Raw genomic sequence first — 61,532 nt, 5'->3', positions numbered from 1 at the left:
TCATGTTTGTGTTAAAATATGTGGAGTATTGAGAGTGGTACCAGATTTCACAAGAGAAATGTATCCATCTGTATAGTCTCTGGTCTAAAAGTTAGGGAAAATATATGAATTACTAGGAATAAAATGCCTAACAAAGGGCTAGCCTCTGTCCACCTAGCTCCTATGATCTGTGCAGGTGATGACTCAATCTACAACTTAGCTGGGGCGGTATGGATGCCACTAATCCCAGCAGCCGGACAGTATCAGCAGGAAGGTTGGAGGTTTGAGGCCAGCCTGGGCTACATGGTGAGACACTGTCTCAAACCCCAAAATAAATATTTCAAACACACCAATACCTGGTTCACTGACAGGTTTTTATTGATGAACACGATACATAGCATTTTAGCTATGGGTGTCGAGCACATTAGTACCTTTCTGTTACTTGATAGTTTCTATTGCTTCAAAAGCTGTTGGGCTAAGAGGGCTTAGATGAACAGTGAGCTGTAAGCTGGACATGGTGGCGCACGCCTTTAATCCCAGCACTCGGGAGGCAGAGGCAGGTGGATCTCTGTGAGTTCAAGGCCATCCTGGTACAAAGACAGTCCAAGACAGCCAGGACTACAAAAGAAACCCTGTCTCGAAAAACCAAAAAATAGAAAGGAAAAAGTGAGCGGTTTCATGTTGGTTCCCAGACATGGGACTGTCACATTAAAGAATGAAGAAGCCAATTTACAGAAGCCTTTGTTTCTAAGGCAGTTTCTTAGATTCCTAAAGGTCAGGAAGGAGAAAAGGAGCCAGGCGCAGTGGCACTTGCCTTTCCCAGCACTCAGGAAGCAGAGGCAGGCAGATCTCGTGAGTTCGAGGCCAGCCTGGTCTACAGAGTGAGTTCCAAGACAGCCAGGGCTGCATAGTGAGACCCTGTCTTTTAAAAAAAAAAAAAAAAAAAGGACAGAGACAAGAAGACAACTAATCTGATCTCTAAATCTAATATAAACAGTTCCATTCTTTGGAACTCTGTTTATAGCATAGGGCACATCCTTACTGGAGTTAAGGGCCATTTGGGATGTGTAACTATAGAACAGCATTCCCTGCCTTGCATCTGCCTGGAAGGAGCTGACCAGGAGCCTAGAGTGAAGTGACTGAGGTAGACCTGTCTCCACTAGAACATTCTGGGGTGGGAGTTGAGTTGAAACAGAAACTTATAAACTGCCTGCCTTGCAAGTCAGGCTGGTTTCAAAGAAGGCTCTCATTGCCTTTCTAAAGGCATGCTGTCAGCTTAAAGGCCGAGAACAAGTATTACAGCAGCTGAGGCATTCCAGCAAACTGATTTTTGGCCTTTGAGTTTCTTGTGTAACACACACATTGTTTGGTTAAAGACTTATTACCTGGATGCTCCTCCTATCCCCTAGTCTATGTAACTGAAAAAACGATTTAAAAAAAAAAAAAAAAACCAGCCTTAGAGCTACACAATAAAACTTAGTTTTCTATATGTTGAAAAACTAAAGTATGAACTTTCTTTCAATTATTATTTGTGGGGGAAGGTGGAGATAAAGATCATCTTCATCAAAATCAATTAGAAGGTATGAGTTGAGAGAGATTACATGTTCTCGGGAAGGCAATGGTTGAAAGAAACTACTTCACATATCACGAGGGCAGATATCATACATGCTCTTTGCTTCCAACTAATCTCCAGAAGGCATCTATCTACCAAGTCTTGGTGAGCAATGCAGGATGGAGGGGTCTTCAGTGTTCCTGACCTGTTGTCTCCGGTGGCCTCACAGAGCAGCAACCAACGGAGATGATGGCCACCTTGTCCTTCAGTAGTGAGCACAGCCTTCACAGAGCACATGACACAGGGAGGGTACAGACTAGATCCAGCCCTGCCTATGCTAGTCCAGTGTGAGAGAAAAAGCTTTCATCTTAACAGGAATAGTGTGCTGTCCTGAAAAGATCAGAGCTGCTGCCCCAGTAGGAGCCTGGCAAATGCCTCCTCACCAATAGTTGGGAAGCGCGTCATTTCTTTCTCCAGCTCTGCTGTTGTTTTTCTCATTTGAGAAAGTAGTCCAATTTTAGAGATTTGTAGGCATCTGCTGGAGTTTAGGTGAATTAGGAATTTTAGTCCTTTTTTTGTTTAGGGATGTTCAGAAAACTTCAAGTATCAGTCCCCACATAAAGAGCACGTACAATATAAAGAGATGAGCTTCCCTGAGTATCAGTGCAGAAGCCCCAAATACAGTACCATTGCCCTGGTAACTGGGCTATCCCTGTTTCAGTCTAGCATCAGGTAGGATCCAGAGTCAGTATTCTTGTAAAAGAAATAGTGGTTTTGATATTGGGTCTGGATCTGAAAGCGTTGGGCCTTGGAAGATAAGGCACCTATCGGTCCAAAGGTTTCAGAGACCCTGCAACACACATTTCACAGAACAGTTTGAGGGGGCCATCAGACCCATCACAGTAGTAGCATGCTCCAGGATATAAATCTAATCCCAGAGACACCAGTGGTGGCAGGAGTATGGGGAGGAGAAACGTTCACAGCAAAGCTGGCCCCTTAGTGCAGGAAACAGAAGCAAAGAACCGTCCATCCAGGTCTCGAGGCTGGCGGGTCGCAGGCAGCTTGGCAGATAGGTTCACAGTTGCAGAAGAGTGGTTCATGTAGCTGGCCATCATGAAGGTAGCTTCTGTAATCTGAGGAGGTCAGGGAAATAAAGGAATTGAACTAGCCTTGTCTTGAGTGCTGTCTATAGTGTTGGGTACACAGAGTTCCTGGGCTTTAGCAGCTCTCTCACTCAGAAGAAAAGCCCCAAAGAGATGACAGTGGTGTTTAGAGGCCCAGCAAAATGTACCTCTGTTGGCCTGGAGAGTCTCTGAGATGCACAGTACCCACCCCCCCCCCCCCCCCCCCCCCCCCCGAGGCAAGGAGGAACGGCAGTGGCTGGATCAGGTAGTTCCCACCAAGTACCAGCTCAGTAGAGAGATGGACACACTACTCCACCCAAACCCTTTGGGATGCTGATCATACACCAAGGCCAATGATTTTATTTGGGGCGGACCCTGTCCAGAGTTTTCTCTCTAAGCACCAAGCTTACCACTTCACAACAGTCAAGAGTGAGCTGGTATAGTAGCTGTCAGACCCACCTTGGGAGTAGGCATTCGGAAGATCAGCTTGTCAATGTGGCTTTTTCCAGAGCTCTGGTCTGGAGTGGATCTAATCACAAGCATGAAGTCATCCCTGCAGCCACCAAACGTTGCCACTGAAGAGTAGGGATAAGTGATGTGCACTTGCTGTGTGTGGAAAGGAGCCAGTTGAGTTTAGGGAGCCTTAACCAAAAAGTGAGAGCCCCAGGTAATGATAATTTGGAGAGCCAAATCTTGATATGTGTAAGTTGTGTCTAGACATTGGACAACTAAGGCAGAGGTTAGAGACAGGGGAACCAGGGCTACTTAGTTGAGGCCTCTGAGTCCAGAGCAGAGAAGATAAGACAGGTGTTTAAGAAGGGTCGGAACCAGCCTTTTCCTCTCCTACCATAGTGCGGTGGTCCAGGATGCTAACACCATCCTCGTTCACAGCAATCCACACCAGAGCGTTCTCCTTAGAAGACAGCTGGACAGGCTGCAGAAAGAGAGAAGGCCGATCAGACACACCCACAGTTAGAGATTCTGAACAGAAGTACTCGCTGGGGAAGAAGGTCCATCCAGAGAGTCTGATGGGCTCCTACGTCATCCTGGAAGACACAGAAAGTAGCATGTGTACAGCATCAGGATTGCTGTGGCAGGAGGCATTCAGGCCTGGAGCTCCACCACCCAACATCCAAAAGGTGGAGGGAGTCACAGCTGCCAGAATACAGGATAGAGAGCTCTGAGCAGCAGAACATAGGCCAACCTAAAGGCTGTGTGTAGATAGCTTGGTAGGTGTCTTCTCCTGCACCTCAATCTCTCACAAGCAAACTACATCTTGCTTTAACCAATTTCCTAGGGACTGTAAGAGAAATAGGGAGACAAGAATGCAATGGGCTTTAGGTCCTTTCAGTGGGTTTTTATCTATGGTAGCCATTTCCTAGGTGTTTGTGTCAGAGCTACAGTGAGATGCTCCAGAAGATCTCTACTACCCAAGAGCCCGGGGGAAAGAGTGCTAGAGATACCCTTTTTGATGCTTTTTCCAACCTTCCAAGGCCAATGGCATTTTATCACAATACCACTGTGCTTCTATTTCACGGAGCTCTCTGTTTCTCTCTGTCTCTCTCTGTCTCTCTGTCTGTCTCTGTGTTTCAGTCTTTGTCTTTGTCTTTTCTCTCTCTGTTTCTCTCTGTCTCTCTCTGTGTCTCTGTCTCTCTTTGTCTCTCTGTGTGTCTCTGTCTTTCTCTGTCTCTGTCTTGTACACAGGCTGGATGTATAGCTTAGGGGCAGACAGCACTCTTAGCATGTACAAAGTTCTGGTTTGGTACCCCAACTTATCCCCAAATTAAACAGAGTAATATTGCTAAGAAAAATTGAAGACAGGAGAAGTGAGTTGGAGAATACTTGTATCAGTCTATACCTCCCCCTCTGTTCTGTTCTACTAGTTGGAAAGCCTCTTGGAGGCAAGGGGCTGATTTGTTCATTTTTTACAAAATCTTTTAAATTTTACTTTTAATGTGTGTGGTTTTGCCTGTATGTATGGCTGTGTACTATATGTGTACCTGTATCCAAGGAGGCCAGAAGAGGATGTCGGACCCCTGAGACTAGAATTACAGACACTTGTGAGCCACCATAGGGGTGCTGGGAACCAATCATATGGGTTCTGGGTACTATGGAAAAGCAGCCAGTGCTCTTAACTGCTGAGCCATCTTCCCAGCCCTTGTTTGTTTGTTTGTTTTAACTTGAAACAGCTAGAACTAGAACTATGCCTTCAACAACCTATCTGTCTATGCTAGTAGAAGACTGAATGCCATTTTCTGACCTGTAGCTTCAATGAACAGGATGTAGATCCAGTCTCAATGTCTGATTATAATGTCTGGTCATAGGGTAATGTCTGTGATTATCTATAATGTTCATGCATTCCAGACACCTACTGAGGGAAACTTCCAACAGGAATTACTGTTTGCCTCCTGGCCTTCATGAAGAGGTCAAAGTAACTGTTGTCTGCATAGTGGGCTTCCCCTGGGTGGTCCCTCTCTCTCCCCCTCTGGGCTTCTGGGTGGTCAGCCAAGATGAGTTTGTTTAGGTTATGTATTGTTTTGTCTTTCAAACTGAAGTCTGAATGCTCATGTGTGAATGAGGTGAGCTTGTCTTTGCAGAAGAAGCATTGAGAAACCAATAAAGGAAACATGAAGATAAAGAATAAATTCTAACTACTCTGGACCATGGCATTCTAGAGCAGCCAGAAACGGGTGGGGAAAGGGCAACTCCTAGTGTTTGATAGGGAGGAGGTGGGGGCTGCAGACGGCTTATGACCAGAGAGGGGAGGGAAGCTCCAGGAAAAACATTCCTTTTCCTGTCACTTACCTGAGCAGCAAAGAGCTTAGCACCAAAAAGAGGCCATTTCCGGGCCACAGTCAGGTAGATGCGGATGCACTCAGAAGGGGAGCAGCCTTGTAACGCTGCCCACTTGGTGGCCATCGTATCTGCCATGTGCCTGGTTTGGGCAGGTGGAAAGAAATGGTGCTAGTTAAGCGCCGCCTACAGATGACTCCCAGCTCCCAGCGTTCCCCACAGGCTTCCTGTGAAGGCCTTGCCTCAGCCTACCTCAGCTGCTCCGGTGGTGCTCCATTTCGATAGCGCCTTGGATAGAACCTGTCAAGAACCTGCTGGAGGAGGTGCTGCGCTTTGGCAGGAGGTGTACCCCCAGAGGCTGGCAGCACAGGCTTCTCCAAGTCCCCATGTTCCACCTGAGGTAGAGAGAGCAGCCGTGAGTCTGAGCGGTGGGTGGGGCTGCTGCTGGAGAGGTGAACACACCCTTACCACATCATTGCTGTTCGTCACATCGATGATGAGAATTTACCCCATGTTTCACAGACATTAGAGAAGCATCCTTAGGGCCCAACAATACTGCATTGTCTAAATCAGCTCTCATTTGCAGCTAAATGCTGGAAGATGGGAGGTGCTACAGATTGCAGAGGACAGAAGAGGGCTTGGTGTCAGACGCCCAGCTCAAGCACTGGTTCTGACCTAGCAGTTTTGTGTCTTTGTTCAAGTTATTTAAACTCCGTCTATGTGGGGATGAAAAGCACACAGGCAGGTACACCTGAGATGTTAGCATGTGGTCTGCTACAGAGTGTTCACACTGACGGTTATAAAGAACCACTGTGTAGCCCAGGCTGGCTTAGAACCCAGACTGGCCTTGAATTTGAACCAGTTCTGCCTCAGCTCTCCAAATGTTGGGATTATAGCTGTGTGCCACCACATCTGGTTAAATCCACACTTACAGGAACCATGAAGGTAACTCAGATACTCCTAGCAGAGAGCCTTCTAAAGGAAATACAAACGAGAAGCATTCTGAATGTGTGCTCTTTCTAGCTTTCTACGTAGAAGGTGGGCTGGCTCATAGTTTATCATATGCACTGTGGGGCACACACTCTCAAGTACATACCCTGGAGGCAGGGAGGGAAGTGTGTGTTCAGTTACACAACAGAAAATGAAGTGATGAGAAATGACTTGGCCAAGCTCTTACACTGAAGGAAGGCTGGGAGTTTAGCCCAGTTTTTCAATTCCCATCCCATTCTGCCCACAGCCTCCGTGTGCAGTGAGTAAGGTCTCAGCTCTCTGTACAGCACAGCCCTCTCTCCTTGCTGCCACAGGAGCTGCAGTCTCCTGTCAGGTGCCATGATGCTTTCAACAGGAAGAAGCCTACCTGGGCCATCAAGGCAGCCATTTCAAGAGCCAGTTCCTTGGTGACTGGAAATCTTCCTGCCACTATTTCTCCACTGGTTTGGAAGGCAAGTAGCAGCCGCTCTCTCTCTGTCTCCCCTTTGACTTGACTTCGAAAGTATAGCCTACAGGAAAGGCAGGGACAAGCCAGACCTCAGCTGGCAAGCCAAACAAGAATGAGAAGGCTTTCTTTGAATCTTTATCTTGATCCCTCAAGTGAAGATAAGTGTTTATGCCTTTTGTAAGCCTCTTTTCTATTACCCAAGAAACTTGTAGTCAAAACTAACCTAGATGTGGGCATGCAGGTCTCACCCGCAGGAATAGGTGGTTAGCTCTGAACACACTAGACTTACTACATTTTCATGAGGAATCTGGGACCTAAAATCACAGTTTATTAGGGGTCTGGATGAGTTAAGACTCCCCAAAGACTAATGGAACTTACTTGCCTGGAGACACACTCAATAGATTTTCTCTTACTTAAATTGGTAGAAAGTACTTGTATATGTCCTGAAATTGATACACAAGAAAGTTTTATTCTTAAGCCTTAAATTATCTGGTACTTAGACAAAACTGTACTCTCATGAGGTAATGTACAGCCACCTCGTGGCACTGGTATGCTTTTGTGGCATGTATGAATACACATGTGCAAATGGCAGTACAGAGAAGGGTGACAGAACACCTGAGCTACCAGGGTCTCATGAGGGATCAGGAGCGAGGCCAGCCTGCAATCTACTTGATGACTGCCACTCAGGCTAACTATAGGCCCTCCGCCTTGTTGGGACAAGCCATCCTGTGGGGAGCCCCCTGTGGCAGCCTCATGCCCGCCCCACCCTCAGGCAGCTCCCAGGACCTGTTCTTATACATCAGCTTCACAACACGCGTGCCCCCCTCAGACTTTCCGGGGTGCAGCTCCTTCAGTGTTTGTTCCCACTTGGAGATGGCATCACAGATCTTAAAGAGGCAAAAGATTAAAGTCAGAAAGACCCCTTACAAGGAAAATGAGGGCCAGACAGAGCTGGCGTCTGGCCAAGCTGAGTAAGGAAGGCTTCTGCCATTAGAAGGCTGTCCTGTGAGGCCTCAGGCTGCCAGTTCCCTTTCGGATGAGGAGGTGGATGTTAGTGAGCACCCAGGAAAGGAGTGTTGCCTCACTGGCCTTATGAAGGCTGACCTCTTGAGGGACTAGAGTAGGCAGGCCCCAGTCAACATCCATGGCATTGTGGCTCCATTTTTACTTTACTCATCACATTCTCCTTTCAATAAATACACTGAAATGCCCACTATGACCAAAGCCTTACAGATGCCCATGCATTTACTAGAAAGATATGTGGCATTTTTTTTTTTTTAAATATATACACTGGTAAAGACTAGCCCTTTGTTCTAGGAGGGCAAAGAAAACATGCTGGAGCCAAATGCACCCATCCAGTGTGGCAGGACATTCCTACCCTTGTGGAACTAATCCTAGACCAACTGTCTTTCAAACGCTTTCCACCTACAGAGGTACCATGAGGACGCACCTCCCTAAACTATGGTTGAATCTGTAAGTAGTTAAGCAGACAGAGTAAAAGCTATGTGATAATAATGCACATGGCACCCACTAGATCTCAGTTATAGCTGTTGACCTAAGTGGACAGATACTGGACGGGGGTTGGCAGGGCCTCCTCATCCTTACACTGAGCTACATCTTTGCCCCTGGATACTGCACAGTCCCTTGAGGGAGACAGGACTGTGAGGATCTTGTCACCAGAGTCAAGATCCCATGTAGCTTTCTCTGCCTGCACAGATACATTTTAAGATGGCACAGAAATGCTGGCCTGGAGAGAACATCTTGGTCTGGGCACCAAAGAGGCCACTGAAGAGTTAGGCACACACTGGACAGGCTCTGTCCCCACCACCTGTATCTCTGAGGTGTTTACCTTGACACGCCCTTGAAGACAGTGCTCCATGTCCCTGCCCGAAGGATCGTCCGTGAAGAGGGCAAAGCCAGACTGGGATGGCTTCCTCATGCCCGACTCCTGGTTCAGCCGCTGGAGGAACTCATCAACCGTGGAGGAGCCATCAAACCCAACCACCTGGGGATGGGAAGAGGCCCCTTAATCAGCAGACTTCCTGCCGAACTTTCACTGGGGATCATGGAAGGGTCTGAACAGAGCGATGGACAGGCACAGGGGTCAAGGCAAGAGGCCAAACCTAGCTGGTTTCCACATTGACACGCAGAGGAACCTGAGCCTGCCACTGTAACCTGGAGCTGAGCAGAGGCCTAGTCATTCCTTTACAGTCAATATTCTGGGAGGTTTATCTCGTGCTTCTCTGGCCCAGTGTCTCAACTTCCGTGTTCACCAGAGGGTTCAGAAGACCTAACTACACGGCACCACGTAATACAGCACTTTGGGATTCACACTCCTTTCCCTACACACACTGCTTACGCCACCCCCACCTCAAGTCTAGGCCCATCTGTTCTGTTACTGTGCCTATTAGTCTGAGAGCCTACAAGGCTTAGCAGCACTCAGAAGTGTTCTCTGCATAGTGATACAGGAAGACCGGGGGCAGGGAGCATGTCTAACTTCCTCACCTGGTAAGTCCCATTGGCAAAGTGCACAGGGATGCTGAAGGGTAAGGAGTGGTGGAAGGGGTTTCGTAGCAAGATGGACACAACTTCCATACGTGATGGCCGGGCCTCCCGTTCTCCAGTCTGCAGGGTCCGCTCCACTGCTCGCTGGCAGTATGTGGCATACTGGCCAGTTTCACTTCTAAAAACAGCCAGGAATACTATGAACTCCTTCCTCTTGGCACCCTGGGGTGCACACCCAGGCTGAGCCAGGATAAAAAACTTAACTGGATTAGTTGTGGAGACCTGAAAACTAGTATTAAGATGTCACTACGTTTTTATCTAGGGAGGGAGCACACTTGAGGTCAGAGGACAACTTGTGGGAGTTGGTTCTCCTACCATGTGGGTACTGGGAATTGATCTCAGGTTGTCAGCCTTGGCGGCAAGCACCTTACCATCTCACCAGATACAATGTGTCACTGAGCTATCTGCAGCTCATGCCTGCCATGGACCCATCCATCCATCCACCCATCCATCCATCCATCCCCCTCTCCCTCCCCATCTCCCCTCCCCCATCTCTCTCTTACTTTATAAAAGCCAGTACCAGGGATCTAACCCAGGGCCTTGGGTATGTCCTTGTTGAGCTTTACCCCCATCCCTGCATGGATATTTTCTTGCAGATGCCAGAACATGGAATAAACATTTGGTATAAATAATTTGGGGTAGCATGGCTTCCCATAAGAGTGCCCCCCAAATACCCAAGCACACATGGATTGGTCTCCAAGGATGCTAAAGCCTGCCCAGATCTCCACCTGCTCAGGTGGACATGGTGATGGTTGAAGTCTCTCAACCCCAAGTACATCTGAGGGGAGATGCAGTCAACAGTGTAGGAGTGACAGGAAAAGGATGCTTTCTCTTACCTGGGGTCTGCGTGGCGCTGAAGCTGCTGTTTGACATACCAGAGGAAGTGATGCTGAGGCAGGAAGAGTGGGGCACACAGAGCCAGGAGCTGCCAGCACTGCCATGGAACACAGGCAGTGTGGGGTGAGTGCGGGGACCCTGCTCTTGCAGCGTGAGCTATAGGCCTTACACTATTCCCTCCCAGCACCCAAACCTCACGTCCCTCGCCAGGTACTGGGATGGCTGCCATGGCCAGGCACTGCCCAGGGTAGCAATCACATTTTGACCATGTACAGACCAGACAGCCACATTTAAGCAACTGAGAGCATGGAAGCTGCCTGCCACCTGCCTGGGCACCTTCTTCTAGCCAGTTGTTACATGCCCAGTATATGCCCACCTGCATGAGCGAGTACTTCTGCGGCGGGCGGCAACTGATCTGCTTCATGAGCTGGCAGTAGATCTCGCTCTGGAGCTCAGGGTGGACAAGGCAGACCTGCAGTGCTGTCTGTGCCAGGGACACATGGTAGTCCACTGAGGCAGCCTCCACAGGCACATTGATGAAGAGCTGGCAGGACTGTAAGGAGGACGACAGTGAGCACAGGTTTGTCTTGTGACGTGCACTGCTACTGCAGAGTCTCAGCAAAGACTCAAGTTCACTGGCAGACAGTGCTCGCTAGACAGGGCACTGGTCTGTTGTGGGGCTGAAAGGGGCTGCTTCAGGGGAGCGCTGCTCCTTCTTTCAACGTTTCCCTTACATAAGCTTGCCCATAAACCAGAAAACCTTCCAAGACAGTGTAGTTCAGACTGGCGTTTGACTCCAACTCCTGCCTCTGTCCCTTGTGCTGCGATCAAGAGCATTTAGCACCACACTAGCCCCTTAGGAAAAAAAAATTTTTTTTTTTTTTGGTTACTTGAGAGTGACAGCAGCTCCTCAAGGGAATGTTTTTGCTGGCATTTCCCACAGCCCCAGAACTTCTTCCTGGCCTACAGAACAGTTATGTTCCTGACATAAAGGAAGCCACAAAGGGCTTTCTCATCCTCTCCACAACCCTTGTACTACCTGTAACCACATAGGTCTCCTGTGCTGTGATTGGCTCAAGCTGTGCAAGGCTAAGCCTGGGCCTATATGGGCACCAATATCCAACAGGCCTAGGCTCCACTCCCACATTACCTTGAAGAGCTTGAGGGCCTCCGTCTGCAAAGCCTCGGAGGGCAGGGTGGTAAGGGAGGTACATAGCCCATCTCGGCTGTAGCACAGCATGGGGTGCCTCCAGAGCGGGGAGTCTGCACAAAGCACAGACCAGAGAGCAGTGCGGTTACTGCAGAGAGAACTCACCTCCTATTCACCAATCCCGAGTTCGACTTGCAAGGAAGACAGTACTTAACTCTATGGGACATGGGTTTTGCTGGGTTAATCATCTACAGACTGAAGGCCTTGTAGGTGTGCACTGCAAGTTGCACATTCCCACACACGGCTTTGCTGAGGAGCTGTGATTGGGCTAAGTGAGCAAAGTTTGAGTGCTTCTGAGCACAGGTGCCTGTGTGCAGGGACAGCCTGCCTTCCAGTTTCAGGTTGGAGAAACAGCTGTATCAACCTGAAACAGAGCAACCCCTAGAGCAGTGGTAGAGACATGTGTGGTGTGCACCTCTGGTTGGTCTACGAGGGCCTGAGAATTAGTAGCAAAGTAAGCTTATTCCCACCACTCCCCAAATATCCCAGGCTTAGCTTAGTCTGATCCAAACTGAGACTTCATTCATTAACAAACTGATTAACCAGCTGCCTCCTCTACCCGACCCCCTACCCCAGGTCTTCTGCATAGCTGGCCAGACTAAGATTAAACAGAGTAAAACATTGACCCAGGTTTCTGGAAAGTCTGTTTCCCAGACAGACTCCCTCACATACAGTGGTTACCTCAGGGTTTTGGCGAGACACTGGAGCATGGGATGGGACTGCCCCAGGCATGCTCAACACAGCTTGGGTGTAGTAGTGCTCTCTTCGCTTGTGGTCTGGTCAGCACCCTGCCATTTCCCTACAGCCCAGGCACTGATGGCCACTCTTGCCTTACCTGGGTCTCCCTCACCATCCATCAGTTTCCCAATGAGCTGCTCGTAGACAGTGCCCACCTTGGCACTGCTGCCACCCGCAGCCACTGTGAGGTGGTAAAGCCATGTATCCTGGGAAAGGACAGAAGATAATCAGGCGCTAATGTGGTAGGAAGAGTGGAGCGGGAGTTGGATTTGGAGCAGGAGATATAGCTCAGTGACAGGAACACCTGTCTCATGTATGTGAGGCTCTGCGTTTGATCCCCACGACTCTCCCCTCCAAAAATGCAGCCTATAACCTTAAGATGGGAATGGAGGCGCACACCTGTGATAATGTCATACCAGGACTTGGGAGGCTGAGGCAGAGAGGTCTCAAGGGCATTCAGCCTGGGTGATGTGCGACCCTGGCTTGGGGTAGGAAAGTGGGCTTTCACTAGTTTGGCTGGCAGGAGTCAAGATCACCACTCCAAAGAGAAAGACAGGATCAGTTGGATATAAACCCAAATTCTTGGGTTTGTGGCTCTGTGTTATGGCCCATGATGAAGAAATGCTGGTTACTTGGAATGAATGAATTCAATAGATAATCAAAAGTGACATTTCCATTCAGTGTCCAAGAGGAAATAAATGTGAACTCGGGAAGCCCAGGAGAGCAGAGAGAAGGGAAGCAATACAGGTCCAAGCTTGGCCACAAAGGCCAAACCCCTCCCTTACCTTTTCGTGCTTGGTGCCTATGAGGAGGTAGGTGGGGCTCTGCTCTGGGGGGTGGACCACCAAGGTGCAGTGGGAGGAAAGCAGCCGCCCAGTTCCTCCAGCCTCGTAGTCTTCATCCGAGTCACAGGATCGATCTACTTCCTCTATGTGAGCATCCTGCATAGGCAGGCAGCCCAGGGGTCTCTGTGGACATGAGCCTTCCATGAATAGGACAACAGGTGGCCAGGAGAGTCTCCTTTTTCTTCTTTTTTAAAGATTTATTTCTTCATTATATATACAGTGTTCTGCCTGCATGTACACCCGCATGCCAGAAGAGGGCACCAGATCTCATAATAGATGGCCATGAGCCACCATGTGGTTGCTGGGAACTGAACTCAGGACCTTTGAAAGAGAAGCCAGTGCTCTTAACCTCTGTCTGAGCCATCTCTCCAGCCCTGAGTCTCTGTTTTCTGAATGCTTAGGCTGTGTGGGGCTGGAGATCACAGATGTGGATGAAGGGCAGGATAAGGAGATGGAAGCGGCAGCATTACAGCCAGACGGAAACCAGAATACTGTGCTTTGGAAAGCACCAACTAACTACACTGGCCATGATGCCAGTCACGTGCTCTGGAGGGAGCTGGACAGCTGACCTTTGCATTTGTTGTAGGGTGTGGTGTGGTTCAAGGTAAGCTGGGCACAGCCATCAGTGGGTGGCATGCAGCTATACAGTCTGGAAGTGGCTTTGTTAGGAAGCAGATGAAATACCTTGTCCTCGTGGCTCCGGTAATAGTAGAAGGTTTTCCCAACAAGGGCACACCAGACCAGCTTGGAGTGGCCATGCTTCACCTGTAAGTAAAATGCCTTCACTAGAACAAGGACACTAAAATTAATCCAGCTGCAGGAGGTAACCCAGCCACAGTTGTGCCACTTGGGGACCTACAACCCTCCAGTGAAAAGATTATCCAGGAAATCAGAAGCCGAACATGGAAAGAGCCTGCTAGTTGGCACAGGCAAGAGTTTAAGGATGCTGCAAGGTAAAAAAGGCCCTGGCAGTTTGAAGCCCCAGGGAAGGTGCCATTACTCACCAGGACCCAGCAACGGAGAAGAACAACAGACAAGCAGAGGCTCAGAAAGAAGAGCCTGTGAGCACTGAGCTTGCTGAGCACAGCAGCTGTTCCTGACAGCCTTCAGCCATGTTCATGTGCTTCCTAGTTAGCTTCCCTTCATTGGGCTTAAAACTAGGTTCTTTGCTTCCAGAAAGAGCCTGATTAAAATGCCTTTACACAAACCTGGGATACTGGTCTCCAATGGTGGCCTCAGTGGCTTACCCAGGTCTTTTCTCTGTACTGTTAATCCTGACACAGCTAGTTACACTGTGTGGAGCAATGCCTAATGTCTTAAACATTAAGTAAAAACATTTCTCTTCCTTTTGCCTTGAGAGCAGTTGTTATAACAGGCCCCATTTCTGTTTCTAGAATCACCTCCATCATTATGCTCTGGCTATGTTGGAGGGCCAACCAGCCAAGCACTGGGATGTAGTTCTTGGAGAAAGGCGCCCACCATCTCTGGGTACTCCCATGCTTGGGTCCCATTACTTCCCTAGCAGTTCCACCTTGTACCTTGGTCAGCCAGCCCTTCACGGTAGGCTTGCTGCCTCCCTGATGCAGGGCTGGAGGGCCAGTGACCTGCACCTTCAGCAGGCTCTGTAGGACACGGATCCACTCTTCCAGGAGGCTGGGGGACTCCGCTGTTAGGTAGTAGGTTTTGTTTTCTGAGATGAGCTGTGGGGAGCAGGGGTTAGAGCCAGTGATCAAAAAGACAGTCTGATAGCACACGCCCTTCAGCTTGCCGCCTGTTCTCTCCCTTCTTTTCTTCTCTGACTCTCTTCCCTTCATCTCTCAGTCTGTGTCTTCTTTCTCAAGTTCACAACCTAAGGTTATAGCCTTCTCCTTTCATTCACATTTAATTTTGCCTCATCCTTTCTTCAATCACAGTCACATCTAAGCCCAATACCATGCAAGGCAGTATGTCTAAAATCTAGCTGCTGTGAGCAGGCTCACCTGAAATGTCTGTGCTCCTTCCCCTCGGACAATCTGGCAGTGAGAGTTCAGATCCACCTGACCTTGAGGTTTCCGGATGACATCACCCTGTAAAGAAAGGAGTAAGGCAGGGAGCATTGGAGTTTGGAGACTTCTCAGATCACAATGTCTTACTCCAGGTCACAGGCACAAAGTAAATGTGATCCCCTAGCCTCCCTGGCTATGGTACAATGAATGGCTTGTTCTAGATTCTTATGCTAGGAAAATAAAACCATAATTAGAATATGAGAGCCTCTAAACTAGGCCTTAAAAGATGTCCAAAAGGAGAGTGAGCCTCTGAGAGGCCGTCTATAGAGGCCTCCTAGTCCTTGGACTGAAGTATTGTGGTGCTGTGTGCCTAAGGCCCCAGCCACTCAGCAGGCCACAACATGACTAATTGATAGGGACATGTTTCTCATTGAAGACTACCGGCCCAAAATCCCTAACATGGAGCTGGAGACAGCTCCTACCAAGCCAGCAGTTTCACAAGAGGCAAATCCTTTTTGTCCTCTTATTAAAAACATTACGATTGGCTCTGCCAACCTGGTTCTCAACATTCAAGGCGCCTCAATTCCGGGCATTGGAGGAAGCAATGGACTTGCTGTTAAAACAATCCAGAAAAGGAAGAACAGCCTGGGAACACCCTTTTACAAGGCCAGGCATAAGAGGAAATCGGTTCTGAAGAAGACACTGCCCACCGATTGGCCTCAGACTGCCTTGACAGTGCTCAAGCTTGTTTTGAGTCTAGGTGACCACCTCAGAGTCTCCTGTGTGGCCAGTCAGGCTGCCAAGGCCTCGAGGCCTCAAGCCCCTTACGCAGTTCTGTGTCTAGGCTGTGGTTATGTGGCTGTGGTCCTGGGGAGGGTCTCACCGGAGACTTGTAGTATAGAATTTGTCCCTGTCTCAGGACAAACCAGCGCCTCTTCCATGTCTTCACCCGGCTCCCCATTTTTAGCAGGTAGCCCGACTTCTCCAGTGCCTCCTGAGGTGGAAAGCAAGGAGGGGACAAAAGGGGAAAGTGACATGAGGGTCCTGAGGGGTGGAAGGCAGGAAGGGAAAGGGTAAAGAAGTCATGTGACACTGCTCAACACCGCTGAGGACAAAACAGTCTAGGCCACCACTGTCATTTTTTGTTAAAAAAAATTATTGACCACCGGTTATGAGTGTTTATTTCCAGGCTCTCTACACTGATGAGATCCAGAGAAAACCGTGCCAATCCTACCATGGAAGGGGTCCCAGTGATGACTGGGAAAGGAACACCTAGCCTACCATGAGAATGTGGTAGATCAGGGGCTACAAGTGGACAGAAGCTGGCCAGGGAAGGCTTCAGAAAAGAGTGGCATCTAAAGCCAGGTGGTAGCCGGGCATGGTGGCACATGCCTTTAATCCCGGCAGAGGCAGAGCCAGAGGCAGGTGGATCTCTGTGAGTTTGAGGCCAGCCTGGTCTACAAAGAGAGTTCCACCAGGGCAGCAAAGACTACACGACAAACTCTGTCTCAAAAAGCCAAAAAAGAAAACAAAAACAAAAACAAAGCAAAACAAAACAAACAAACAAACCCCAAAAAACAAAACCAAAAAGAAAGGGCAGCCAGGGCTATTACACAGACAAACCCTGTCTTGAAAAACCAAAAACAGAAAAAGAAAAAGAGTGGCATCTAAACTATCCTCTAGAGCAGTGTTCTCAACCTTCCTAACTCTGTGACCCTTTAACATGGTTCCTCATGTTGTGGCGACCCCAACCATAGTTGTTTTTGTTGACACTTCTTAACTATAATTTTGCTACTGTTATGAATCATAATGTAAATATCAGATATGCAGGACATCTGAAATGCCACCTGTGAAAGGGTCATTGGACCCACAGAGGAGTTGAGACTCACAAGTTGAGAATTGCTGCTCTAAGGGAAAGCCAGCTGAGAGCAGGAAGACCATTCAACGCACCACAGGCGGGAGAAAACAGGCAGGTCTCTGAGCCATGAGCTCATCCATAGAACACAGCAAGAACCTTGAGGGCCATGAGGGGGGCCATGAGGAGGGCCATGAGGGGGGCCATGAGGAGGGCCATGAGGGGGGCCATGAGGGGGCCATGAGGGGGGCCATGAGGAGGGCCATGAGGAGGGCCATGAGGGGGGCCATGAGGGGGGCCATGAGGAGGGCCATGAGGGGGGGTCATGAGGGGGGTCATGAGGGCTATGAGGAGGGCCATGAGGAAGGCCATGAAGGGGGCCATGAGAAGGGCCATGAGGAGGGCCATGAAGGGGGCCAAGAGGAGGGCCATGAGGAGAGTCATGAGGAGGGCCATGAAGGCTATAAGGGGGGCCAAGAGGAGGGCCTTGAGGGTCATGAGGAGGGCCATGAGGAGGGTCATGAGGGGGGTCATGAGGGGGGTCATGAGGAGGGTCATGAGGAGGGCCATGAGGAGGGTCATGAGGAGGGCCATGAAGGCTATGAGGGGGGCCAAGAGGAGGGCCTTGAGGGTCATGAGGAGGGCCATGAGGAGGGCCATGAGGAGGGTCACGAGGAGGGTCATGAGGGGGATCATGAGGAGGGCCATGAAGGGGCCAAGAGGAGGGCCATGAGGAAGGCCATGAGGGCTATGAAGAGGGCCATGAGGAAGGTCATGAGGAGGGCCATGAGGAGGATCATGAGGAGGGCCATGAGGAGGGTCATGAGGGGGGTCATGGGGGGCAATGAGGAGGGCCATGAAGGGGGCCATGAGGAGGGCCATGAAGGGGGCCATGAGGAGGGCCATGAGGGGAGTCATGAGGAGGGCCATGAGGGGGGTCATGAGGAGGGCCATGAGGGGGGTCATAAGGAGGGCCATGAGGGGGGTCATGAGGAGGGCCATGAGGGGGGTCATGAGGAGGGCCATGAGGGGGCCAAGAGGAGGGCCATGGGGGCTATGAGGAGGGCCATGAGGAGGGCTATGAGGGGGGCCATGAGGAGGGCCATGAGGGGGGCCATGAAGAGGGCCAAGAGGAGGGTCATGAGGAAGGTCATGAGGAGGGCTATGAGGAGGGCCATGAGACTAATGAGACTCAAAGTGCAAGGCAAGCATGAGACAGCACCTGGCATGCTAAAGCTTAGTAGTCAGCTCATGCCAGTATCCGAGGGTCAGGGTGGGGATTAAACAAGGTAACAGGTGTGAACCCTTATGGGGTCTGAGGAGTTCCCAGACTTGAACTCTGTCTTTCTTCATCTTGGGGCCTGTGCACAGCTGTCTCTGTAACCCGTGCAGCTCCTCCTTCCCTCTATCATCTCTGGATCCTCCCTCCCCCTCTCACTGCTTCCTGTATGGGTGCTGAGGCCCAGGCAGCCTCTGTCTAGGTTCACTCCTACCCAATGCCCCTTCCCCATTCACACACATGCTCTGCTCACCCCATCAGTGGAGTACGATGAAGTACGCTGGAGTTTGTGCTCAGGCTCTGAGTAGTCACTGTCCAGTGAGCAGGCATCAGGAGGGATGGCATAGTCACCCTCGGAGCTCAGTGAGGACATGGAGACGCCTGGCCACAGAAGGAGGAATCACGGCCAGGGTCCCACAGCCCTCCCAATACCCATATGGCCAGAGATGCATCATTGGCTTTCATTACCCCCGGGGATTCCCCTAAGTCTGGAGCTGAGGGTAAAACTGATAGGGACCCCAGGCAGAGATCAAGCAGGAGGAGACTGAGAGTCCCCTCTCCTTCTCTGTACCTCTCTTGATGGCCCGGGGGCTGCCTAGTCCACTGGTCTTCCTATACTCAGAGCAGGGGACTGACATCCGGAAACTCGCTTGAGAGCCGCAGTCGTCATCAGATCCAGAGGATTCATCCACAAAAGGCACACTGCTGATCTGTGTGGCTTTCTGCAAGACAGGAGCCTCCCAACTACAGTTCAGGCTTCAAAACAAGTCCCCTGCCACACAACAGCTGTACCTAGTTTGCTACAACCGCACAGCCTGGCTGGGGCTAACATGAGGCATTGAAGACTAGATGGTAGTCCCAAGAGATGTCAAGTCCTTTTCGGACCTTGCTCAAGTGGTCCTACCTCCATGCTGCTCTTTGGGCCCCCCACTCCCCTACCCCAACTTCTGTGGTTCCCTAGAGAATTCCAGTTTCTTCCACTAGGGGGCTAGAAAGCCAGGCCACAGGCCAAGTGTGAGACAGGACCCTGAGATTGGGAGGGCGACATTCCAAACACTTAGGCCGACCCTTTGGATGCTATGGGAGTGTAGCAAGAACATAGCCGAAAGACACACTGGGACTGAGTGTGTGACACACGGCTTTAATCCAGCACCCAGGAGGCAGAGGCTGGCAAAGCTCTGAAGAGTTTGAGGCCAGCCTGGTCTATATAGTGAGTCCCAGGACAGCTGGGAATACACGGTGAGACCCCGTCTCCAAACAACAAACAAAAAACCTCTATTGTGACAAAGCATTTTAAGATTTTGTTTGTTTGATCATTTTTTTTTCTTTTCTCCTTTTTTTTTGGGGGGGGAGGGGCGCTGAGTCCTGAAGATAGCACACAGAGCCTCACTCTTTCTAGGCAAGTGCACTACCACAGGAAGATGCAGATCTCCCACACGCCGAGCATGTTTAGAAAGTAACTTGGCAGAACCTATCAGAATCTAAAGCATCCCTAGCACCTGCCTAGCAAATCTCTCTCTAGAACTGTGTCTGACAGAAACTCTTAAGTGCACAATGGTGCTCGCTGCAACAAGACAGAGATACAACCTACTGTGAATCGGTGGAGGGAGACCTAAGGTAGTTATAGCGGTGTCTACACCAGGGATAATGCACAGAAAACATGGAAGGGCAGGTGACCCAGGCCTAGGTGAGTTGTCAAGACATAGGCTAATGTGTATGGGATCCCTTTGTGTGCATGTGTGTGCTTACATGTACAACAGGACGAGAGTTGAAGGAAGGAGAGGGTATGTACAGGCCACACATGCTTATCTGTGAGTCGTCTGCAATTGCATTCGAAGCCTCACAGAGTAAACACATTAATGGTAGTTATGTGTTTACATAACTACATAACATAAAACACAGCGCGTTAATGATAGCTGACTCTGAGGTTAGGAATTGGGGAGATTTAGAAATTGAGAGAAACTTTTACTTTTACTTTGGTGTTCTTATTCCCCTAAGAAAAAAACTTGTCAAGGATCACTAATATGATTTAAAAATGAGTAACAAGGGCTGGGAGTGTAGCTCAGTGGTATACTACCTGTCTAACAAGAGGAGGCCCTGTGTTCTAACTCAAGCACTGCAGAACTAACAAAAAACAGTGAGTGACAAAAAGATGAAAATATCCTGCTGCAGTTACATGAAGACTTTCTATAATAAATTACAAATGATGACAAAATGATGGGTGGGCTGAGCTCCCTGACTACAGTCACTGTGAAGGCGCCTGACCTCCAGCCCCAAAGCAAGCACTGCACTGGGGCTGGAGGCTTCTCCTGAGCGGACAGCCCCTCTGCTCATGACAGTTTCTTACCCCCTTCAGCGCTGTGTACACAGGCACAGTGACATTCTTGTAGACAAGGCCAGAGAAAGCCCCAGGGAACGCAAGGGCAGGAGGGCCTGAAGCTGAGGAGGAAGAGGAAGGAGATGAACCAGGAGGCACAACTCAGCCAGAGGCTTGGGGAGGCAGCGGGACAAAGCATCACTTATCTTCTCTCCCTACTTTTTGCTCCCCTGACTTCCCTGAAGATCACGATCCCCATCACTACAGACCCCAATCCCTGAACCGTTTACTCTCCGGAATCCTGTGCCCCATCCCACTCCTGCTGAAGTGAGTCACAGATATGTGCCTGTCACGGAGGTGCTATGGGGAATGCCCATCGGAATCAGAGCTCTTCCCAGTTCAGCCCTGCAGGAGGGAAGCACTAAGTAGTGGGAGGCAGGACTTGGAGATCCCTCCTTGCTGGGTGATAAACTGAATGTATACAACCCCCTTTCTGGTTCCAGGCAGCCCCTACTGCCTGCCACACCCCAGGGAATGGGAGCCAAGCCCACCAAGGATAGTTTTAGGCCCCTTACACCCAACTCACCGCAGCAGGCGGCATTACTTCGGAACGACACATCTGACAGCTGCATGCCTGACGTGGCCATCGCATAGATCCTGCTCTCCTGAAATAAAAGTCCCAGACGGTCAGGGACGATGCTCACCTCAGCCCCTCCAAGACAGTGGAGGGAAAACATGACTTGGGGGTTAGGCAGACCTGGGTTCACTACTCAGGGAAAGCTGGTTACTGGGCTGAGGAATTGTAAACAAATCTCTTCATTTCTAAGCCTCCTTTTCTCAGCTCTAAAATACTACTGACCTTTTAAGAATCAGCGCAGTGGAATCAAGTGAAATAATTAATGTAAAATGTAATATGTAAATACAAATAAATGTATAATATAAACATTTCATATCTGGAACATAATCTGTGCCCAACAGATATTCACTCCCTCTGGCCTCCACACTTCCCCTTAAGGCAAAGGAGGTTCAAAGAGAACGTAACTTGTCTCTCTGTTCCTTGGGTTCTTGCCTGCTTTACAGATCCCTGGGTTCTGGGGTCTCGCTCTCCCCAGAGGCTGAGTGTTGACTGTGAGTAAGGGAGAGCCACAGGGAGATAGGTATACTTTTGTATCTCAGCTGTTTGGGGCACATTAGCTTCCTACAGTAGCAATCGCATGTGCTAGGCTTCCAACCACAAAGCTACCGTAGCCCAACCGGGCTCCAGATCCCTGAGGTAAAATACTTCCACAGAAAACTCTGACACTACCTATGCATGCCTCTGGGTCTGAAGCCAACTCAGAGCAAGAGAGTTTTGGTCCCAACATCCTGGAAGGCCCTTCCCTGGCTACCCCAGAGCTGTTTGCTCCACTACAGGGAATGCAAAGCCCTTCAGGTGACTGGTGAGTCACAGGGCCTGACCAGGAAAGTCAGCCAAGCTGGACCAGAGGAGCAACTAAGGAAGGGACTGGAATGAATACTAGGGTGTGGCTGCAGAGGGGGGCAGCTGGGGGTGATGTGGAATGAAATGCTGAGGTACCCAGAGCTATGGCAAGACAGATGGAGGAGAGCAGAGAGACACTGAGGCAGGGCAGTGCCAGGACAGGATGCCTATGGTCAGGCAGGGTAGATAGGCCAAGGGTGAGGAGTAGCTGGGCATAGACGGTCAGGCAGGGTAGATACACCAAGGGTGAGGAGTAGCTGGGCATAGATGGTCAGGCAGGGTAGATAGACCAAGGGTGAGGAGTAGCTGGGCATAGACAGTCAGGCAGGGTAGATACACCAAGGGTGAGGAGTAGCTGGGCATCGATATCTCTGCCTGTAGTGATCATGCACAGATGAGGATATCCTCTAGAATGCCAAGCTCTGCGCCAGGCCTTTGTGTCACCCCCACCAGCAGACACTGTGAACCAGTAACATTCTACCCTCCCTGTTTTTTGTTTTAACCTTTTATCACAGATATTAGACAGAGAAGTAGAACAGTAGAAAGAGTGACCTCCTGTCCCCATCACCCATCCTCACGAGGCATCAGTGGAGGCCTTGTTGTGTTGCCAGACTGGCCTACGCTCCTGAGCTGCTTCTCCCCGCCTTTTTTCCAAAGATTTATTTATTATGTATATAATACATGTTCTGCCTGCATGTATACCTGCACACCAGAAGAGGGCACCAGATCACATAATAGATGGTTATGAGGCACCAGGTGGTTGCTGGAAATTGAACTCAGGACCTCTGGAGCAGACAGTTTTCTTAAGCACTGAGCCATCTCTCCAGCCCATTCAGTCTTGTTTCAGCTGCATCCCCACCTCCCCAGCCTAGACATCATATCATGGTATAGAATGTTACCTATAAGGAAGCTAAGGCTCAGAGACCACTAACCACTTACAAGCACTCGTTCAATACATATTGTAATTATTTATTTAATATGTAGAGAGGTTTGTCTGCATGTATGTCTGAGAGCCACTTGTGAACCTGGTGCCTGAGGAAGCTACAAGAGGTCGTTTGAAGCTACAGTTGCAGACAGTTGTGAGCTGGAACCATGTGGGTGCTAGGACTCAAACCTGGGCCTTTTGGAAGAGCTGAGCCATCTCTCCAGCCCTGAAATATACATTTAATCCTCCTAGAAACCCTGTTAGTAGGATCAGCAAGATAGCTAAATGGGCAAAGGCACCTGCCACCAAGCCTGAGCTCGATTCCCGAATCTGCAGAGTGGAAGGAGAGACCGGACTCCTGCTAGTGTCTTCTGGCCTTCACATGGGACCTGGCCCCCAAATTAAGTGTAAATAAATAAACCCTACCACCCCCTTTTTGGAGACAGGAAATTTGGTCCACAGCCTTAGTAACCCGCCCAGGTTCACAGGTGGCACAGCTCTTCACTTCCACATATGTTGCCTCAGAATCAAAGAAACCACGTGAAGCACCCAGCTGTGAGGACAAGTCTCTCACATGCTCAGCCCTGGACAGCCTCAGTGGAGACCATGCCTTGGTTGGCTCCGCTCACTGCCCAAGCCTGCTGATGTTACTTACCCAGGACGGAAACCGGTGCAGTGGGGGTGTGGGCGGCTTGTTCTCTGCTTCCACTTCCTCCAGGTCAGCTCTGGGGGGCTTCGGGCTCTCTCTCTCATCCTGCTTCCCTGTTGGAGGCAGCTCCTCCATCTCCATCTTCTCTGCTTCTTCCACAGCCTTAGCTCTGACTTCAGACGTGGGGCAGCCAGATGTGCGGAGGGCTGACAGAGCCCCAATCTCAATGCTCAGCACATGGTCAAAATGCCCAGGGCCCACCTGGGGCTGACTATGGTGCCTTTTGGCCACTTGGAAGCTGTCCTGGGGGACACTGGGAGCCCGCACCTTTGGAAGGGTCAGGCTACTACCAGGGCCACCTTCCCTGGCAGAGATCTTGGTCCCAGGGAGTGTCCCTCCCTGGGCAGTGACCAGATCCCCCCTGTGAAAGGCTGACCCGCGTTTGGAGCTGCCAGGCTTCATGAACAACTGGCTGGGAGAGCCCTCTCTCTCAAGATGAGACTTAAGGGTCTTGGCCCCTGCTGTTTCCCTAGGGTGGCCCATGCTGAAGCTCAAATCCTCAAGACTTCTGGCTTCTGACACAGAGTCCTTGCTCTGCAGGGTACTCAGAGAAGGTGCAGGCACAGCCATCTTCAGAATTTGAGTATGGCGATTACTGTCCTGCTCCACAGGCTGGGCCGCAGGCCCTGAAGGGACAGGATCCTGCTCTGGGGTTCCCTGAGGGACCACTAGCAGCTTCTCTGAAGGTGTCATCCGGAGATCTGTGGATGAGGCAAAACCAGGCACACCCATTGAGGACATCTTCCTTTCGGTCCCACACCTGCTGCGCCTGCTAACACCTGGTCGACCTACCCTCAAGTGCGTCCTGCAGGGCTTCCACCTGCTCCACCAGCTGCTGGTTGCAGGTTTTCAGGTGCTGGTTCTCCATTTCGAGCTGGGCAAAAAGAAAAGGAAGGCTTAGAGGGCCATGGCGCTCAGTGGAGCACATTCCCAGTAAGGAAACAGAGCTTAGCATGTGCAATCTCTGCTGCTTCATATATACAATCCCGAAAAGCCTAAAACCCAAAGCTTTGAAAACTAGCACATGGCACCATTTACAGTTCCTGCACTTTCTTATCTAGTTCTCAGCCTTTCATGTGTACACACTGAAACTTGGACACTTTATTGCAGTTAATCTTTTTTCTTTTCTTTTCCTTTTTTTTAGATAGAGTCTCTCTATGTAGCCTGTACTGGAACTGTTAATTTTCTTTTTCTTTTTTCTTTTAATTGTGAAATATAACACACAGGGAGAAAACTGTATCTCACTTCAGTGAGCTGCTTAAATGAATCTGAAGCTGCTACTCCTACGGCCACCTTGTTGTTTGTTTAGAGAGAGCCCTGTTTGCTTGCTAGTACTGCTGCAGTGTCTGGTCCCAGCTTCCTAAAACCAACCGTTGCCAGTGATGAACTACAACCTGCACAGAGAGAGTAGGGGGCTGACAGGAGAGAGCCAGAGGCGCTTGGCGTGAGCAAAAGCTGTGTGTGGGGTGAGAAGCAGCTTTGGAAATAAGTAGTGGCGATGAGCACACAGAACACTATACTGTGTGTGCTCAGTACCTCTGCACTGGGTGCTTAATAGACTGCTACAATGGCAAAGTTCGTGTATACTTCACTACAACTTTTTTGACACAGGGTTTCACTGTGTAGCCCAAGCTGGCCTCAAACGCAGAGTTCTGCCTCCCAAGTGCTGGGATTAAAGGTATGTTCCACCACATCAAGACTGACCACAATTCTTTTAAAAAATATTTCTTTTTAGTTTGTTTGGGTGTGCATGTGTGTCTGTGAGTGTTTGTGGAGGCCAGGGAGTAGGAGACCCTGGAGCTGGAGGTACCAACAGTTGTGGGCTGCTCAACTTAGGCACTGGGAACTGAACTCAGGCCCTGTGCAAGAGCAGCACACACTTTTAACCACTGAGCCATTCCTCCAGCCATACTTTACAATATTTTAAAAAGAGAAAGGAAAAATATGAAATGGCATTGTGAGGGGCTGGAGAGATGGCTCCACGGCTAAGAGCACTGGCTGTTCTCCCAGAGGATCTGGGTTCAACTCCTAGCACCCACATGGCAGCTGTGACTGTCTGTGACTCCAGTTCCAGGGGATTGGCACCCTCACACATACATACATGCAGACAAAACACCAATCAACATAAAAAAGTAATAAATAAAAATTTTAAAAAAGACAGCATTTTGAGTGTGCTCACTAAAAGGAAGCTGAGAGGATTCTCGGAAACATCCAGCTACTAACTAATTAACTTTTCTCCCAACCTCAAACCCAGTAGGCTAGAAAGAGGCTGATCAAGACAAAGGGAAAGGGGAGTGTTAGGAGGACACAGAGTGGAGAAAGGGACCATGAGGCTGGTGTGTCTGGCTTGAGCCTGCAGGACCCGTGGGTAACAGAATGAAGGCTGGGCAGAGGCGGGGCACTGGCTGGGCCCTTGGGCTGAGGTTTTACCTCTGCTAACTTTACTGTCACCCATTCCTTGATCTTTGCAGCTTTTTCTTGAACAATTTTGGCTTCTTCAGCTCTAGTCTGCTTCTGCAAAAAGAGAGAGAGAGAGAGAGAGAGAGAGCGCCTTTAGTTAATTACAGCAGTCAGCAAGGGAGGAGGGAAGTCAGGAGGAGGAACCCAGGGACTGGATGGGACAAGGCAGCTGAGAAAAGTAATCCCATTATGGCTCTTAAACATATTCTTGGGCATGGTGCTAAACATTGACAAGCTCAGCGCTTAGGGACAGGGCAGGGGGACCCCAAATTAGCCTGGAGTGCACAACAAATGCCTGATCAAAGTGGGAAAGGCTTCTTCCTCCGCATAACACAAATTCCAAAAACTTATGGAGGAAAAACTAAATAATAAACCCATATAGCATCACTATAAATTACTGTGTGACAAAAGAAAAGCAGCTAAACAAACTAAAACACCAGTGGAGGGTGAGGGCAGCCACGGCGCGTGCACCTGCTCACTCAGCTGTGCACGAGGCTGAGGCGGAAAGAGCAGCTATGCACAGGTTCAAGACCAGCCCGGGCGAATAGAGGCCCATTTTCAAAACAAGCGAAAGACCTACTGGAGAAGGATCTGTAACAAAAGCAACACACATAGAAAGGGGTATTTACCATGAACAAGCGAATAAACATGCTAAACATGCAAAGGACAGCAACAAAAATTCAACAACAACAACAAAAGAAATCAGGAAAGGCTGTGAAGCTCAATCAGAATGTAAGTATCCAGCTATACTGCATCTTCTCCCTCTAGCCTGTTAGCTTGATATTACCCCCAATGTCAAGGGTGCTGGGAGCAACACTCACACAAACTTGCAAGGCCTACCTGCCAACATTTAATACATACGTACCCTTGATCCGCTGCATAGGAGTCGCTTACAGCTATGAGACAGCTACACAACCCAGGACGCCAAACCCCAGCTTGCCTGGGTGCCCACCAACAAGTCACAGGACGCCAAACCCCAGCTAGCCTGGGTGCCAACCAACAAGTCACAGGAAGCCAAACCCCTGCTAGCCTGGGTGCCCACCAACAAGTCACAGGACGCCAAACCCCTGCTAGCCTGGGTGCCCACCAACAAGTCACAGGACGCCAAACCCCTGCTAGCCTGGTGCCCACCAACAAGTTGCTTAAGTAAAGCCACCAAATGAGTCACTTTTGAGCTTCAATACACAGAGACCAGAGAGAAGAGGGACTGTAGCACTGGGGAGTGAGGGGAATGCCACCATCTTAGACCCTTCTAGATGCTGTGTATTTTTTTTTATTGTAGCATACATTATGCTTACAGCTTAAAAAAAAAGCTAATTGAGCACAGAAGTAGTATTTCTAAAAATAACTGATTACTGAAAAGGTGTTCATCTAGCCAGGCCTTTAAGTCGGGGAGGGAAAGGCAGTCAGACTTCTGAATTTGAGGCCAGCCTGGGTCTAGTTCCAGGACAGAGATCACCATATAGTAAGCTTTCGTCTCAAGAAATAAAGGTTTGCATATACAGGCAGTGAAAGCTGAGGGTGTGCCTCAGTGGTAGAACAGTTGTTTATCACGCACCATACATAAGAGTGTGAATTTGAGAGCCGGGTGTGGTGGCGCACGCCTTTAATCCCAGCACTCGGGAGGCAGAGGCAGGCAAATCTCTGTGAGTTCAAGGCCAGCCTGGTCTACAAAGCGAGTTGAGGACAGCCAAAGCTACACAGAGAAACCCTGTCTCGGGAAAAAAAAAAAGAGTGTGAGTTTGAGTATTAGTGCTGGGGTGGAAAATAAAAAGCCTAGAAAAAAATGAAAAGTGTTTTGATTCTACATGAAACTTTATTGCTGTAAAACATTGGGCACTAAAACTAATTCTCTGGGTTTGAATCTGTACCCCTAAAAGAGAGAAGATATTCCTCTTACTGGGCCAGTCTGAGGGTGAACTTGGAGTACAGAGTCCAATGCTTACAGCACAGGCATCAGGCAGCTTACGATGAACACTACTTCTGCCTAAACAGTGTGGAGCAAGTGGTGACCCGAGTTGTTCAGAGCTGAGCAAAAAATGACTCTTGTTAAATTTCTAGGGGAAACTGCCTGACAATTCTCAGATGACAGATACAGACTCCAATCCAGAAGGCTGTGGAAAGGAGCTGGGGATGTGAAGACCTAGAAAGACCTTAAAGGTAACCTAGTTCAAGGCTGGGAAACAATTGCCCTGAGGCCAAATTCAAGTTTCCCACTATTTGACTCCCACATATTTTTATAAATAAAGCTTTATTGGAACACAGCCACAGCCACTCATTCAAAGATCATCAATGCTGATTTCACACCATAACTGGGCAGTTGCAACACTAACTATATGGTATGCAAAGCCAACGAGCAATTAACTTCTTTGGCTCTGTACAAAAAGGCAGTGGACTCCTGGTCTGTAACATCCACTCAGTGCAGTGTGCCCTTCACCTACTGATTATAATCATAAACTCCTTTCCCTAACCTGGAAGCCAGTCACTCTGCGCCACAACCATCGAAATGCTGCCACTTCTAACTCTGAGCCACTCAAAGGAAAAAAAAAATCTCTAAAATCCATGCATAAAGGTCATATTTAGTAAAGAAATGTTTAGTGAGTGCTGAGAGTTACAGCTCAGTCACAATGACTGGAGGGAATTGCTTGGACCCTCTGGGACCTTTACGGTGAATACACAAGTGTCTCCCGACTCCACTACTGGGCTGGTTATTGGGAGTGGATGGTAAGATGGCACCAGGGGAAAGCTGGGCAGAGGAAGCCAGTTGCAAAGGAGATGGAACTGGGACAGAGAAGACATGGTAGCACATGTCCATAATCCCAGCACTTGGAAGATCAGAAGTTCAGAACCAGACTGAGCTACATGATGGTAATTAAGACCATGAAAGGGAGAAGTCTGGGCACAGGAAGTAGCCAGGGTCCAAAGGGGTTCTGGAAGTCCCTAGTAGCAAGGGTGCTAACTGCTGTCATACTGGACAGTGGTCAGCTGTGCTCCCACGTCCTCAGGAGAAGTCTCCATTTCAGTGGAAGCTCTGTCCTCTGCCTGTTCAGGTTCATTGAGACACTTTGGCCAACCAGCTGCTGACCACCATCTGGGCCTATGCCACTTCAGTCACACTACAGACAAGTATCAAGCAGCACAAGGCCACCACAGAGGAAAAAAGGATCTCCGTACCAAGCCCCAACCACGTGTCTGATAATATACACAGATACCTAGGGGTAATTATACCCCAAACCTCAGAGGTTTCAAAACCTCCATTGTATAAGGTGTAAAATGAGAATGAGTGAATGAGGCAATTTCCCCGGAGAGCAGCAAGCAGCAGGGCTGGCACTCCCCTCCAGGGTCAGCAGCAAGCAGCAGGGCTGGCACTCCCCTCCAGGGTCTGCTTTCTCTATACTCCTCTAGATGCTGCTTCTTGGATTTTTCTAGACAGGGTTTCTCTGTGTAGCCCTGGCTGTCCTGCACTCACCCTGACCAGGCTGGCCTCGAACTCACAGAGCTGTGCCTGCCTCAGCCTCCCAAGTGCTGGGATTACAGTCGTGTGCCACCGCACCTGGCTTCCCCCTCTAGCTTCAAATGAACAGATGTGAAGAAGATACTAGTGATAGGCATATAAAGGAACATCTCATGAAAGAATGAGTTTCCCATCACCCCAGGACTCAAGCACAGCGGGGCTAGGGACGCCAAGGTAACTGATGCAGACGCTGACAAGGGAAGTAGGCTCTGCCTCACAAGAGCCCCTACCTGCTTCTCCAGCTGTGCCTGCAGCTGGCTGATGAGCTCATCTTTGCCTTGCATGGTTTTCAGCAATTCTTGGTACCTTCGGTGCAAGCTACCGGTGGAGTCCACGTTTTTCAGATTGGACAGTTTTATCTTCTCTTCCATCACACCCACCTGAAAAGTGCCAGCAAGTCCTCATCAAGTCCCAGATCACTCATGTAGTGTGTGTGGTGCTAAGTCAATACGAAATGGGCTAACGCCTTGATGTTTCAGAGTATGCCTCCTAGCCAGAGCCCTTACCCAGGGCGATCTGGGCCAATTAACAAAGTGACCACTGACGCCCTATCGGGCAAAAGAAGGAACTGCAACAGAGAAACTCATTTTGGCTACTCTGAAATGAGGCTACATCTGTCTTTGCGGGACAGGGAGAGGAGTGCTGTTAGGAAGGGCTAGAGCAGCTGGATTCAGGAGGACATCCGCTCCCACCCCACTGGGCAACCATGTGCTTCCCGACAGGGCCATGCCATTCATCTAACCAAAGGGCTGAAGGTAGAGACAAAGATCATTTCTGGGCTAAAGCATTTAGAGATTTGTGTTTTGGGACACGGCCCTGCCCTGAATGACTTGAACTAGCTGTATTGGTCTGAAGTGTTTAAAACCTGGTACATGGATACCCAGCAAATTCTCTCTGACGGCAACCCAGAGGGCTGTGTGTTTCAGGAAGAACTGTCCATCCCTACATTGACATTATAACATGACAGTGTCACCTACAAAGGCGTTGTGCTATCCTGGGATGCATGAGGACCCCATAGGTTGTACACGACTGTGGAGACCCAGCTAAAAGACATTTAGAATTCTGCTTCAGTCGGCCTACCTGCGATGTCACTGCCTACCTGCCACTGGGGTTTGGCCCTGCCCAGTATATTAAAGGACAGACCTACCTCGCCCCTCCCTCTCTTACCCTTTTACCCCCTGTCTCTCTTCCCCTGTCTCTGTCTCTCTCTGGGGTACCCCTGCCCCCTTTTCCTTCTCCCCCATGCTTATTTAGTAACCTTATATGATATCTGACATCTGTTGTCTTACTATCTTATCATCTTCTCCTCCTCAACCCCCGGCCAGGGTCTCTCTGTGTAGCCTTGGCCGTCCTGGACTCACTTTGTAGACCAGGTTGGCCTCAAACTCACAGAGATTCACGGGCCTCTGCCTCCGAGTGCGGGGACTAAAGGCGTGCACGTGCAACCATGCCCTACTTATCATCTTATCTTATTCATAAAATTGACCCTCTTTCAGCCTGGACACCTGAATGACAGTGGAAGCTGGCCCTATGGCTAATCCCAGTCGATGTGTACCAGTCCTGGAGACTAAACACAATAAACACAAACTGTAGATTCAATTTGTTCCTGTAGCACAGTATAGCCAATTTGGACTGATATACCCAATTCACTACACGGAGCCACCCAAAGACCCCTTCATTAGCACAGGAAGCTCCTGTACCTAATGCGTTTGAGCCCCATCTACAACTGCAGGTTCTTCTTAAGAGTGTGCCCATGTGACCATAGGAAGGGAAGATGGTTTTCCCCATCACTCTCCCACCAACCTCTCTTCCCAGGTACCTGAGTCTCCGCATTCTCAGCTCTCTGCTCCGCCTCCAGCAGCCTCTGTTCCAGCTCCTGCATCTGCTCAGGCAGAGAGAGAGAAGAGAGATAATGGTACCAGGTCCTGACAGTGAAACTGGCATCAGGATGCTCAATGCACAGACACCATACTCAGGCCACACTTCCACTGTCTGTCTAAATGGCTCCAGGATATCAGGGTAATGATTTTTCATGGAGATTCTCAGCTCCCTGATCCCAAGCTTACAGAGCAGATGAAGCATCACTGCTGTTGGCATCACTGCAGGACAAAAAGCCCCTCGTGTAGGACAGTAGGTCACTGCCCCAATCCTGCCTTGGTCTCTTCTCTCTCGTGCCTCTTTCCTCTCTGCACTGAGTGATGGGGAGGCCATGGTGCCATCTGCCCACGTGCTCAGCATAGACCATGGTCCATCCACATCCACTTCCATCACTGGTAAGGGAACACTCCCTCCACCCCAAGTATCTTATCAGCTGGCGTAATGGCACTTATGAGTATCCTTTTACTTGATTTCATTGATTTTAACAAAGTAGAAAAAAGCTAGGCATCGTGGCACGTGCCTTTAGTCCAAGAACTCAGGAGGCAGAGGCAGGTGCACTTCTGTGAGTTTATAGCCAGTCTGGTCTACATACCAAGTTCCAGACCAGCCAGGACTATACAGTAAGATTCTGGGGAAATGGGAGTAGGAAACAGAAAAAAAAAATACTCAAGTGTATCTATGTGCTGGGGATCACATGAAAGCTAGGGTCATGAAAATCCACCAGCTCCTATTCTTAAAAAGAATTCTGGTGAAGTAGATAAAAGCATTTTCTGACGTAGGTAAGCATTTGCTGGTGACCTGAATTCTATCTCTGGAAACATGTGGCGGCTCACATCTATAACTCCAGCATTTCTACCATGAGATGGGGTCCAATGGGAGGCAGAGACAAAACTGGCTAGGAATGAGCCAGCTAGCGCAGGGCAAGAAACAAATCCTGAAAGCTGTCCTCTGACCACCATATATGTGCAACATACACACACGCACACACAAAAAAAACCCAATAAAATGTATTCTAAAATTCTACCTTGCAGCTGGGCGTGGTGGCATACACCTTTAATCCCAGCATTCTGGAGGCAGAGGCAGGAGGATCTCTGCGAGTTTGAGGCCAGCCTGGTCTACAAAGCGAGTTCAGGACAGCCAGGACTACACAGAGAAACCCTGTCTCGGAAAACAAAAAACAAAAAACAAAACAAAAACCCAAACAATAACAAAATATATACTGGGCCAGCCAGATGCTCAGCAGATTAAGGAGCTTGTTATGCTAGGCTGGTGATCGAGTTCAATCTCTGAACCCACATCAAGTCAGAAGGAGAAAGTTGGCTCCACAAAGTTTTCCTCTAACCTCCATATAGGCCATGCCATGTGCACCTACACAAACATCATGTACTTAAAATAGTTAAGTACAAACACACTTAAAACAAAACAAAACAATGCCGCCAGCCTGGCCTACAGAATGAGTTCCAGGACAGCCAAGGCTACACAGAGAAACCCTGTCTCGAAAAACCAAAAACAAAACCAAAACCACCTATACACCTACTTTGCTGCCTGGAGGTGTAGTGAGCGGTGAAGCACTTGCATAGCTTGTGCAAAGCCCTGGAAGCACACATTCCAAGAGCAGTAAAGACAGGGGTCAGGGGGAATCTATCTTCCCGCCAGAAGAGGCATACTGTTTAAGGTCTCAGGGACTCAAGAATTCTGGGTTTGTGTTTTTTGTTGTTTTGTTGTTGTTGCTTTCTTTTGAGACAGGATCTTTCTATATAACCCTGCTGTTATGAACTCTTTGTAGACCAGGCTGGCCTAGAACTTACACAGAGATCTGGCTGTCTCTGCCTCCTGAGTTCTGGGGATAAAGGCTAATCCTGGCACCTTATGCAGGGGCTCATCAGGGATCAGATATAAAAGCTGCAGCCTGAGGAATAGGCCATGGCCTACAGGTCATCCGGTTGCAGCCCCACAAGCTCACAGCTTAGCAAGTGGTTCCCCTCAGCCGCACACCTCTGTGTGCTGTGCAAACCACTTACCACTGCACAGAGAACAACTTCCTATGACTCGCACGTCAGAGGTCCTGTGCCTCCCCTGAGGCGGTGCCAGCCGCTTCCCCTCCTTCTTGCCCCAGGGCAACATACATCCATTGTTCATTCATGTGAAGCACACCTCCCCTCTTGGCTCTTTGCGGCTGGATGGACTCAGAGCCCTTCCCTTGCCAAGCTCCAGCCCTCACCCCACTGATCACTGAGGATCTGACTTCTCCAGATTCAGCCTTCTCTCCTCTGGCCTGGACCCCGGCTTGATGTTTACCAGACAGTGTTTTTTCACGGGCACACCTCAGCTACAGTTCTGCTTTCCTTGAGCAAAGACAGGGAGGGAAGAGGAGGACAGGGAGAGTCACAGCAGAGCCGCAGGAGGTGTTTGAGGAGCGCTCTCCTGAAGCTGTCCTTCCCTGGTCTATTTCCTCACCTTTTCTAGGATCAAGACATAGCTACTTTAGAATCCACCGCAGCTGAGCAGCAGCTGAGGGATTTTTCTTCCAAAGGCCCAAGGAAAACTCAAAGTTCCAGCCCACAGGTCTCCCACAGGTGGGAAGGACCAAGGGTGCATTCACTTCCTCCTCCTTTCACCCTCCACTGAACTGAGTCATCGTGACCCAACCTCTCAATAAAGCTGGGAGGGAGGGCCGGTTGTGGCAGACTCAGGCATGTATCTATCATTTAGGACCTGAAGAGCCGTCCCAAACCACATGGTCCTAGGCCAGTCCTGGAGGGGAAGGCTGGATGATAGTGGTGCTAATCACCTCAGAGTGGGAAGGTTAAAGCTCTGAGATTCTGAAACCTGGAGCCAAGAGACTGATACACACACACACACACACACACACACACACACACACACACACACACACACGTATATATACACACGTATACACATACGTATTTTATGTATGTACACACATATATGCGTGTGTATACAGTATATATGTATATATACACATGTGTGTTTTATGTATGTACACGCACACACATATGCATGCATGTATAAGGTCTATAAAAACAGACCGTGTCATGGCTGTTTGGCAGAAATGAAGAGCTTCCTGCTGCCCTGGTTCTTCTAATAGAGTTCCTATTTGCTTTGGCTAACCAATATTGAGAGTTTTGCCTTACTAAAAGGATCTAATGCAAAGAACGAGTATTTTAAGAACACAGTGAGCTATTGAATGGGAAGGCCTTGGCCAACAATTAGACTGTAGTTCTAATGTCTGCCATGCAGCTCAGAAGCCATAGGCTTTTCACAGGAAATAACTCACTGAAGACCTTCCACAACAACCGCCTGACATTTCCTAATTTTGTCCCATGGAAAAACATGTCTTAACTGGGACGTGGTGGCACACGCCTTTAATCACAGCTCTAAGGAGGCAGAGGCAGTGGGATCTCTGTAAGGCCATCCGCAGCCGGTTGCATCCTGTCAGCCACTGACGGGCAGCTGCCGATGGTCCTTTGCTGTGATCAGCTTTTCAAGGCACCTGGCACTCCAGAGAACTTAGCTTTTGCTTCTACGCTTCCTTTTGGGGGAGGAGGAGGAGGTCCTAAACCTAGTTTCAAAACATTGAAACATTTTAAATATATAGAAATTCTGGGGCTTTTTTTCCTTCTCTTTAAAGATGTATTGTTTTGTTTTGGAGACAGGGTTTCTCTGTGTAGCCCTGGCTTTATAGACAAGCTGACCTCAAACTCACGGCAATCCGCCTGCCTCTGCCTCCCAAGTGCTAGAATTAAAGGTGTGCGCCACCATGCCCAGCTTAAAGAAGTATATTTTGTGTGTGTATGATTGCCTAAATATATGCATGTGGACCACACAAGTGCCTGGTGCCTGTGTAAGCCAGAAGAGGCTGTCAGATCCCAGGATCTGGAGTTCCAGCTGCAGAAATGTATACTAAGAGCTGAATTCAGGTCCTCTGCAAGAGTAGCAAGCATTCTTAACCCTGGAACCATCTCTCCAGTCCCCCGCCCGCCCCCTTTTTAAACAGAACTTTTGAGGGGCTGAAGAGATGGCTCAGCAGTTAAGCGCATTTGCTGCTCTTGTAGAGTACCTGGGTTTGATTCTCTGCGCCTACATGGTGGCTTACAACTGTATCTCCATATCCAAGGCACCGAGTTCCCTCTTCTAACCTCTGCAGGCACATACACGCCTGCTGGCAAAACACTCATACACATAAAAATGAGGTAAAATAAATTTAGAACTTTTATTTTGTTTTGTGAGACAGGGAGTCTACCTATGTCCTCAAACTCATGATCCTCCTGCCTCAGTCTCCTGAGTGCTGAGATGAAAGGCAGCATGCCAACTACACTGAGAAGCATTTCAAAGGAAAAATGCATGATGCCTATCTATGTATCTTCTATTGTGCTCAACAATTACCAATACCGGCCTTGAGTGAAAAGAACTTTTAAATGTTTCTGTTTTTATGAAAACAGATTTTTCTCCATTGCTGTTGGAGTGCTCACAGGTTTAAGTCTGGACTCTCCTTTTCACTGAATATTTCTCCCATGAGCAGCAGCAGACGTGTCCTCTCTATACCTCCTTCACGGGGCACCCCTGGGCTCTATGGGCAGCCCAGCCCTTCTTTGGGTTCAGTTCTTCCTCTCAGAGGGTTCCCTAAGACCATGTCCTCAGCTATCCTCTTAGCGTGTGGGTCTGTCATGCTGTGCCAGCCAAGGAGGTGTCAGGTTTACGCAGCTGTCAAGGATCCACTTTCACCAGCTGCAGTTAAGACTTATAAGCTCCCTAGAGCTCGGCTGTAGCAACCTGATGAAAAGCCCTTGGCACAGAGCTGGTATTCAGCTCCCCAACAGTCACAGCACCTTAGCACAAGTGGCAGCCCTGTGAAATACCAGCCCCGCAGCAGCAGGAGTAGTAGGCACTCTCCTACACCCAGGACTGCCATGCCAAGTCCTCCTGGATCTCAGCTGTCCCTCTGAAAAGGAGTCTCAAGCCATGTATAATTGTGCATGCCTATAATCGCAGCCCTTGGGAATGGTGGTGGAAGAAGCAAGTTCAAGGTTATCCTTGGCTATTTAGAAGTTTAAAGATGTCCTGGGTTTTTGAGACAGTCTCAAAACCACCACAAAAGCTGTGGGTGTAACATCGCTTACCATGTACCCCAGAAGTGGGTGCCCAGTATTCTTACTAGTACCTTTTACACGCTGGACAAAACAGGACAGGTAAAAGTGAAGGTTTTGGAGCCTCGCTGAGGTCCTCAGTGTGATTGTAGAATACTGCGTCAATTTCCCGGGTACCGTAATTACAGGTGGATGCTTGCACCTGACTAGAATAGTTCCTATTTTTCATAGTACTACAATAAATATTTCTTTTTTAAAATAAATATTTCTTATGTCACTTTTGACTGTTAGATTTACTTCTCTCATTGCATTTTTGTCCCTTCTGTAGGTCCTCTCTCCTTTTGTTTGTTTGGGCTGTTTTTTATTTGTTTTGTTGTTGTTTTAGAAACACATCTCATGTAGCCCACCCTGACCTTGATATGATCCTTCTGCATCTACTTCCTGAGTGCTGGGATTACAGGCATGTACTGCCATTCCTGGCTTATAGTCCCCTTTTTTATACTTCCTTTCTTATTTTCTGTCTGTATTCAGTAGACTTCTTTATCCCATTTGCTCACTATAGTGATCTGAAAGTTCATTTGAAAGTTCATGTATAAGTTATTTTTATTCCTTATCACCCTTATTATTCTAAAAGATTTATTTATTTAAAGTATATGAGTGCTTTATCTGCATGTATACCTACATGCCAGAAGAGGGTATCAGATCACATTACAGATGGTTGTGAGCCACCATGTGGTTGCTGGGATTTGAACTCAGGACTTCTGGAAGAGCAAACAGTGCTCTTAACCTCTGAGCCATCTCTCTAGCATCACTCGCATTTATTATTCTAGACTCAAAGACAGCTGATTACTGAAAAGGTAACGTGGTGGTAGAGTGCTTGCCTAGCATGTATGAGGTCCGGGGTTCTATCCCTAGTCCGGGGTAGGGGAGGGAGGAGAGAACCAGCTGGTTGTTGTGTGATGGGTTCTCTCCTCTGGAAAATAATATACCCAACTTACTTATTTACTTACTTACTTACTTTGGTTTCTGTGTAGCCTTGACTGTCCTGGACTCGCTTTGTAGACCAGGCTGGCCTCAAACTCACAGCAATCCACCTGCCTCTGCCTCTCAAGTGCTGGGATTATAGGCGTGGCTGTGCCCAGCTAATATACCCAATTTTTAGCTGATTACATGCTTATTGAGAATAAAGACAGCCTTCTTTGGTGCTGAGTATAACCATGTGCTGAGATATGGCCAGGGGCATCTGGGCAGCAAGAACACAAGCAACCTCTGGATCATACACTCAGAAGGACAGACTGTGACCGTGGGCACTAGGGTGAGCCATCTTCCACCTCAGGGCTGGATTGCTTCTGTCTGGGCTGTTACACATGACAGACACGAGCACCTGTGCGGGCTAGGCCACTGTTTTCGTCTTTCTTGCAGCAGCCACACTATCAAGTGTCTAAAACAGGAGACAAAGACGTTTACCCTTCTTATCCTGTTCTCATTCCTTCTGCTTTCTGAATCTGAGGCTTCACCTCCATTATCAAGTCTGGAATGTTCTTCGGCATTATCTTTTCAAACAATCCCTCTCTTCCGTGCTCTTCTCCATGGCCACTATAGAGATGATTTGGAATTCACAGGCTCGCAGCATCCTAGCATTTGCGTTGTCGTCTTGGTGATTTCCTCTGCCTGTTCGTATCTTCTGGGAGAGAACCTGCCTTCCATGCACAAGGCCCTAGGCTTGAACCCTGGGACGAGGCACACAGTCCATCTTACGGCGCCCAGCCTGATATTTAGTCTAGCCACTGAAAAACCCATTTCAATTGAGAAGACGTCCTCAAAGGTCCATCTGGCTTTCAGGTCAGCCTGGTCTTTGGATACTGTGTTCTTCTTATCTCAAGTTTTCAATTTTTTAAATTGTTTTCAGTAGTTTTTAATGAATTAATTAATAGACTCTTGTCCATGGTTCTATCACTAGAAGCCCAATCATTTCTTCTGCATTTGAATTCCTACTAACCACAGATAGCCGAAGGGCACTCGTCTTTTTGGGTTTCGCATTCATCTTCGCTAAGGCTCACTCTGATTCTGGAGGGCTCTGGTGTGACCTGGATTAAAGTCTTGTTTCTCCAGAGAGACCACGTCTGTTCCTACAAGTTTCTCCTGTGTCACCCCCTGCCCAGAGCTCAGGTTCTGAACTCACACAGCTGGATAAGCCAACAGTAGTGCGCTGATCTTCCCTGAGCCTTCGGTCTGAGAAGCTTGGGCCGTCTCTCAGTGCTGGAGGATGACCTTATCTTCAGCCACCCTTTGACTCATAGTCTAGATTACACAGGGGACTCCATTTTAGCTCCAAGCAGCCAAACCTCAACTGACTCCACAGATATTCAAACAAACAAACAAACAAAGAAAAAACTCCAAATTGAAGCCATATGTGACTAAGAGGAGGCTGGCCAATTAACCCATCTCACTGAGGTGCTAAGACGTGAGCACCCCTGTTCTGTCCTTCTTTATTTCACTCTTTGGGGAGGCCTCTTGATTTTTTTCAGTGCTCACCTCACATTTCAAACGATGTTTCCTCACGCTTCATTCACGGTGTTCTCCTTTTTGTTTTATCTTTTGTTTTATCTGTTTTTGCTATTTTCAGAAGTCTTGCCCCCCCCCCCAAGATGTTTCAGTCCACTTAGCTGAGCAGCTCCCCTTATCTTTTCCTTATCTTTTCCTTCCCTATCCCTTTCCCCAACACCACAGCCTAAGCCCAGGTCCTCAAACTTTATATCGACAAAACCATGTTCTCGGAGCCTGCTAACCAGACATTAACAGCACCCCAAGACTTAAAACAAGAGGACTGAGTGATCCAAGAGCAGACACTCTAACAAGCAGCCCACGATGTGATTCTGGCAAAGCAGTTCTGAGCACACCATCCTTAGCCCCACTACCCTTTTCCTGAGGGGGCTGAAGTCTTACCATTCCACTGGCAGTACCCACTGCCACCCACTGTCTGAACTAAAGCAATGCCAACAGACCCAAGGTTCAAGAGTTCAAGTTCAATCTAGTCCCAGGCCATGCCCCAGCCATGGGAATGCCAAAGTGACACCACCTACTTGCCTTCCCAAACTCCAGGTTGCAGGATTATCAGAAGGGCAAGTCCTTTGTTCCAGTCTTTCCAGCTGTGCTAATCAGGGATGGGACCTTACTTAAAAACAGTGAGCTTTACCTTTGTACTAGAAAGGGTTAGCTAAGCACACTGATACTGTAATCAGAACCATCAAGAGAACAGTTAGGTGACTCACTCACCTGTTATGTACCCACACAAATACATTTTAACTGCAAATCTCCACTCTCTAAACAGGTTACACCTCTGAAAGCCGGCCACTTGAATGCACCTTCCCAGAGAAACGTGACAAGAGTGGTCAGTTTTGTAGAGCAGCCTACCTAAGCCTATAAAGATAGCACACCTGTTCACATTACGTGTTTTATGTCCACACTCTTACGTAAGTTATCAGACACAAGTCTCAAAATGACTGTGAGAGGTATGATCATTCCCTGGCCTGAGAGGCTGAAGTTCACAGAGCCAGGCAGGTCTGATACCCAAGCTTGTTTGCTGTCCCCGGAAAATCAGGCACTTTCCGAGACTCGTCTGTTCGTAAGGGGTGGTGGGGACTCCCACTGCTCTCCCAAAGAGTCATCTAGCCCCAAATGAGGATGCAGCCTTACTAGCAGTGGTAACGGTAAAAGAAAGAGTGACGAAGATGATACGCCGGGAGGGACTGAAACTGACAGAGGACTGAGATGACTGTCTTAACTTTAAATGTTTTAATTATTTGTTTCAGACAGATCACTTTGTAGCCCAGGCTAGCCTCAAATCCTTAGAAGATGGGAGTGGCCTTGAACTCATGAGTGCTGGTATTAAAGCTGTGTTTCACCATGGCCAGACTGACTGCATTGTTCTTTAGTGTGTGGCACTTGAGGTAGCAGAGCCAGGAGATATGAGTTTCATTTTTCATGAAAAAACATAGCAAATTCTTTGAGAGAGAGAGACAGAGAGAGACAGACAGACAGAGACAGAGAGAGACAGACAGACAGAGACAGAGAGAGACAGACAGACAGAGACAGACAGACAGACAGACAGACAGACAGACAGAGACAGAGAGTGCTCACTTTCCCCAACTCATTCTCTCAACCCTGTCAATGGCTGATGGCCTCTGCCCTGAAGTGAGGGAAATTCCCATTCTCCAAAGACTCACCTTGTCAGCCAGCAGTTCTCTTATTTTGCTGGCCTGAAGGCGGAAGCGCACAAGCTGTGTTTCCAGAGAGAGGCAGCGTTTCTGCCAGTCTATGCTGGCCACCTCCACCTTGACTTCTGCCATGATGGAATCAACTTGCAAATGTTCCTGGGAGCTCCAAGATCCAGCTCACTAGGAATGGGAAAGAAAAGAGAGCATGAGGAGGAGACCGAAGGGCAGAGAAAACAGGGTGGGGAAGAGAGGTGAGGTAGTTCCAATGCCCCCAATTATGCTCTCTCAGCCCAGCACATCCAGCTCCTGAACCAGGTGCTGAACAACTTCAGGACAAAACCTAAGACATCCTAAGAAGAATCTGGTTTCTTTCTCTCTTTCTGTTGGTTGTTTTAATATATTTTAGTTAGTGATCCTTATGAGGAGCTTCAGGCTTTAATTTCTCTTAGTTAGCATATAAAGCATTAGGTTTTATTGTGGTTTGGTTTTTTTTTTTTTTTTTTTAAGATTTATTTATTTATTATGTATACAGTGTTCTACCTGCATGTATGCCTGCAGGCCAGAAGACGGCATCAGATCTCATTGTGATTGCTGGGAATTGAACTTGGGACCTTTGCAAGAGCAGTCAGTGTTCTAAACCTCTGAGCCATCTCTCCAGCCCTGGTTTTTTTTGTTTTTGTTTTTGTTTTTTTTTTATGATTTTTCAAATAAAAATTGTATTTGTCAGTTTTCCTCCTCCAACCCACTGCCCCACTTGGACCCACAGGCACTGTGTTCACTTTGATGTCAAGAGCATTCTGTTGCCTACCTCACCTTCCTCAACACCTTTCTTCTCTCTCTTGTTCCCTTTCTAGTTTTGCAACTGTTGCTGGAACTCTCTCCTCAGGGAGATGTAAGCAAACACCAACTCCCTCCTTACAGGGCACCAACAACAAACCAAAGATAATTCCACTGGAGTCCAACTTGGGAAGCCAATGACTTTACCAGGCTTACTCGCAGAGCAGGGGTAAAGGGATACCTACAGGAACGTCGAGGAACACAAAGCAATTTCACCCCCGCATGGATGACAGCTTCCCCATAGCTGCATAGATGGCATCTCCTCAGTCCAGTGAAAACCCTAGTCTATACACTTTAACCCCTCAAGGCCATGTGAAATGAAGGCAGCTGTTTGCTTATATCTGGCCAGGAGGTGAGAAGGGAGCTTCAGGAATCTCAGGGGAGGAGGGTCCAATGACCCTCCCCAGCCCTCCTTCTGTGTGGGAACTTCAACAGCCAACAAGTCCCGTCTTAGGGGAGGAGAGTCACTTGCAAATAACCACAGCTGCTGTGATGAAGCCATGGCTATTAGAAGTGGATGACAGCGCTCTACACTAGTTCAAAATCCTACACACACAAACATCGAAAGCTGAGATCCAGATGTGAGACAGAAGATGAGTCTTTCTGAGTCTAGGTCACCTTGCTTAATATAATAATGTCCAGATCTATCAGTTTTCCTACAGATTTCACAATTACAATTTTATTTACAGCTGAACAAAACTCCATTTGGCATATGCCATGTTTTCATTATCCACTCATCTCCTGAACATGCAGGCTGGTTCCATTTCCTTTTGTATGATGAACATAGAGAATGAACAATGAGAAACATAGATGAGCAAGTCTGTCTGTGGTAGTCCTCTGAGAATATGCCCAGGAATAGTACAGCTGGGTCATTTGGAAGTTCTTTTAGTTTTTTATGACATTTTTAAAAAATAGCCTGACTGCAATTCATGGTGTTCATTTACCCACTGGAGCATGAGGCACCTGCCAGGCCACACCCTGAAAGAAAACCGACTCTTGTTCCAGAAGCTATCAACGGTCCACAGCTCCTCAGTTAGGGCTGGAGGTTCACGAACTCCTTCACTATTTGTCATTTACTGAGAGACTTCCATGGTGACAACTGTATTGCACAGGTTACATTTACATTCCTATTAGCAGTGACTAATGGTCCGTCTTTGCTCCCATCCTCACCAGCATTTGCTGTCACCTGCTTTCTTGATGGTAGCTAGGTAAGAAGTAAAGCATATGTTTTTCATTTAATTATCTACTCAACTGCCATACTGTCAGATAAAATTCTAGGCTTGGCAGTCAAGTAGAGGTCTCTGCCTTTTAGTTTTCCATCGTAACATACGCACAAATGTGAACAAACAGAACAGGGAAAGAGGCGAGTGTAGGGGTACAGGCCTTGGTGTTTTAAGAAAACTTTGAAGTGAAAAACAGATTCATCTAAGGTCACACAGCTAATTGGAGGCAGAGCTGATCAGTCCTGATCCTGTATCTCTGTGGATGTTAAATGGGCTGAGAGTGGTCAGGAAATAAGCTGGGACCTTGCCAATTGTCATCAGACTGGGAACAAACTCTCATTTGCTCATCCCCTTCAGGTTGTAAGATGCAAGCCAGAAGGCTTGTAGATGTTTTGTTCCAACCTTTGGTGAAAGCCACCTTTCACAACCCAGCCAGAGGAATGTATCCCGATGCTCCCTACCTGTAGTTTAGAAGAGAAAAACTGGGTCAAGGATGAGAAAGCAGCAGGCAGGTGCGCGCCTGAGCTTGAGACAGAAGAGGAAAGGAGAGGAAAGCTGGAAGCTGCCTCAGCGTCAGGACTGAATCTCCCAAGCCACTGTTGGCACTCTGAGCAGAGAGCATAAATGAGGCCTGGGCCAGACCGCAATATCTGCTCACTTGAATACTAAATCACTTCAAGAAATGACTGTTTCCATGGCTCACGCTTTTAATCCCAGCACTCGGGAGGCGGAGGCAGGCGGATCTCTGTGAGTTTGAGGCCAGCCTGGTCTATAGAGTGAGTTCTAGGACAGCCAAGGCTACACAGAGAAGTCCTGTCTGGAAAAAAACAAGCAAGCAAGCAAACAAACAAACAAAAACCCTGAGAATTTGGGGCTGGAGAGTTGGCTCAGCAGTTGTGAACACTGGCTGCTCCTCCAGAGGACCTGGATTTAATTCCCAGCACCCACATTCCTAACAATCTGTCACTCCAGTTCCAGAGGATCTGACTCCTTCTTCTGGCCTCTGCTGACACACGAGCTTAGAGACAGAGGCACAGGGTGAGCAGGATGGTGGACATGAATGTGGTGCCGAAACACATGAAGGTAACATACCCATATATATAAAATAAAAAGTTAAGAAAAATAGTGACATTTGTGACCTGAACAAAGATGACAGTAACAGACAGGCTAACACAGAAAGGAAAAGTTCATGAGGCCTCAGCCCTAGACATTCTGAGAGCTGGAGAAAGTCTTCCCCAGCGAAGAACACACTAATTGGCTATCTAATACCAAATGCTCAGCCCCGAAAACATATACACACAAGTACTATATGGGCTGAGACAATTGTATTTGTATGTAGAGAAATACATATTTCACTGGGCAGTGGTGGCACACATCTCTAATGGCAGCACCCACTGTTGTAGGCTCTCCTGTTGGGCTTTACAAATAGCTACCAGTGAGCAAGCACAGTCTCTTCTCCTTAGGTCGACCTAGAAACCGCAGGAAGGCACTACTGGCCCTGCACAGAAGGTCACTGAGGAACAGAGCCTGAGTAACTTCTACAGTCAGTTCCACAGCTAGTCGGGAGTTGGGACTGGGGCTCTGGTTCCAAATCCCATTCATCATCCAAAAAGGGGGAGGGGGGCGCCTGGTAGTACAGGTCACTAGCAGCACACACACCTGTTTACCTAGCACACTTGAGGCAGTGGGTTTGAGTGGGGCAATGGCAGGGTGGCGGTGGCAGGCATTCTACTCCTGATTCCACAAAGTATAAGAGAAATGGTTGCCACTTTCAAGTATCTTTCAGATGCCTTAGCATGAAAGTGAACCCAGATTTTCCAAGGCATCTAGGGCTCAGATATTCTGTACCACAAACCTCCCAAGCATGCAGATATTTGCCATGAAACAATTAAGCCACTGATAGGTCTGGTGTCTGATTCTTTTAGCTGGGGGGGGGGGGATCCTGTGAACACTGGACACATGACCTAAGCCCAGAGTGTCATCCTAGACAATAGGGACATTGTGCCCTCCCAGCCAGGCCCACTTCAAAAGACTGGGACCGACTGGAACAAGCAGGAAGACAAAAGACAAAAACAAAACATGACCTTATCTGAGCTAAGATCACTGCTGTAAAGACAAACAGCCTCAGAGGGCTGGGAGAAGGCTGCGAGGCTTCATATTTGAGTCTCCTTGTCCTTCTGGGAAGTTGTGGGCTTCATCCTATAAACAGGAAAAGTGGCAGACCTGAAACTAGGACTTGGGGGATCCTTGTTCTCCAGTCCACAGCTAAGAACTAAAGCACCAGGCTGGAGAGATGGCTCAGAGGTTAAGAACACTGATGGCTCTTCCAGAGGTCCTGAGTTCAATTCCCAGCAACCACATGGTGGCTCACAACCATCTATAATGTGAACTGATGCCCTCTTCTGGCCTGAAGGTGTACATGCAGGCAGAGCACCGTATACATAATACATGCATACATAAATCTGAAGAAGGAGGAGGAGAACAAGAACCACTACCAACACCATTAAAGCACCTAAGAAAAGCCGTGGGGCTCAGGGGACAGGTCATCAGAAATTTGTTGACTTGAGTTTGATTTTAATAGTTAAGTCCTTCTTTTGATTGTCCAAGCTGCTGCAGAGATTCCGTGAGGACCAGGAAATGCCAGATTATCAATCTCCTAGAATTTGGAGAAGTGAGAAGTCTCTAGTGTCTGGCCAGCCCTGATGTAAGATTATACTTAGACCCCAGGGAGTGCCTTCTCCGCCTGAGCACCTTCATGACTTCGTAGTTCTGGGCTACCAAGTGATCTGGTTAATCTCCTCCCCGCCTCGGGAATGCTGACAAGTCCTAAGGAGGCTGGGGCTCGTGCTGGGCTTGCCTTGGCATGTGAGGGGATTTAAAGGGTTGGAATCAGACCTGGAGTAAGGTGTCTACTGCCAAGTCAAAGGCCTGGCGGCTCATCAGGCTAAAGCAGGTGGTAGGACCTACAGCTATAGAACAAAGGATGTTCAGGGAGATGCCAATAAACCTGAGCTTTGCCTTCCAAGTGCCCTTGCGCTTGTACCACCCAAAAAGACGTCAAAGAATAAACAAAAGGGAACACCTGGCATTTAAGAAGTGTCCTGTGTGTGTGCCGACGCATGCGAAGGCCAGAGGTCAGCATCGAGCATCTTCCGCAATTGCTCTCCACCTTATTTATTTATGAGCTGGTTTCTAATTTTCAAGACCAGGTTTTTCTTCAAACATGGAGCTCACTGGCCAGCGGGTTCCTGGGATTCTCTCATCTCTGCCTCCTCAGAGCTGGGATTTCAGGTGTGCCGGCACACACTGCTTTTTTCTATGAATGCTGAAGATCGAACCCAGGGCCTCATGCTTACACGGCAGGTGTTTACCCAACCCAGATCCCAGCTCTCAACTTTCCAAAGCATCAGAGCATGTGCCTGCTAATGATCCCCGAGACAGAGAGCAAGTGCAGCTATTCACAGTGAACACAAGAGGTTAACTTGAACCTGTGATCAGTTTAGCAACAACAGGAGTAGAGCAGAACTGAGCCAAGAATGGCGTTCTCCCAACATCTACAACAGTCCTCTTCCTACGAGGATGCTTCTTCAGTAGTGATGGCAGACATCAGTGGTACCCAGCTCACCTAGCATAGACACATCATAGCCAATGAGATTAATGAGACTGGCTGAGGATGTAGCGTAATAAGCTGAAAACAAAGCCTAGCTCAATTGGATTTTGTTTTTGGTTTGTTTGTTTGTTTTTTCCTCCTCCACATTTCTGTTAGGAGGACTCTAACACACACAAGAAATGAGAGCTAGCACAATAAACTCCCATGCCCCCAACTCAGCCACAATGTCATCACCCACGGCCATTCTTCTAAAACCTGCTCTCTTGCTCTCACTAGGGCCCAGAAGGCTGCCTGCCTGACAGATAGGCCAGATGAGCACCAGGGCCCTACCTGCTGTTCTGAAGCTCCACATTCCCAGCACACTGGATTTAGTGCCATAGAGGCCTACAGGGGCACGCTAGAGGCAAGGGCTGCAGGTAGGAAAGGTTGTAGGGAAAAGACACAAGACCAGTTTGGTGACTTTGGACTCAGTCTGTATCAGAGAAAACACACAGCTGCTCCGGGATCTCTGGGGCAAAGTTGGGGATTTATCCAGAAATACCCAAAACGCTGAGATTTAACTTAACTCGGCCAACTTTTGGTGACTCGTATGTGCAAAGTTCAAGCAGTAAGGCTGTTAAAAGATCTATTGCCGGGCATGGTGGCACACGCCTTGCGACGCAGAGGCAGGAGGATCTCTGTGAGTTTGAGGCCAGCCTGGTGTACATTGTTATTCCAGGACAGCCAAGGTTACACACAGAGAAACCTTGTCTCGAACCTCCCGTCCCCGCCCCCCCCTCCACACACACAAAAATGATCTTCTATCTTTTAAGCCTTCAAGTCTGGTCACTGCAGACCCAGGACAGCACAATGCTTCTAATAACATTACCAGAAGGTAAGTGGGGCCAGGCACAGTGGTGCACCTCTGTAATGCCAGCACTCTGGAAGCTGAGGCAGAGGCATCACTAGTGAGAAATTCCTAAAAAGGGGCTGTAGAGATGGCTCAGAGGTTAAGAGCACTGGCTGTTCCTCCAGAGGTCCTTAGTTCAATTCCCAGCAACCACATGGTGGCTCATAATCATCAATAATGAGATCTGGTGCCCTCTTCTGGCTTTGCAGCTGTACATGCAGGCAGAACACTGTGTACATAATAAATAAACCTTTGAAAGAAAGAAATTCCTAAAAAGAAAAGGAGGGGAGAGGAGGAGGGAGGAGGAGGAAGAAGAGGAAGAGGAGGAAGAGAGCATCACTTCCCGAATGTGAGGATGTGTGGACCCCATGTGAGTCCTGTTTCTAAGGATGGGTATCACCTAATCTGTGTGCTGCTGCTCTTAAAGGCCAAAATGGTAAAGGAGAACTCCGTGCCTCCTGCCGCATCTGGGAAGAGAAGGTGAGCATCGCCCCACCCTTCAGACGGCATCGGGGGAGATAAAGGAGAGCCGCCTAAGCATGCCCTGGCTTGCCCTTGCGAACCTAAGTATCAGAAGGAGAGGCAGAGTGCAGCACTGAAGATCAATCCCAAACTGAGGCCAAACAACCTAGGTCTGAACACCAGCTGGGACACTAAAGAATTCCATTTGCTTAACTCCTTTCATCCTCAGCTCCACCCTGAGATGACGGCAATACTTTAAATTGAGAGCAGCAATATCACTTAAGACTTATGAAGCTGTCAACATTTAACTCTATTTTTGATCGTCAAACCAGCAATTCCAAGCTGGACACGGTAGTTCAGAACTGCAACCCCAGCACTCCGGAGGCTGAGGCAGAAAAACAGCCTCAAAACCCAGGACGGCCTGTGCTATGGAGACTTCGTCTCAAACAAACAAAGGCAGTTTCATCTGGGTGGGGTGGCCTGTAATCTCAGTACCTGAGAGCTGGAGGCAGGAGGGGACTAGTTCTAGGATAACACAGACTACGCAGTGAGAGCATGGTGGGGAGCAGCAATCCCAGGGCTGTGTGTACTGAGGGCCAGGGTTCCACACCTGTACAATAGAAAGGGAGGGAGGGAGGGCTGGGAGAGACATTGCACAGAACTCCCTTGAAATTTTAAGAGCATCAAGTCTGACCCTGTTAGCACTCGGTAAGTGTCAACTAATGTTACTACCAACAAACAAAAAGGCAAAGCAACAGTTCCCGGGACATATGAAGATATATACATATACATATATATACATATATGTGTGTGTGAATTCATCATGTTATAGATATGTCATATATCACATATACGTATATGTGTCTGTGTATAACATATGTGTATGCATAGCTACAGCTCAGCCAGGGCTGTTATTCAGAGAAACTCTGTCTCAGAAAGAGAGAGAGAAAAAGAGTACTTGTGTGTATGTACAGTGTGTGTGTGTATAAGCGCATGTGTGATGGAGTCCACAAAAGCCAAAAGAGGGGGGTGTCAGACGGAATGGAGTTGGAATAACCATGGATGTAGATGCTGGGAAGCAAACTTAGATCCTCTGCAGGAGGGCAAGCCTTCTTAACTGCTGAGCCATCTGTACAGCTCGATGCACTATGTTTACTGTACTTAACAATGCAGAGTGCTTCCTCTCAGCACACATCCTTACTGTGCACACACACTCCCCCCACAGGCTTTTTAAGAACTTTAATGTATTCTATTGCGAGGCTATTCCATGATCTTATTTAAGAATCCCTTGTTGATGGACATTTGAGTTGTTTCCAACTTGTGGTAAAATAAACAATACTACAGTGAATAGTCGATGAATATGCCTCCTCTTATACGGATCAGCATACAGGACAGTCCTAGAATTGGGATCACAGGATTAAGTAGTGTACCATGCTCTCCCCTGAGGAGCTCCTAATTCATACCTCAGCCAACAGTTAAGTGCCTGTTCTCCAAATCAGACTAGGTTTTGGGTTTCTCCTGGGGTCTTATTATGTAGTCTCGGCTGGCCTGGAACATGCTACACAGCCAGACTTACTCTGAGTCAGCCTTCCCGGCCAGGCGGGCCAGTCTCCTGAGTGAACTGCCGGGAGTCCCGCCTCGAGCCCCTTCCTTACCCTCCTAACTATTGTTAAGGTGGGCCACCATGCCAGGGTACAATGGAACCAGATGTTGGTAGAGGATAAGACAGGGTTAGACAGCTTATTGGTCCATTCAGAGAATGCAGGATGGTGGCTCAGTACCAGTGAGGGAGGGAATCCCTGTTCCTAAACATCACCATTCATAAACCATTCTTCAGTCTCTAAAGAGCACAGAGGTCAGTACATATGCACAGTCTTGTAGCGATTAGGAGAATAATTAAGTGGATGAGTTGGGTGTGTCGACGTGTCTGTCTATAATTCGAGCACTAGAAGAAGGGCTGAGGCAGGAGGGCTGTTGTGAGACTCCGAAAAAAAAAAGAACAGGGAAGGAGAAAGAGACAGAGATAAAGAAAGGGAAGAGAAGAGAAAAAACACACCACTAAGAGTGGAATGAGAGAAGCACTCTTCTCTGCTAGGGCTGGTGTCGTTTTCAGCCCGAAGAGCAGCACATTATTTTAGGCCAATGGTTAATTTCCCTGAGTTTGAACAGTGCCTTAAGGTGAACACTGTCACATCCCAGCTCCACGTCAGGTCCCTTAGGCAGCCAGGGGAGGACAATGGACAGTTATCACCTTTGGAATCTAGAAGGCTTAGGTTTGAGTCCTGTCTCTACGTGACCTTTACAGTCTTTCACTCTAACCTTGGGCAAGACACAAATTTTCTGAATCCTTGTTTCCTCCTTTACAGAGAAAGGTGAGTAGACTGATGAACTAGGTGGCGCCTAATGCATCACACAGTGTCTGACACAGGAGATCGTCCAGAAAGTCTGGGGCTGAGAAACTGATAGCTATTCCATGGGGACGGGGGGGGGGGGGGGGGGGGGGAGAGCTATTTCAAATACGATCTTTCGAGCATTCTCCTGGAGCCCGGAAAACTGTCCGTGTCAGTAAATTTTATGAGGTGGATTCACCGTAGAAGCTGATTAAGGTACTGACAGGGAGGAAGTATGCTGAAGGAGCAACAGGGAAAACATTCTATTTCCACAAGAGGGTCTCCGCTGCCTCTACCACCCCTCCGTGGGAGACCTATTCATAAGACTTCTAGGACACAAAGCTCCCCCCTCCACGCCCCCGATGTCACACAGCGCCCAACCTGTGCTCTTTTCTGCTTGGCCAACGTGTCACTAAGAGTCCAGCCTGACTCCTAGGAGAGACATGGAGAAATCACAGAAGGAACTACCTAGGGCAACGACGTGCTGAGGGGAGCGGAAGGGTTGAGAGCAGCGAGCACGGAGCACGGTGCACGGAGGTGGAAGGAAGCCTGCACGTCCATCCCGAGAGCCCTTCCCAGCAACAACTGGATCAAGCCGGTCCCAAACCGCAGCACCCACCGCGGGAAGGCTAGTCACCGCCTCGCAGTGCCAGCGTCCAGGAGCTCCGGGTTGCCGGTGCCTGTCCCGCGGCTCCCAGGTAGGGAGGCACCTGCTCCGGAGCCGCCCTCCATGCCGGGAGGAGGCAGCCCCGTCCAGCCCCACCGAACGCTTTCTCCCGGCGGCACACCCCCAACCCTCCCGGCCCGCCCCGGCCCACGGGGCCGCTCACCTGAGTGAGCTGCCGGGAGTCCCCGCCTCGACCCCGGCCGCCACGCACGCCTCTGCCCGGCACTGGCTCTCGCCCAGTCCCGAGAGGCCGCCGGGTCTCCGCTGGCCCGCAGCAGGGGTCGCGGTGGGCGTGGCGAGCCGAGGTCGGAGCCTGCAAGGTCTCCGGAGCTCCGCACAAAGCCCGCCCGGCGCCGGTGTAGCGCCGAGCCTGCTGTGTCCGCACCGCGCTCGGCGGGCAGCTCGCGGCCAGGCACAGGAAATGACCTCAGCAGCCGCAGCCTCCCACCGCGGGGCGCGGCCGGGGCCGCCGACTGGGCTGTCCGCTGCGACCCCCCCCCCCTCCCCAGGACAGCGTAGGACCCCGGCGGGATGCACAAGAGACGGGACCTTCCCCCACCGAAGGAGGTTCCAGCGAGTGTCTAGCCACCTGTAAGAAAGTACCACCTGGTGATTGGGAGCTGTAGCTGATTTGTAGTTTGAAGGAGAAAGAAGGGAGCGTGTCACAGCTCCTCAGGAGAACTTGTTTGCTTGTGTATATGTTACTTTTTTTTTTTTTGTTTGTTTGGTTGTTTGTTTTTTGGTTTGGGTTTTTTTGTTTTGTTTTGTTTTGTTTTGTTTCCGAGACAGGGTTCCCGTGTAGCCTTGACTGTCCTGGACTCCCGTTGTAGACCAGGCTGGCCCGGAACTCACTGTCTTACTTATTTTAAAGGCCAACGCCAGGGAGTCAGAAGGGCAGGAGCCTTGTTTGCAATACCTAACTCTATTTTTTTTTGTTTGTTTGTTTGTTTGTTTGTTATCTTGGCCATCCTGGGCTCGCTTTTTAGACCAGGCTGGCCTCGAACTCACAGCGATCCGCCTGCCTCTGCCTCCCGAGTGCTGGGATTAAAGGCGTGCACCACCACACCCGGCTACCTAACTCTAACTACACAACAATAATTACACATCCAGAAGGATGGGACACTTGATATTTGGCTAGGGGATGCAGATGAGAAAGATGCAAATGTGAACTCTAGCCGGGAAGGAGCCCCTTTGGAATACTGCTTCTTTTTTGGCTGGGCAAAACTCAGAAGGAGGCCCTGAGTTTCATCCCTAGCAACAAAACAAAACAAACAAACAAACAGCCGAGTGGTGGTGACACTAGGGAGGCAGAGGCAGGTGGATCTTTGTAAGTTCGAGGCCAGCACTGGTCTACAAAGTGAGTCAAGGACAGTCAAGGATACACAGAGAAACCCTGTCTCGAAAAACAAACAACAAAGACAGAGCGTTGCCTTTCCTAGTTCTATAGACTGAACAGAAACAAAACACCAACGGAGCCTTTTTCTCCAAGCTGGTGCTGGAATATTCACTACAAGCACTGACAGAGAAAAACCCCAGCCCCGCCCTAGGTTTAAATCTGAATCTGGGGGTGGGAGGGGGAGAAATTTCCCTTGGAGCAAACTGCCTCTGGCATAATGTTTAAAGCTCAGGCACTAAGGAAGGCAGTTAAATTGGGTGGGTGGGACTCCAAGTGCCTTTATATGCAAGACCTCTGGGTTTTGTGGTAGGAGGCTATATCTGTTTACTTTGAATGGGCAATCATGAGCATAATGTGGATTTCAAATACAGAGGGCTAACAGTGGAAACTGAAGTTTCTCACCCATCTAGATGTCCCTTTTCTGGCAGATCACCCCCTACCCAAATACAACTATTGTCATTATGTATATTATAAATCATGTATACACATAGTCATATACTTATTCATGTATTCATATGCAGTTGTCTATGTCCATGTATATTTACAGTCATCTTTTAACACTGATTAAACAGCCTTTCTTTTTAACTCCACTCCCCCCACACCCCGACCCCACCCTACCCCCCCACCCCCGCTCCTCTCTTTTGAGACAGGATCACACTACGTAGCCCTGGCTAGTCTGTAACTCACCTTGTAGAGCAGCCTAGCCTTGAACTCATGGAGGCTTTCAGCCTCTGCCACCACACCAAGCTTGCTTTTTATTCCTGACATTATCATTTGTTGGCATTGAGTGTGATGTATCAGTGTACTTCCATTTGTAATAACAGAGATTCAAACCTTAGATTGTTGGCTTGTTGTTACAAGTGCCCAGACACTGAGGGATGGAGCACTGATGGTGGGAAGAGCGTCACAGTGTGCCTTGGCTTCCAGGACTCCTTAGGACATGCTCGGGAGCTGAGGACGTATGTAATCCAGTCTGAAACAATTTGGCCCCTTGCTGCTGGTAGAGTTCTCACACTAGCAGCAATGGAACAGGGGCAGAGGCCATTTGTCCTCTCATACATGTGTACAGGGTAATCCAGTCTGAAACAATTTGGCCCCTTGCTGCTGGTAGAGTTCTCACACTAGCAGCAATGGGACAGGGGCAGAGGCCATTTGTCCTCTCATACATGTGTACAGGTGAGACATTAAGAATGCCTGAGGTGCCTGAGTGTGGTGGCACACGCCTTTAATCCCAGCACTCGGAGAGGCTGAGGCAGGTGGATCACTGTGAGTTCAAGGCCAGCTCGGTCTACAAAGCGAGTCCAGGACAGCCAAGGCTACACGGAGAAACACTGTCTCGAGAAACCCTGTCTCGAAAAACAAAAACAAAAAAAATTTTTAAAGAGTGTCTGAGACTAACTCATCAGAATGTTTATGTATCAGCAAGCAGGCACAGAACAGTCACCTATCCTACTTCAAGGCAGGCAGGTTGACAGGAGACCTGATCTGCTTCATCCAAAAGCAGCAGGGCCCATATATTCTTCTGGCTGATTCTGTGTTGCGAAAACCACCCACTTCACCAAGCAAAGATTATTTCTAGTATCTCTCAAGCACATTAAGGCCTTGGGTATAGATTTGGATGGCCTTTGAAGTGCTTATGTAGCCAGGCTCTGGAGTGCAGAGTCATGAGTGGGGAGCACTTCAGATGCTAACCCCACTTGTGGGGCGTAGAGGAGGCTGTTTGTATGCACGCGCTAGCAGGCTAAGGCTGGCAGATGACTAAATCTGAAGAGTCAGATTAATAGTTTCTTAGTCTGAGCCTACTTTCCTGGACAGCACTTCAGGAAAGAAGGGGAACCTGGGAACTGGAGAGACCAGTTCAAATCCCTTCTTTGTCATTTTGGTGGTCATGGGACTTTCCAGAAGTTCCTGGGTTTTCTGTGTTAACTCTTTTGTAAAGTGTTGCTAGTAATACATTCTTTAGGAAGGATTAGTTGAGGGGCTGGAGAGATGGCTCTGAGGTCAAGAGCACTTGCAGTTCTTCCAGAGGACCTGAGTTCAGGTCCCATCACCCACATCCTCTGGTGGCTCACAGCTGCCTGGAAGTCCAGCTTCAGGGGACCCGACACCCTTTTCTGATCTCCTTACATACACATAGCATACATGTTCATGAATGAAAATTTAAAATAAATCAAATCTGAAAGAACTGAATGAGATAATATGTTTTGGGGGGTTGTTTTTGTTTGTTTGTTTTCATTTGTTTTGTTTTTTAAGACAGGGTTTCTCGGTGTTACCCTGGCTGTCCTGGTCTCGCTTTGTAGACCAGGCTGGCCTCACACTCACAGCGATCTGCCTGCCTCTGCCTCCCCGAGTGCTGGGATTAAAGGTGTGCGCCACCACACCCGGTGAATGAGATGATATGGTAGCTGACATTTCTCAGGTGACCTCTGTATGGTAGCTTTTGTTATCCAGCCTTTGAATAAATATTTTCTGGAAGTCAAATGTTTGGGTAGGAGGATGTAAAGATGGTCAAGGCCTGCTATATGCTCTTAAAGAGCCCTTTTGTTACAGGGCTGCAGTTCCTGTCTCTCCTAGGTGGAAAAACAGAAGAACTCTAGAATTACAACAACGTGACTAGCAAGTCATGTTCTCATGAACCTGCCTGGTTTTTTTCAGAGTTGTTTCTGGCCCCCCTCGTGCCAATAAAACCCTCTCAAGTCAAAGCAGCCTTCCTTCTGCCTGCTTCTTATAGAAGAAGAATAGAGGGGGGCCAGCCGAGGAGAAAGGGGAGGGGAACCCAGACTTCTAGGAACAGGGAAGTAGGAACAGTTTAACCTCTGCCTTACAGCCGGGGTTAGAGTCGGGTAGCCCTTAGGGAAGCCAAGAGGACAGTTACTGCTGACCCTTTGGCAGTTACGGGTTGAGCTGAGATTGGGGACACCATCCTAAAGTGGCCTAAAGGACAGTGATTGGGTGTGCAGAGAAGGGTCTGATGCAAAGCCTGGAGGAGAGGAGGTAGGGAGTGCTGGGGAGTAGGAATGAGTGTTGGAGGCCAGTGAGCAAAAGTGTCCTAATTTCTGTATCCCTGCTCTTCCATCTGCCCGGTCCGCTCCTCAGCATTGCATACGTCCTAAGCGTTTGCTGTTTTCTAAGCATTATGCTAAGAAGATAGACTGCAGAGCTCTCAACGCCTACCCTAGACTCTTGGCTATTCCCAGAGGGGTACACAGGATGGACCTGATTCAGTGACCACATATAGCTATATGACCTGTGGAGGCAGAGGGAGCCAGACAGAGGATGGGGAAGCCAGGGCTTTTCCTCTGTCGAGCAGGAATCAGTTATTTCCTAAAATGGTATGTAAAAGGTGGAGATCAAAGGCCTGCCCTAGTTGCTGGCATATTGTAAGCATGTAGGAATTGTTATTAAGTGAAAAACAATCCTGAAGGAACAAAGGCAGAAAGGGCTACTACCATGGTGCCTAAAGTAACGAGAAAGAACAAGATGGAAAGAGAACGTGGTCAAGGAAGACCCTGATGAGTGGATACAGATTCCCAATCTGACTTCACATTATAGCGTCCCGAGAGCACTGACTGAAACCATAGATTCCAGGTCCCACCGCTGACCTTTTGAGTCAGCAGGCCCTGGGGGGTGTGATGGATGCTGTGTTTTTTCTTTCTTAGGACTCGCCCAGTGTGTCTGTATTGACTAGTAGACCAGACATGATATTCTGACCTTGCTGGGATCGTCTCAGAGAATAGCTGCCCCAGAGAGAAACACAGGGTAGAACGGATATAATTACAACATTATGTCAATGCGAAATGATCTGCCCTGTGCAGCTGTGGGCAAGAAGGAGCCAGGCAGGGGCAGCTCAGTGTGATGAGAAGAGAGGGTGAAGGAAGCTGAGCTGTGGACTGTAGTACTCAGGAAATGAGGACCAGGGAAATCTAGCCAGTTCTAGGTCATCGTAGAGCTTGCATCCGGTTTTATATAGTCTTTGCTTTTCTACCAGCTTTCATCAGTGATGAAAACAACAACTGTTTGTATCAAGTCAGGGAGGGATGAGCTGGGCGGGGGTGGGGCACGTTCTAAGTGGGCGGGCAGGCAGGTTCTCCAGCAGATAAGAGACCCTGGGGTTCTAGGAAGCCAAGAAAAACTCAGGTCGGTTACAGAGCTAGCCATGGCCGTGTGCCCCATTTCTGTAGCGAATACATGGCAGCGTCAGATACGGGAGTTTTCAGGCCGCTGCTCCAGCACTTAGCTTAGTTCTCGGCACTTGAGCCGTGCTCATCAGACACTGACGCTGTGGTCTGTCCGGCCCATGGCAGGCACAGCTGAAGAAGTCTCATCCCTGTCTCCCCAACTTGCTCCATCTCAGCTTCCATAGCTCATAAGCTCTGGGCTAGAGATAACGATGCAAGAGGTCTGGGGAGCCAGGGTTTGGAGTTCACCGATTCCAGTCGTGTTTGCTGCACATCCACTGTGGGCAGGAAAAGGAAAATGTGGAGCAGAAGCCCAGTCACGGGCCTTGAGGGCTTGAAGGACCTCACCATCCTCTCTGCCCAGCTCTCCTCTGAGCCCCTACTTCTCCGACAGGAAAAAGCCTGTGCTCTAGAGGAAACCTGCACAACACTAGGGCTGTGTGTACCCGGTCTTCTCAGCCTCTTTTCTGTGATCCAAGGACGGTCTCTCCAGGTCCTCGGGCCTCGGAGCCAAAGCAAGGCTTTTATGGCTCCTATCCTCACTGACAGGTGATGGACACTTTAGGAGGGCCAGGACCTGGGAGGATCACAAAGCCCACTGTTGGCTGGTGGGAGAATTCACAAATGGGAATAAAAGGAACACCAGTAATCTTACCTGGGACGCAGGCAGCCATTTCAGGGCACTGAGAACAAGTGTGGCTGGCTCTGATTTTTCTCATTGAGAAGCATATATTTAACGCCAATGCTCACTGAAGGGTGAACGTGTTCCTCCAGGTATCTGCTAAGCATTTTGTAAAGCATTTGAATAAGAACATTAGGAAGAAAAATAAAAACTTTATTCTAAGGAGTCATCTTAGTTTGCAGGAGTCTCTGGGCCTGAGGCTGTTTTCAATCTCCATTTTATGAGTAAAGTGGACTAAGGCAGCAGATATGCAGTCAAACCGGGCCTCAAGCCCTGATCTGCCTGACCATCCCAAAGAACATTCCTTCAGTCACTGTTTAGGGCCTACCTCAGGGATTGATAGGTCTGGCCACACTGGTTTAGTTAGAAAACAACAGGGCGCCTATCTCCTTTATCAGGTCAACTTGAAGCTGTCACATTTCTCTGCTCACCAGCCTCATACCTTCCTGGACACTGCTGCCACTCCCAAAGACCAACTCACATTGAACCTGTCCTCCCTCTTCTGGGCATGACCCAGAAGGAAATGAGAGGCTATCTCCAGGTGCCATCTAGTGGCCATGATGGCCTGTTTGATTTCCCAAAGGACCCAGAGCTCCAGCATTCTGACCCCCAGAAGTGCCAAAGGCCAGATCAGTTCCTGTTTGATTTGACCACTGTGTTCTTTGATCTCCTCCAAACATAAACGATACTGGAGTTTTAAGCTATGCTTAAAATGGAGAAAGGGCCTCATGTAGCCCAGGTTGGGCTCCAACCCACTATGTAGCAGAGGGTGACTTTGAACTTTTGGTTGATTTTTCTGCATATACCTCCTGAGTGCTACCTAAGTAACGTGCTCCTTGAGACTGAATCCAGGGCTTCGTGCATACTGGTAAAGCACTTTACCAACCGAGCCACGTCCTTAACCTGAAGACTTTAGACTTGCTATATTATAATCCTGTGCCTCTCCTTTGTTTTTCTGTAGATCTGGGGATTAAACAAGCAGCCTACAACATCTATCCTGGGCAAGACCCAGCTCCTCGTACCCAGTTTTACATAGTCACAGGGAAGCAGGAGAACACTAAGAGTGAGGCTGGAGTGTAGGTTAGTGGTAGAGCTCTTGCCTAGCATATGTCAGGAGTGGGGTCCACACTCCAGCACTGGCTGCTAGGGAGACTACAAAACAATGGAGAGAACCGTCTCCGCCCTCCTCAGCTGCACATTTAAGCATCACCTTTGCTCACCCAGCAATAAAGTGATGGGACATAGAGCTGGATGGGAGTACTCAGTTTCATATTTCACTGGAGGCTTGGCTTGGGCAGAAACAAGCTTTTTGTAGTTTCCAGGAAGGACACAGACAATACACCCTTTAGATTTTTTTTTTGGTTAAGTTGTTGAGAGTGCAGACTCTTCTCACATCAGTTCCCAGCACCCACACTGGATGGCTCACAGCCACCCGTGGCTCAAGCTCCGGAGGGATCTGATGCCTCTAGCCTGCACAGGCACCTGGGACACATGTGCCCACACCCACACCCAGACAAGCACATTTACACATAATTGAAAATAAATCTTTAAGATGTTTCCAAATCTAAACATGGAATTTCCAGATGTCTAGGCTTTGAATGTCTCAGTTCAGGTCCAGCAGAGAAGTCACTTCTTCCCTTTCGAGGCTGCCCAGCCAGAGAAATTGGGTAGGTGGCAGACAGACATCAGACTGCACAGAGAGGCTGTGGGTGGAGCAGAAGAGACAGTTCCCTGAGGTGGCAGTGCTCTTGGGGTGTCCCACGTCAGCTGCTGCTTCCAAGCACTCCTATGCTGCTCCATGTTCCACTGGGAAGACATTCAGGTGGCTTCTGGAATGTTCTGATCCTGAAAACACAGATTTCCTGACATAGAGTTCATACGTTTATGGGCCCAGGATCTCCAGAATAAAAGATACTCCTGCAAACATTTCCAGTGTTGAAATAAACTTGCTTTGATGCTGAAAATAAGATTCCCTAAATATGTGCTACTCATGCCGATCAAATAGTAATGTACGTGTGTAGTCATGTATATAAGAGCAGAAACTCAGCCGGGCGTGGTGGCGCACACCTTTAATCCCAGCACTCGGGAGGCAGAGGCAGGCAGATCGCTGTGAGTTCAAGGCCAGCCTGGTCTACAAAGTGAGTCCAGGACAGCCAAGGCTACACAGAGAAATCTTGTCTCGGAAAAAAAAAAAAAAAAAAAAAAACTAAATAAATAAATAAATAAATAAAATAAGAGCAGAAACTCTATAAAAGGAAGATAACAATATTTTCCTAGGGTCTTTACCTCAACCTCTGCTTTTGCTGATATGTCATTTTGTGATCTCTGTGCCCTTTCTTGAGCAAGATCCATTGACTAGTTTGTGTACTTCATGGGTTTAGTTACTTTTCTATTGCTGTGATAAAACATCATGAACCAAGACAACTTCTAAAAGAAAGCATTTGGTTGGGCTTCCAGTTTCAGAGGGTTAGAGTCTGTGATGGCAGAGAGAAGGCATGGCATTAGGGGCAGCTGAGAGCTCACACCTCAAACCCGCAACCAGGAGGCAGAGAACACACTAAGAATGGCATGGCACAGTGGTGCACTCAGGAAGGCAGAGGCAGGCAGGTCTCTGTGAATTTGGGACCAGCCTGGTCTACAGAGTGAGCCCAGAACAGCCAAGGCTATTTTGAGAAACCCTGTCTCAAAAAACAAAAACAAAAAGGAAGAAAGAAAACTCCAAGTCCATTACCAGTATGACACACCTTCTCCAACAAGACCACACCTCCTCATCCTTCCCAAGCAGTTCTATCTACTGGAGACCAAATAGTCAAACATACAAGCCTATGGGGACCATTTTCATTCAGACCACCACATCACGTTAAAAGAGCGAGAGAGAGCTGCAGTATTTTAAACAGTGATAAGAACAAAATAAAGGGAGGGGCAAGGATGCAAACCTTCAATTGTGGCCTAGTAAATATTATTATGGTGACTCAACTAGAAAATAAACACCATATAGTATTAAATTTTAAGGTAAAGGGATTATATTTATTGATATTAAAAGATTTATTACTTGATGCTATGTAAAACAATTTTCTTTAAAAGTATATAAACTACCAGCCAGGTATAGTGGCTCATGCCATTAATCCCAGCACTTGGGAGGCAGAGGCAGACAGATCTCTTAGTTCAATGCAAGCCTGGTCTACAAAGTGAGTTCTAGGACCGCCAGAGCTACACAGAGAAACCCTGTCTCAAACAAACAAACAAATATATATATATATAAACTAAAAAAAGAGAAAGGGTCTGGAAGAATGGCTTTGTAGTGCCTATTGCTCTTATAGAGGACCTGAGTTCAATTCCCAGCACCCATAGGGTGATAGCAAACATTGTAATTCCAGTTCCAGGGAATCCAGCACCCTTTTCTCACCTCCCAGGGTACTAGGTATGCATGTGGTACATAGACATACTGCAGGAAAAAAAACATTCAGACACATAAAGTAAATAAATGTAAAAAAAATAGTTTGTTTTTGGGTTTTTTATTTTTGTTTTTTGGTTTTTTTGGTTTTTTGAGACGGGTTTTGGTTTGGCTTGGTTTTGGTTTTCTGAGACAGGGTCTCTCTCTGTGTAGCCTTGGCTGTCCTGGACTCACTTTGTAGACCAGGCTGGCCTCGAACTCAGTGATCCACCTGCCTCTGCCTCCCGAGTGCTGGGATTAAGGTGTGCACCACCACGCCCAGCAAAAAATAGTTTTAAGCGAGAGAGACCATGAAGTTGGATGGGTAGTAAGGTGAGAGAGGGTCTGGGAGGAGCTAGGAGAAGGGAGTGAACATGGTCAAATACATTGTATGAAACACCCAAAGAATTAAATAAAAACATTTAAAAATGAATAAAAGTATGTAATTTTAAATTTTTCCTTGTTTCTGATGGAATGATAAAAGTATGTAAGTCTGATTTACAAATATACATAGAAGATTACCCACCCCCTGACACCCAATGTTAGCAACGACTTTTCTTTGGGTAAAGAAATTCAATAAGATTTGTTTTTAGTTTCTGTTTTTGTTCTTTCCTATATTTTATAAACATCTTACAAGAACCATGAATCGCCTTTCTAATAAAAGCTACTGAAATGTTTAAAAAGTATCGATCTTATGAGTGAGGAAGAAAGCGGAGATTCAGGGAAGTTGACAACCAACTCGATAAAGCTACAGCTTCCTTGTCCAGGAGCAGCTGTGGCCTGTCCTTCGGGTTCAGCGCCAGCCCTTTAGGTCCTGGCTCCGGCTGGATACGATACCGATACCAATACCGGAGAGGACTACGGCAACAGGAACCAGCACAGTTAGGAATCAATTGTGGGTCAGAGGGGACTCATGTGGCTCTGAGATTGTGTTGGCCCCCTATTATCTCTTCAAAG

At 48.5% G+C, this 61,532-nt stretch overlaps 1 protein-coding gene across 1 annotated transcript; it reads right to left on the bottom strand.

Annotated features, from left to right (window-relative positions):
• Nucleotides 1-1,419: 1,419 nt before the first annotated feature.
• Plekhh1 (pleckstrin homology, MyTH4 and FERM domain containing H1) lies at nt 1,420-51,282 on the bottom strand. The gene is made up of 29 exons (XM_051148249.1): nt 51,050-51,282; nt 40,818-40,988; nt 31,425-31,487; nt 29,836-29,985; nt 26,062-26,145; nt 24,424-24,505; nt 23,578-24,332; nt 21,104-21,182; nt 20,548-20,639; nt 18,772-18,922; nt 18,454-18,581; nt 15,950-16,060; nt 15,061-15,147; nt 14,620-14,781; nt 13,766-13,846; nt 13,022-13,204; nt 12,334-12,442; nt 11,439-11,551; nt 10,665-10,841; nt 10,288-10,385; nt 9,392-9,569; nt 8,736-8,891; nt 7,673-7,773; nt 6,806-6,947; nt 5,701-5,843; nt 5,461-5,590; nt 3,503-3,589; nt 3,115-3,261; nt 1,420-2,664 (listed from the first exon to the last, which is right to left on the bottom strand). Exons 2-29 carry the CDS (start codon nt 40,938-40,940, stop codon nt 2,509-2,511), a joined length of 4,068 nt encoding a protein of 1,355 aa, XP_051004206.1. The 5' UTR covers nt 40,941-40,988; nt 51,050-51,282; the 3' UTR covers nt 1,420-2,508.
• Nucleotides 51,283-61,532: the final 10,250 nt, after the last annotated feature.

This window comes from Acomys russatus, chromosome 1 (genome assembly GCF_903995435.1).
Source record: "Acomys russatus chromosome 1, mAcoRus1.1, whole genome shotgun sequence".
Taxonomy (NCBI): Eukaryota; Metazoa; Chordata; class Mammalia; order Rodentia; family Muridae; genus Acomys; species Acomys russatus.
Note: the sequence above shows the minus strand (reverse complement) of the source record. Positions and strands in the feature narration are given on the sequence as shown.

Bases quoted from the DNA above. Each gene is read 5' to 3' on its own strand.
- Plekhh1 (XM_051148249.1), bottom strand. From the start codon at position 40,940: ATGGCAGAAGTCAAGGTGGAGGTGGCCAGCATAGACTGGCAGAAACGC. The intron at 7,774-8,735 runs GTAAACACCTCA...TGCCTCTTTAAG, and splicing joins GTCTTCAAGGGCGTGTCAAG to ATCTGTGATGCCATCTCCAA. The intron at 3,262-3,502 runs GTAGGAGAGGAA...TTCCACACACAG, and splicing joins TCCTGGACCACCGCACTATG to CAAGTGCACATCACTTATCC.